The sequence below is a fragment of the Miscanthus floridulus genome, chromosome 13 (genome assembly GCF_019320115.1).
Source record: "Miscanthus floridulus cultivar M001 chromosome 13, ASM1932011v1, whole genome shotgun sequence".
Taxonomy (NCBI): Eukaryota; Viridiplantae; Streptophyta; class Magnoliopsida; order Poales; family Poaceae; genus Miscanthus; species Miscanthus floridulus.
Window position 1 is genome coordinate 70,366,953 of NC_089592.1, and position 72,089 is coordinate 70,439,041.

The window sequence follows — 72,089 nt, forward strand, 5'->3', positions numbered from 1 at the left end:
TACTAATATTTTGTTGAATTTTTATTGTGTAGGCCCATAAGAGGTGCTTTTTCTTTTAGTGGATCGACGGTGCAGACAGGTTTGACCCCAGGTACCTTCTTTTCGACGATTGGTGAAGAGGGCGACATCCACGAGAGCACTTCGAGCGGTGGGTTCCATCTCCCCCTAACCCCCCTCCAATGACGGCTAAGGAGAAGCACTTAGCCACATTTAGATGACTCGAGGAACCTCCTCTGTGCCATTGCAGAGACTGAGCCGTGATAAACCCTGACAATACATTAGAGTTTGTGTGTCCAAACAAGCATGAAGTAAGTGCAAAGTGTATGTGTTGAAATGTTGAGCTATATGTGTCATGTACTAATGTCACGTTATTTAGGTGTATTCAATGGCGAAGTGTCGTTTCAAGGAGTGGTTGTATGGTCCTAAGAACAAATGGCCCGAAGAACCTCCAAAAGCAAAACAAAAGAAGAAAGAAAGGTTAATTTACAAAGCACCACCAGTCAAGTACGAATGTGGTGTTAATTCTAACTATGGCCTAGTCCCTTCGGAGCTTAGAATAGGCCATTATTGCGGCCATATGGTTGAGTACGAAGAGGTTCGTTATTTTTGTGGTAAACATGAAATCGTATTTTGTTTCTTTTGCTAAGACATATATGATATAATATTTCTTTTGAACAGAGCACTAGGAAATGCAGGTGGGAACATTACGATGGTCAAGCTAAGTTCTTGGATGAACTGAAGAAGAGGCAACTACTTGCAAGGAAGAGGGGATATGGACCTGACTACGTCAACCTATTCGTTAAACATCACAAAGAAAAGATGCGTGACTTTGCTAGACAGCGCGGTATTTGTAACCCGATCGATGTTGGGCTTAACAAATGGGGATTGGAGTGGCGGATGACGTTAGAGGAGGAGAGGGCAAGGAAGGAGGCAAGGGAGGAGACAAGAGTACAGATGCAGGTCTTGAACGAGCATGTTGCTGCATTATGTGCTAGTGAGTGCTTGAACACCTATTTTCATTGCCTGATTTTAAATGTAATATAATCACGTTGCTAACTGATTGCATTTTATACATCAAGGGACTGGTTGCAGCGAGGATCATGCCGCAGAGGTGGTTCGTGCAAGGTATGAGGAGAAGAAGTTAGATGAGCACAGATCGTGAGCTGGTCGCACCGTTCAATCCCCGATTGTGTTGTCTGATGAGGGGAGACGAGGATGAGGATGACACTGGCAGACTTAGTAGAGTTAATTGCTCTAGCAGAGGCTGGGCTTGCAGGTGGTGGAGGATGAGGACTGACACTAGCTAGACTGAAGCGAGCTCATCGCTCTAGCAGAGGCTGGGCTTGTAGGCGAAGGAGGATGAGGACGACACTGGCAACTAAGCGAGCTCATCGCTCTAGCAGAGGTGGGCTTACAAGCGGAGGAGGATGACGACGCATTCTTCACTCAGGCCGCAGCGGCCGCAGATGAAGCGGAGGCCACTTACTACTAGGCGATAGGTAGGTCAGAGCAACGCTAGGTGAGCCTAGTCCACAACAACATGGTTGTGGTTGAGGATTGGTACTCGGACGATGAGTTGCTTACTCAGTATGTTTCTGACTGAGGCTTTTTGATTGCGCCGTCTGTTAGTTCCATGCTTTATTAATGATCAATGTAGCCATGTAGTAGAAATTCTATTGTGTTGTCTTATATTCCATTTGAACTAACGATGTATTGTACCCATGTATGATGTACTCAGATTACCCATGATCGATCTTAAGTGATCACATCTGCTTGTATCATGCGTTAAAAAATTCTAAAACGAACATAATCATTTCTCGCGCCATAGCCCACGGCACGTCTATGCTGTACAAAACTACAGAACTACAAGCAGAGGTGGGCTTACAGGCGGAGGTGCTGTACAAAACTACAAGTGATGTATAAAACAAACATGAAGCAAATAAATGGACGATAAGTTGCCATACAATATTTTCATTGGTTTATGAGTCTACAAGTTTTCAACGACAATATTCGTTCGACATAAGTTGGACATAATGAACTAAGTCCCACGACGTAATGAAGCTCGTCGTCTGGTACAAGAAGGGGGTCATCGTACTCCACATCAAGAAGGGGGACCAGCTGGTGTGGTGTGGGGGTATTAACCCCTATACCCTTACGGCTAGGCTTGGGCCGGCCCGGACCAGGGGGTCTAGCCCACTAGAAGACAACGCGCGGCCCGGCCAATCTGTTCGGAGTCCCGCGCAAGCAATCAAGGTAGATTTGGAGATCAAGCAAGATCCTGGTCAGTTAGAATAGGAATCCTTATCTGGTCACCTATGGCAATTATAACTGGTTAGGATTAGTTTCCAGATTTGTAACCCTGCCCCCCAGACTATATAAGGCGGGCAGGGGACCCTCTCAAAAACATCTCTCATTGACATATAGCAATACAATCAGACGCAAGACGTAGGTATTACACCTTCATGGCGGTCGAACCTGGATAAAACCTCATGTCTGTCTTGCGTCACCATCTTGTTTGTAGCTTGCGCATCTGTCTGCCGATAATCTACTACCTTGGGCATACCCCTAGGTAGACTGCCGACCATATTTCATCAACAGTGGCGCGCCAGGTAGGGGGTGTGTACTGCTCTCCAGACAAACAAGATGGTCATCATCCTCGTTTCCATGGCTACGCCGAACGGCCTCACGTTCACCATCGGCCAGATCACTTGGACCACTGGCTCCAACAACTTCATCGCCATGACTACGGAGGAGGTGCGGATTCAATCTGCGTCGACCACTGCTTCACCTGCATCGGCTATGGCTCTGACCATGGTGGATCTAGCTCCGGCCACACTAGCATCGTCTTCAGCCACGCTGACAACCCGTTGTCCGCTTCCTCGCTACAAAGGGAGGCAGATCGACAACACCGACCTGCTCGACTCCATCGATCGGGTCGACACCAAACTTGTTGAAACCCTAGCTCTGGTAAGTTTGATTCAAAGTCAACCTAATGAGCAGGTAACCACTACCCACAACAAATCTACCCGACCAGCTTGGGCCAGTCGTCCTGCACGACTCGGTATGGATCTCGTGGTCACATCTACTCCTGAAGGGCGCTCTGTTTGTCGCCGACCATCCCCCACGATGGGTCTCTAGCTCTTCAAGTGCGAAGCCTCGATGGAGAACTACCAGGCTCAGCCCTATGGCCTACGCAACTTCGTCAACATGGTCCGGATTAAGGAGTATCAGGAAGGATCGGTCCACATAGTTCAAGAGGGCGGCTCAAGCTCCCCATCCAGCATCGCATCTAGTGGTTCCGTCCACACTAAGCTCCAGCATCATGACAATGAAGGTGTTGAATACAATCTGGATATCCCAGACCACGCCCTAGGTTCCCACGATTCCCATCCTTCCCACCAAGGCGAGGAGACTTGATCAATGTTGTCAGTAATGACAAACCACCGGCAGTTGGCAAAACAGAACAAGAAAGGCTAGCACGCGAAGCACGCAATATTGACCAATTTAATCACCGACAAGTTGAAGCCGAGGCAGAAGAGGAGGCACGACGCATAAGGGTCCAGCCACGCGACCTTAATAATGCCTTTGACAGGGTGGGGGACAAGCAGGTCTTCAGGACTCCAAGCGCCAACGTAGCTGTTGCTATGGCGACAATGCAACGACTACCCAATATCCCGGAAATCTAGGCAGTTCGTGATGATATACAAGCTTACCTGACGGCTGCTATGGCCCAGACCGTAGAGATTGTAAATCAAGCCCGGGCTCCATCCGTCTCAGTTGAATCAAGCCACAGCCGCCAGTACTCAAGTCGCTCACAGCCACCCAACCAACATGGCTCGCACAGCAATGACCCATTAGACAACCGTCAGGGCGGAAATGATGGTCATGATGGTGGTCGGGACGACAACCGCCACGACTACCGGGACGACAACTGCGGCGACTACCGGGACAACAACCGCCGAGACAACCGCGACAATCACCGTGATAACCACGGTCGCAGGGTTAACTAGGGTGGCAATCGGGATCGCCGTGATGGCAATAACGATCTCTGCCATTCCCTCAGAGAACGTGATCTGCGCGATCGCATTAACCAAAGAGCCAACGAATGTGCATCCCACGAAAGCTATCGCCGTATGGAATATGATACTACCCATGGCCCTCCAGGTTTGAAGCAGTTTACTCCACACCTTCACCCAAGTCATATGGTCTAAGAACTTCAAGCTCGAAAAACTTCAGAATTACGACGGCAAGGAGAACCCCGAATTATGGGTCATGCTCTATGAAACCGCATGCAGATCAGCCATGGCTGACGAGCACGTCATGTCTAATTACTTCCCAGTCGTCGTCGGCCATGCAGGCCACCAATGGCTGGTCAGCTTGCCGGTGAACTACTTTGATTCTTAGCAAGAGCTCAAGCAAGCATTCATCGACAACTTCATTGCTAATTGCGAGCAACCCGGCAACAAATATGATCTGCAGCGGATTCGAGATCGCAAAGATGAGCCACTACGCGAGTATGTCCGACGCTTCTCAGAGATGCGCATCAAGGTCTCGTCAATCTCTGACAATGAGGCAATCAAGGCTTTCATCACTGGTCTTCACTTCCATGATGCCCTAAGGGACAAGCTCCTCCACAGGAGACCTGAATCAGTCACAGCGCTCCTAGCCACTGCTAAAAAATATGCGGATACTGATGATGCTAAAAAGATAATCATCGAAGAAGCAGCAAGGGTTCCATGCTTTGACCACCCCCACAGCGTGATGACTACCGCGACAATCATGGTCGGAACGACAATTTTGATCTCCGCAACCAGCACAACGATTCCTGCGACCACCGCGACCAGCGTAATCAGCGGCGTAATCACCGTGACGATTACAGGGGTAAGCGTGCTTGGGAAGATGACGGCGAGGTCGACACCATTAAAAAAGGTGGTGGACGTCGCAACTACAAAGAAGACTATGCCAAAGCATTGAAAGGACCCTGCTAGCTCCATCCCAAGTCAAACCATACCATGGAGAATTGCCATGTTCTCAAATCTATCTACACGCACCAACAGGCTCTGGATACATCTGACAAGCCTAACGATGCAGGGGAGCAGCGTAATGAGGACAACGATGATAAAGACGTAGATCCCCATCACAAGTACATCAAGCCAACCGATTGCGTCCACACCATCATTAGGGGCAAAGTGTCCATCGAGACCAAACGAGAACACAAGCTGCTCACCCGCGCTTGCTTGAACGTGGCCAACGCCGACAACCTTATCACCGATCTGTGGCTCCCTCCTTGGTCTCACCGCGAGATCTCCTTCAGCAGAAAGGACCAGTGGGCTGCAATACCTGAGCCAGGATGTTTCTCTCTGGTTCTCGATCCTTGTATCAACAAGGTTCAGTTCGATAGAGTGCTAATTGACGGCGGTAGTTCCATCGATATACTGTTCAAGAACAGTTTGCCAGCCCTGAAGATAACCCAGGCTGATCTCAAGCTATACAAGGCATAGTTCTAGGGTGTTCTCCCCGGACAAAGCTCCACGCCTCTTGGACAGATCATGCTACCCATGCAATTTGGTACCTCAGACCACTTCCGCTCTGACTACGTCAACTTCATGGTCGCTGACTTCGAAGGCACCTACCATGCAATCCTTGGCACACCAGCGCTCACCAAGTTCATGGCCATACCTCACTATAGGTATTTGGTGCTCAAGATGCCTACTGAGAAGGGGGTTCTAACTCTCAGGGGCAACAGCCTACACCTACGAGGATGACAACTTCAAAATAGCAGAGGCTCATGACCTCTCTATTCGCATGGCCAAGACCACGCTCGACGCCAAGAAGACCCCAGCCGACCACCTAGAGATCCCAGAGCTTGAGGCCCCACGCAAGAACATCAAGTCCAAAGAGCACAAAGTGATCCAGCTGGTCGATGGTGATCCTAGCAAAACGGCCCTTATCGGGGCCAACCTGGATCCTAAATAGGAAGACGCGCTCGTCAGGTTCTTGAGGAGCAACATGAGTGTGTTCGCATGGAAACCCGCTGACATGCCCAGTGTACCTCAGAACTTGATCGAGCACTCCTTAAATATTGATGGCAAGGCCAAACCTATCAAGCAAAAGCTACGACGGTTCACTCGTGACAAAAAGGAGGCTATTAGGGTAGAAGTTACATGGCTTTTGGCAGCCAGATTTATCAAAGAAGTGTATCATTCAGAGTGATTAGCCAACCCGGTTCTTGTACGCAAAAAGAATAATGAATGGAGAATGTGCGTTGATTACACTGATCTCAACAAACACTGCCCTAAAGACCCCTTTGGCTTACCTCACATAGACGAGGTCGTAGATTCAACTGCCGGTTGTGAGTTGCTCTCCTTTCTTGATTGCTACTCTGGTTATCACTAGATCGCTCTAAAAAAGGATGACCAGATCAAGACATCCTTCATCACGCCCTTCGGCGCCTACTGCTACACGACCATGTTGTTCGGGCTCAAGAATGCTGAGGCTACCTACCAACACGCCATATAGGCCTGCCTCAATGACGAGATAAAAGATGACCTCATCGAGGCTTATGTTGACGATGTAGTTGTTAAAACCAAGGAAGCATACACCCTTGTTGACAACCTCGAACGTACCTTTGCAGCTCTTAACACATTCCAATAGAAATTAAACCCAAAAAAGTGTATCTTTGGTGTTCCATCTGGTATATTGCTCGGCAACATCATCAGTCACAACGACATACGCCCTAACCCAGAGAAGGTAAAAGCTATCTTGGACATGAAGCCACCTAAAAAGGTGAAGGATGTTCAGAAGGTCACCGGATGCATGGCTACCCTCAGTAATTTTATATCAAGATTAGGCGAAAAGGGACTACCATTTTTCAAGCTGCTCAAAGCAACCGAGAAGTTTGAGTGGTCAAAGGAAGCAGACGCTGCCTTTACACAGCTGAAGCAATTCCTTACATCACCTCCGGTCCTCACTGCTTCTAGGGAAGACGAAACCCTCCTGCTTTACATTGCGGCAACTAATCGGGTGGTCTCCACTGCCATGGTGGTCGAGCGCGATGAGCCCGGCCATGTCTACAAGGTACAACAACCAATCTATTTCATTAGTGAGGTACTCAATGAATCCAAGACTAGGTACCCACAGATTTAGAAACTGATCTACGCCATACTGATTACATCCCAAAAGTTGAAACATTACTTTGACGGATATCGTGTGGTGGTCATGACCGAGTACCCTCTAGGAGACATCATTCACAACAAGGATGCGAACGGGCACATCATCAAATGGGCAATGGAGCTATGCCCTTTCTTCTTGGAATTTGCAAGCCGTACTACAATCAAGTCTCAGGCACTTGTCGATTTCATCGTCGAGTGGACAAACTTAAGCACACCTGCCTCTTAGGGGCCCGTCGAGTATTGGAAGATGTACTTCGATGGCTCTCTCAACATCGACGACGCAGGAGCAGGAGTCCTTTTCGTATCACCATCCAAGGAGCAGCTCCGATATGTCCTTAGGATTTATTTCCCGGCATCTAATAACATCGCCGAGTACGAAGCATGCCTACATGGTCTACGCATTGCGGTCGAGCTCGGTGCCAAACGTCTCTATGTCTATGGAGACTCAGCTCTGGTCATCAACCAACTCAACAAGGACTAGGATATGACTAGTGAAAAGATGGACGCATACTACAAATCGATCAGAAAGCTGAAAGGCAAGTTCTATGGCATCGAGTACACACATGTGGTCTGGGACAAAAATCAAGCAGCAGATGCACTGTCGAAGTTAGGATCATCCCGAGCCAAAGTCCCACATGGCGTATTTGTTCAAGACCTGCTCACGCCTTCCATCAAAGAAGAAGATCCCGCAGTCGACAAGCCTCTAGACTAGCTATTGGTGGCTGTAGTTCCAGCGTCAAACACCACCAAACCCACCCCAACCACTAAGGAGCATGACTGGAGAATACCTTTCATCAAGTACCTGACAGATGGTAGCGGTTACACTAATCAGACAGAAAATGAATGCCTGATGCGTCGCAGTAAGCAGTATCTGCCCGTCGATGGCAAATTGTGGTGCAAGAACACGAAGGAGGAAATCTTGATGAAGTGTATAACCCAGGAGGATGGTGAACATCTCCTAGACCAAATCCACTCTGGCTCCTGCGGCAACCACGTGGCCTCGAGAACGCTGGTTGGCAAGGCTTTCCGAGCATGGTTCTATTGGCCGTCAGCCGTTGCCGATGAAGAGAAGCTAGTCCACCATTATGAATGTTGTCAGTTCTTCGCCAAGAGAATCCACATACCAGCACACGAGATTCAGACAATACCAACCTCTTGGCCCTTCACATGCTGGGGACTAGATATGATCGAGCCTTTCAAACCAGCCCCTGGGAAATTTACATGCGTCTTTGTGCTGATCGACAAATTTTCCAAGTGGATAGAGTACATGCCCCTGGTCAAGGCATCTTTAGAAAAGGCTATTGCATTCATCGACTAGGTCATCCACTGCTTTGGCATTCCCAACAGCATCATCACTGATCTAGGTACTCAGTTCACCGGGAACGCTTTTTGGGACTTCTACGATGAAAGGAGCATAGTAGTAAAATACGTCTTGGTGGCACACCCTAGAGCTAATGGACAGGTCGAGCAGGCAAATGGTATGATCTTGGACGCACTTAAGAAGAGGATGTACAGAGAAAATGACAAAGCTCCCGGAAGATGGCTCAAAGAGTTACCAGCCGTGGTCTGGGGCCTCAGAACCCAGCCCAGTTGCAATACCGACGTATCACCATACTTTATGGTTTATGGCACTGAGGTAGTGCTCCCAGTAGATATAGCCTTCAGATCAGCACGGGTAGAGAACTTCGACGAAGACAAGGCCAATGAAGTACGGGAGATAGAAGTGAATAGTGCAGAAGAGAAGCGGCTCGATTCTTGCATACGTACAGCCAAATACCTCGCTGTTTTGTGTAGGTACTACAACAAGAACGTCAAGGAGTGGTTCTTCATAGTTGGGGACCTGGTCCTGAAGTGAAAGATGAATTAGGATGGCGTCCACAAACTCACAACCCCATGGGAAGGGCCCTTCATGATCAAGGAGGTTACATGACCAACATCTTATAGGTTAGCTCACCTGGACGGTACAAACGTACCCAATTCATGGCACATCGACAAGCTTAGGCATTTCTATGCTTAACTACTAAGATATGTACCCCTCTTATACTTTCGATTTAATTCAATAAAGCTATTATGATTTCTCCGACCACTCTAATGTGTCACTTCGAAGTCTATTGTTATTCTAACTCAACCAGTTAAAACCGACCACCATTCCTTCTCGGGTTTTTGGAGTAGGCTCTGTCTTCGGTTCCTCCCAACGCGTGCATGGGATCCGCTCTCTATGCTATGGGTGATCGGCAGGTCCTCTCTGGTTTGACTTGTGTGTGTCTACGTGTGCACAAGCTACGCACCTCACACTCCGACCACAAGACAAACCAAGGCCATACAAACCTTTCAGGATGACATGTTGACTAAACTGGTACAACTAAACAGAACGCTAACACATTCTCACTTAGTTACACCAACACGATATCCAAGCTTAAATATATTTTCTACAAAACAAACAAGCTTAAGCTGATATACAGTTACGTTATTACAAGCTTGCCTGAAAAGGTCCAAGTTTACAATAACACAACTACATCTTCTTCCACAGCTATAGCCTATACTATTGGCTGGTCGGGGCATGCGGCACCTGCTGCTCACTGGGCCTGACATCGTGCAAGGGTCTCAGGGACTCTGGCATTGATCGAGCTGAAGAAGATGGCCCCGCCGATGCCTAGCTGGTCGAGACCGCAGGCTTCGTCGGTTGGCTTAAAAATGATGGGGCTTCCAGCTGACTTGTTGATGGCGTTCCCTGTACAGGTGGCGTCGCGCCTCCACACAGGTTAATGTCACCAATTATTTTCACCAACAAGTCCTGCTGGGTCATCCGTAGCTCCTCAGTCTTGTCTGGATCTACCTCCTTCAGATATCCAGCCTCCAGGCGCTTGAGATCGATCAAGGGCTAGTGAGCACATACCATGCTTAGCACATATGCGCCTGTGTACTCACCCGCCTCCTTCACGAACTCCTAGAACCATCCCCATGCCTTTTGGCATCTCTCGATCAATCCCAACTACGGCGTCCTTGGCGCGTCCTCTGCTGGCGCTGGATCGATGAGGTTAAGGACCGGCAAAATACCCGTTGCCACCTCTTGGCACCGGTTTTTCCAGGTGTCACGATCCTTGGTGATCTCTTAGCATTGCGCCTTCCAGCCGTCATGGTCTTTTATCATGGCCTCCAGATGCTTCTTTGCATTGATTTTTATAACTACAAACCGTACATGCTGTTAAGACGCTATATTACGCCAAACTACGGTAGGCAACAAAAATGAGCAAAGGGGTTTGAAAAACTTACCTTTCAGCTCCTCTATCATCTTGGTCGTGTGGTCCCAGAGCTGCGACTGGTCTTGCGCTAGTTTTCTGTTGTCCTCTTTTAGGTGATCACACTCCACGATCGCACGACTGTTCTCCTCTCAGAGACGGACCACTTCGGCTTCTAAGCCTGCACTATAGCTGTTGCTACCAACAACACAACAGCACTTGTAAGTAGTCATTGTGATAAAGTGGCTACTTACTTATTCTTTCCCGCTCTTTATTACTGAGCTGGACGACCAGGTTCTGGTTCTAGGACTCTCGCACCATCTTTTCATGGTTAGCGGCTTCAAGTCACTGGCGCAAGCGTTCCACCTCCACCGTTAGCTCCTTGTTGCTTGCAGCGATCCCCTCGATCTGGTCGAAGCATTTCTTGTGGTACCTTGTGGTCTTCATTAAGTCCTATGTGTAGATAGCTAAGTAAGACAGCTGTGACTAGATAGCAAGATCAGGGGGTGAAGCGAAGCTTACCTGCACCTCCATCACTAGCTGTTTCGCCGCCCGTTCAACTTTCTTGGTTTCTTTGACCTCTGGGATTTCCTCATGGACAACCCATTGGTCATTCCGCCAATGCGACACATACACATGTTGTTGCTTGTCCTACGAATGGCCTAGGACCTCCTCCACTTCGTCCTCTTCGGGCTCTTCTTCGGGTCTCGGTGCTGGTCCGGCGTCAGCAGCTTCGACGATCACCAGGGCCTTCCCATGGGCTACAGCATTGACAAACGTGGTCTGGGCTCTCACCTCCAGCCGCTGCTCCTCGGTCTGTTCTGTTACCCTTGACGCTGAGGTGTTGCCCTCAGCAGGTTTAGCGCTCGGAGCACTCGTGCTCGGCTCAGCTCTTTCCTCGATCGTCTGCTCGAGGACTGTTGTCTGACTGTTTGTTTGCTGAGGCCTTGACGGATCTTATACTATGGGTTCCTCGATGGTTAGCCACTGGGTAGTCTGCTCTGCACTTATTGGCGGCACCACGCCACTTCTGGCTAGCTAGTCTAGACTTTCGGTGGACGCCAAGCTTGTACATCTGCGATAAGTTCAGAAAGCAATCATATTAAATGCAAATTGCTAACTTATAATAAGGTTACAAATACTTACATGTTAGAAGCGTAGAATGATGTGGCGAAGGCGCGTCTCTTTGGCCATACTTGCTCCACATGCTGTGCGGGTGACTCCTGGTCTCCCTCTACATCCAGCACTATCGCTGGGCCTTGGTGCTCGACCCCTTCGCCGCTTCTCCTTTGCACTGTAGTGGTCGGTGGTGTGCTCGGTCGGGTTGTCGCTTTTGTCTCTGGTCGCGTTCCTTGCCTAGGTACTCCCAAGGTCGACTCGGCTGCATCCTTCACCGACGTCGATGATGTGGGTCGTGCGGAGGAGACACCTTGCTCCATAGACTCTAGTTGCTTCCTCCTCTTTCAAGGGACAAGTCAAAATGTGTCTGCATCCTCTCCCTCCTCTACGTCATCATCCGACCAGGCAAAAATCATCTGTCGACGCCTGCTGGCTGAGTTCTCCTTCGGGCCCCCCTCGGGCTCATTGATACTTAGCACCCCCCCGGTGAGCAGGGTGGTTACTAATCTCTTCTTAGGCTGTTTGGGGGCAGCCAGCCACTTACCAGCGGCTAGGGCCGCTGCCTCCTCTCTAGCTCCGAGCACCGCCCAGTCGACGTCCTCGTCTTCGATCTCGACACTAGTCTGGGTGGTGGGACCAGCTCCTTGTGGCCACTCCACTCCAGGGGGTGGCGACATAAACACTATCGCTCTATCCCAACTATTAACCTGGGTAACAAAAAATGGGTGAACACAGTAAGTTTCCACTTATCCTACCACAATATAAAACTATGGGTACAGGGCAAGATGAGTTACCTTTAGGGTAGATCGGGCAAGCTTGAAAGCGTGCTCGATGTCGCTCAATCTGGCATAATTTGGATCAGCTAAGTTAAATAGCTCTCCAATTCTGGCTTTGACTTTGATTTTGTCGAGCGCCCCCTGCCTCGTCCTCGTCGGGTCCACGCTACCTTGATATTCATAGCCAGGATGTACTCTCCTCAGGCAGGGCTAGATTCGTCGGCTGATGAAGTTCCCGACCATGCTCGGACCATCTAGTTTTTTCCATGGGATCATTCCAAATATTTCTAGAATCTCTTCCAGGTGCTTGGGCTTCTCTGACTAGCTTGTCCTCTTCTCCGGAATGTACCACACGTCGCACAGTGTAATCGTGTTCGGCTCTTCATGGATGTAGAACCGTTTCTTGTACCAGTCGTCTAGTGACGTGTTCCATGGGCAGTGCAGGTACTGGGCTTTCATGCCGTCATGGAGGTTGAGGTACACACCCCCGGCTATCTTCAAACCGCCGCTTCCTTTCTTCCACAGACAGAAAAGATGGCGAAAAAATTGAAATGGGGCTGGAAGCCGCCATATGCTTCGCAAAGATGTATGAAAGTGGCGACAAGGAGGATCGAGTTGGGATGCAGATTGCAAATCCCAATCTCGTAGTAAAGACAGAGCCCCTGAAGAAAAGGATGTACCGGAACCCCAAATCCCCGCTTAAAGAGGTCTTCGAACACCATAATCTCACCTGGTTGTGGATCGGGGTACCCCTCGCCCTCCGGCGCATGCCATCCTACGAGCTCCTTGTTGTGGAGTACCCTCATGGTAACAAGGTCTTCAATGGTCTACTCGTTGCTTCTTGATTTCCACCATTTCTTCGCCATGACTCCTGCTTTCTTCTATGCATCACTTTTCGCCATGAATCTGGCCTTGCTGATGAACGAGGAAATGGTGGAGGATTGATTAGTGGTGATTTTGGAGGTATTAGGGTTGGCAAGAGGAAGAAGAAGGCTGTGGCTGCGAATGGCAATGGGGTTCAGTAAAAAGTAACTTACCTATCCTATACTATATTTAACCCAAGAGTTATGCCGTTTTGTCTGCCCGAGATTCTTGGGAGACATGCGCACACGCCATAGACGGTTGTTTTCACAGCCTTGAGATCTATGCCAATATATACGCCTCTTCGTTGCTAGTGTGGGAGGGCCCATGCTGACGCACCTACTGACAGGTGCCACGCAACTGTTTGCTTGACAAGACAAAAAGGCAGTATGACGTGCTATATCCAACTACTTTTTTGACCAGACGTGTCAGATTGGACTTGACAGAGCAAGTAAATAAATAAATACATAAAATAATAGTACAAGTGGCATATGGTTTTTTGCCACACTTCTCATGCTCGGGGACTGTCGCGACTATCCCTGTGCTCGAGGACTACCTAGACCACCATCATGCTTGAGGACTGTCCAGACCACTATCATGCTCGGGGACTGTCTAGACCACCATCGTGCTTGGGGACCGTTCCGACCACTCGTGCTCGGGGGCTGCCCCAACCACTCGTGCTCGGGGGCTGCCCCGACCACTCTCCGAACATTGCTCGGAGACCGCTCTCCTTGGCTACATGTGATCGGTACTCGTATACAATTGAGAGGCATTTATTTTTCCTCACTTAGACCTTGCTACAAGGCTCATACCTCGCCTTCCAGTAAGCTCGGGGACTACATTGGTATGATGCACCTGCCGGTGCATCTCATATCGCCTATACGACGATTGGATTCTCAACTTAACTGGGAATTCTTTTTAGACCCTGGCACCACGTGCCTATGTCACCTGCTACCAGGCTCGGGGGCTAAGTGGGCACACTTCACCTTGCGGTGAATGTGCTTGTTTTTCAATCACTACGCCCTGACTGATTGCTATAACTACTACTGTACAAGGGTTGCTTACATTTCTTTTCAGAAATACAAGTGGGCACACTTGATCAGGAAAGAAATCTTTTTCTTTTTTCTTTAGAGCACCATGCATTCTTTGGACAACCAGAATATTCGGTTATAATCGTGGTCTACTGCTCTTTGTTCTGACTAGAATACTAGCACATTCGCTTGGTCATTGTTTCAACCAGTTGGAGATGACATGAAGACGGATCGCATTAGCTGAAGGAGATCGAACAGTGTGTCGCAGCATAATACATGGTGCTCGGGGACTAGCTGTGGGGGTATTAACCCCTATACCCTTACGGCTAGGCTTGGGCTGGCCTGGACCAGGGGGTCTGGCCCACTAGAAGACGACGTGTGGCTCGGCCAATCTGTTTAGAGTCCCGCGCAAGGAATCAAGGTAGATTTAGAAATCAAGCAAGATCCTGGTCGGTTAGAATAGGAATCCTTATCTGGTCACCTATGGCAATTGTAACTGGTTAGGATTAGTTTCCAGATCTGTAACCCTGCCCCCAGACTATATAAGGCGGGCAGGGGACCCCTCTCAAAAACATCTCTCATTGACATACAACAATACAATTAGACGCAGGACGTAGGTATTACGCCTTCATGGCGGCCGAACCTGGATAATACCTCGTGTCTGTCTTGCGTCACTATCTTGTTTGTAGCTTGTGCATCTGTCTACCGATAATCTACTACCTTGGGCATACCCCTAGGTAGACTGCCGACCATATTTCATCGACATGCGGCGTGGGAGGGGCCATCCTGTTACAAAATGATAAACAAAGGGTTGGAGTATTCAAATTAACAATTTTCAGAGTAACATTATGTAGCATTGCAAAATTTGAACTACTTGTTATGCAATACGAACACAATATGAAATCACCTGTTGTCTTCTTGCCGGCTAGCCTTGTGGCCAGATTGTTTGCAAACGGAGCAAAGATTCCTGCCACGGGTCTCATTGAAGTCTCCCACGCCGTACATGTCTTCGCCGTACCCTCTCATAGCATCCATGTCCCCCTTCAGTCGTTTCTTCTTCCTCCTACCCTTCCCTACCTTCATTAGATCTGGATGTGGCACATAGTCATAACCATTATAAGGTGGCCACTGTGTTGGGTCAAGGTATGGCTCAAAGCTCATCTCCCAAATGCTAACGGTGTTCGAACGGAGATACAAGGGTGACATATATGGCAGATCCTCATAGTTGTACCTACGAACCCTGCAGGTCGTGATCATATGAGAGCAAGGGGCATGCATGATCTGAGGGACGTTGCAACTGCACTCTACCTTTTCAAGATCAACTCGATAGTTTCGTCCACCATAATGTTCGCCGCCCAGGCTTGTGCCACCCTTGCCCCGTACACTAAAGATATGGTGGCGGGGTCCATACGGCTCGGCAGTGTGCTGCTTGGCCAATTCCTTGGCCTCCTTTAAATGTTTAGCTCCAGCCTTGCCAAAACGCCCCTGCTCAGCTATATTCCTCTGCGCAAGCTCCCACCTCTTCACAAAATATTCGTTGCACTTATGAAAGGAGAACTCAACAATTCTAGACATAGGCAACGATCGAACTTCGATGAATACATGGTTGAAGGACTCCGGGGAGTTAGTGGTCATGATGCCATACCTAAAATCCCCCTCGTCATATGCTAACGCCCATTGAGCCTTATGTTCTATCTACGCCTCTAACCAGGCCTTTCCCGCTGCATTTACCATCTTGTCTAGTTCTCTCTTTGTCTCCTTGAACTGGTGCTCTATACGTACACAACATAGAGCCTTTACCTTGTCACATACCTCCTGGTTCTGCTGACGTCGCCAGAAATTAGCGGCAAAGTGTCTCATGCACCATCTATGTACTAGAGGCGGGAACCCATCTATATGCTCAACTGTAGCATTAAGAAGCCCTGTGTGACGGTCGGAGATCAAACATATAGTGCGAGTTGGGCCAAGCACTTGCACACGTAGAAGCCGCATGAACCATGACCATGATTCATTGTTCTCTCCCTCTGCCAAAGCAAATGCCATGGGTACTATCTGGTCCTTAGGATCAACAGCAGCAACCATCATCAAGGTGCCCCTGTACTTTCCTGTCAGGAAAGTGCCATCAACAAGTACGACTGGCCGACAAAACTAGAATGCATGTTTCGTTTGCACAAACGACCAGAACACATGATAGAGGACATGCCTCAATGGGTCCTGAAAAAACATCCCTCTGGTGTCCACAAACCATTTCAAGCCAGGGTTGTAATAATGCATTGCACATAAGATGCGGGGCACCCTGTTGTACGCTTCCTCCCAAGTACCCCATCGAATCGTCAGAGCAATTTGCTTAGCATGCCAAGCCTTTCCGTATGTCACATCGTACCTAATGAATCCAGATATGGACTGTTGTAAAGAAGACACCGAGATGTCGTTGTTGTCATCAATGAGCACCAATATACGATGGGCAAGGTAACGTGCAGTGAGCTACTGATGATTTTACTTCCCCTATTATCTAGGCAAGTGTGGGGTTTAACAACTTTAGTTATCCTCCACTTGCCATCACTCTATCTCCTTCGTGTATTTAACCTCCATAGACAACTATTTTTTCATATCAAGTGGTACCTCAACTCCTGGTCCGAATGAGTGACGGTGTACGGTCTATGGTGGTACACAACATAGTCCTGAAGGAAGAGTTTCATCTCTGACATTGTGTTGAATATCATCCCCTTCCTAAGGGTTTCTGTCTCATAGTTATACAATGAATTCCTACACATCTGGAGACCGGTATCACAAACTGCCATATCCGTCATGCTGACATCCCTATAGTTCGAAACGCCCTTGAAAGGTACGTTCTTGGACCTTAGTTGCTCAAGCTCAGTCGCTGTGTAAGGTGGTGGTGGAACATACTGCTGCGCTTCGCTAATTCTGGCCCATGAATCATAGAGGATATCATCTACAGCCAAATCTGTGACTGGTCTACCCTGAGCCTGGACATCATGCAAAACCTCAATTGGTACTGGTAATGGCATAGTATGAACCGGTACTGGCATGGCATCAGCCGTTTTTGGCGTAGCATTTGTACCTCCTTGGTCATCATCAGAATCGTCTGAATCACTGCTAACTACATCACTGATCCTGTCCTCCTCCTCCTCCTGCTCCTTCTCTTCCTGTTCGAACTCATTCACATCGAAGTCATTGCTTATACAGCCTACTGCAGTTGAATGAAACTACTCCTGCGTCAACTGACCGTCCAAATCCATGTTATCCTGAGTGGCTTCCTCTTCGACCCCTAATTCTTTTTCATTGCCTCCAAAACCATCAATGGACGGGCCGTCCTGAACACCATGCATCCTGTACCCATTCTCCACTACCATCTCAGCCCATGGGCACATTGGAACCTTGGAGAACCCTAGTGTAGCGGGACCAGTGAGCAGGGTCACGTAAGGGCATGAGGACATAGTGTGCCCTAGTCTTCCCAGTATCAAACCTCCCCTTTAGTGTGAAATCACCGCCAAACTTTATATTCAAACGGACACAAAGGTCTTTGAAGCTAGGAGGTTCATCAAACCATTCCAATTCTTCTTCCATATCATCAAATATACCATCCTCTCTCCTAACACTTCCTCCGTACAAAACTCTAACACAATAATCCATCTGCAGAAGCATTTCAAGAAACTTTATTAAGTCGTTGAAATCATCATACGTAATGTCCATACTAACATTAATATATTTTCTAACTATAACTATACTAACTAATCAAATATTAACATGTATGCAAGACATACTATAACTGTACTAACTAAACTACCTAACTTTACTACCTTATTATATTACGTATACTAACTAAACTATCTAACTTTACTAACTATACTTTAATAATTATACTAACTTTATTAACTGTGCTAACTATATTAGTGGAGTACCTCGTTGCAGCGCGTAAGACCGGGCCGGGAGGCGCGGGCGCAGGGCAGCCGCCATGCGTGACCGGAGGTTCTGGCCGGAGGGGGAGGCGCGCCGGCGTGCGGGCGCGGCGGCCGCACCCGGCGGCCGGTGGCCTGGCTGCCTGGCTGGCGCGAGCGGGCGGACGCGGCTGGCTGGCGTGGGCGGACGCGGCCGCGGCAGACGGCGTGCACGGCGGTGGGCAGGCGTGGGCGAAGGCGGGCGCGACGGCCAGCCTCGCTGTGCTACTCGGAGAATGGAGACTGCTCGGGCAGAGGGCCGCGGTGGAGGTTATATCTGGCTCTGCCGCGCCATGGATCAGGGCGCGGCACTGCCGCGCCAAGATCGGTGGCGCGGCAGAGCCCTGCCACGTTCTCGGCCAGCGCTTCCGATCGCCCGCCACGTCAACCCTCTGACGCGCCGCCATGCATGGCGCGGCACAGGCATTTGACCGCGCCAGGGCAATAGGCGCGTCCAAAAGTGTTAGTTTTTAAAAAAACCGAGAGTGTTAGATTTAAAATTTAGTTCGAAAAAGTGTTAAAATTAAAAAAAAATCGATCCATAAATCTAGAGTAGTGTTTGTTGGCACCGTTCGAAGGACGGCCTCCATTGCCATCCTGTCGTCCACAGCTCGTCTGTGGTGCCAGTATTCACCACATGCCGCAACCTCTGGGCCTGAAGTATAACTTTCATCAACACACCACCCAGACAAGTTGTGGTTCTGACCTCCCTCACCATCTTGTGCACCACGCGCCCCTGCCACTCTGGTGACTCCCCCACGGCCAGTGTGTCCAAGGAGTGGGAGCTCCTGCCTGCTCCTAACATCGCCGTCAATATCCCAACCACGTGCCCTAATGTCAATCCAAGGTGCTTCCCCCACACCCACCCATCCACACAACTTGTTTTCATAGATGCCCATGTTTGTGGACTAGCTGATGAAATTTTCTAACAAAACAGCATGTGAAAGAAAGAAGGGTAAACCAAACATTTATTGGAGAAAGTAGCAACCACAAACTTTTCTTTTATGAATGCACACATGACTGCTCCTTGTTGACACTAACACCACTACATATAGTTTCCTTGATGCATGAGCTGCTGTAACCAGTTTAGAAGTTGCAGGTGCGTGCGAAACTAAAGATATGAGCAATTTGTTGCTCGTGTGTCCAGGTATACCTCCCACATATGATATAATGTTTTGTGGAACAGCCTTGAATATTATAAACTCCAGTGGTACCAAACATTGTATTGCTAATTGCATTGCTACATCAATCATCGTAAGCATTATATATTAACACAAATTAAATGTTGTACCTAAAAATGCGTGCTAATTGTTTTTTTTTTCATCTAGCTCCAATGTACATGATCAACTTTCTGATTGGTTCACATTACACTATCTTGTGTGTGGTGGTTTGCTATCCAGCATCAATCTCATCAGGCCAGCCTCATCCCTCATGCAATTAGTGTTTACTATAGCTGTTTACACATCAAATGGAGTGGTCTTGATGGCTGCATCTTGGATTGCTGTCCTTGGTGGTTCAATTGGGTCCATATATATTGTACTGATGTGCAATCAACTAGTGGTTGCATATATATTGTACTGGACTACTGGTGCAATCAATTGGTGGCCCCCATTGGTGCCGAAATGGTGGTTGCATATTGGATTGCTATCCAATGGGTGGTTCTACAGGTCTGACGTCTGCTGTGACTGTTTTACTACCTAACTAGAAGCAATTGAAAAGATTTGATTATTTAGCTATAGCTATGGGGTGTAATGACTAATGATAACTATAAAAACCTTAATGGATGTTTCCTGGTACCACCTTGACGATACCTCCCCACCCCCACCCCCACCCCCACCCCTGTCTCTTCTCATAACTCATAAGTGCATAGCTTGCTTTGTGGCACCAAAAAACCAAATCAGAGATGGAATGTACTAGTGTTGCAGAAGGTGCACTCAGGACGCTCCCTCACAATGTCAAGTTGGTCACCGTCCTGAGCATCGGCGGTGGCGGCATCAGAGGGATCATCCCGGCCACCATCCTCGCCTTCCTAGAAGCGAAGCTCCAAGTAACCAAGAGATGAGTTCATCTAGTGTTTCATGCATCATGCATGGTGATGATACCTCCTTTGAGTCCTCTCATGCATTGTGCCTAGCCTGTGTGTAGGAACTGGACGGGCCAGATGCTTGTATTGCAGACTACTTCGACGTCGTCGCTGGAACGAGCACCGGCGGTCTCTTGACGGCGATGCTCACAGCACCCGACGCTAACGAACGTCCACTCTTCGCTGCCAAGGACCTGGCGCGGTTCTACATTGAGCACTCACCCAAAATCTTCCGACAGAAGTAACGACTGCTAGGTTTCTTACAGTTACAGAACGAACATTTGTCCAGTAGATAGTATTGTACAACAGAAGGATGCATGGATCGGTGATCGCCTTGAGTTTTTGCTGGAGTGGTATGAGATCCAAGCTCGCTGGCACGCTGAGGATGGCGTGTGGGCCCAAGTACGACGGCAAGTACCTCCATGGGCTGCTCCGAAGGTACCTTGGTAATACGATTATACGAGGCTGGACAGGACGCTGACCAATGTTGTCATTCCAACCTTCGACATTGCGTACCTGCAACCGACGATTTTCTCCAGCTTTGAGGTAACTCAAGTACTGAACAGGTCCTCGTCCTCGATCGAGTGTCGTCTGGAGGTTAGAGAACGGCACTCGGTAGGACTGATGTGTGTGGTGGCTTTTGCATTATCTCTTACTTCGCTTGAGGTATCAAATTCAAATCTTGATGAGAAAATCGTTTTTAGTGGACACACTAGCGATGTTCAGTTGGAACCAACACTACGCTGGCTTCCTCTTAGCAGTAGTACACGTTAAGATAATCTACTGTTTCTTTGTGTGAACACACAACAAGGAAAGACGGCGTCGAAAAGGCTCCCTGTTGTGGTACTGTAACCGCTGTAGAGGCAGACGCCGAACGGCTCACCTGCCGGACTGTAGCCACGTGCAGGGATAGGCGCAGAAGTTAGTCCTGCTGTGTCCTTCCTCTAAACATTCGGCTGCATCGGCCACGTCAGGAAGACAAAACCGATCCTCACCAAGCTGGAGGACAGGAGCACACCGATGATGTTTCTGGGCTACGCGGAGGGTACTAAGGCGTACCGGCTCTACGACCCACGTGGAGACAAGGTGCTTGTCTCACGCGACGTCGTGTTCGACGAGAAGGCAGCTTGGGACTAGAACAGTCTAAGCACGGGGAAAGCTGGCGGCTTCACCAGCACCTTTGTCGTCGAACACCTTGTCATCCACGGTGGTGGAGACCCTGGGGAACAGATGCTGAGCACTCCGGAAGGGGTGCCGAGCACTTCAGCGGCAGAGCCGACACTAGTAGAGAAACGACCTTTGATCCCACCTCGAAATTTGGCTTTAGTCCCGGTATTTTTCGTGCCTGGAACTAGAGATACCTTTAGTCCCGGTTTGTAGCTCCAACCGGGACTAAAGGACCCTGCCCAACGGCTACTGCGGCAGGCTTTTGCTACAGGGGACCTTTAGTCCCGGTTGGAGCTACCAACCGGGACTAAAGGTTAACTTTTACTCCCGGTTGGTCCCTCCAACCAGGAGTAAAAGTCTACTCCCGGCTGGAGGCTCTGTCCGGGATTAGAAAGGGACCTTTAGTTCCGGTTTCTGTCTGGGACTAAAGGTCCCCTCCTATGTAGCCCTTGTTCCTCCCCGAGCCCGAGCCATTTCGAGCTCAGTGTTCTTGCTTCATCGCTGGCCTCTCTTCTTCCTCATAACTGATGTAGCACAAGATTTCTTTCATTCCTCTATCAATTCTTCGGTTCCAAAGGTTAACAACTTTATACTCTTATGTTTCATCAATAGCTTATTTCATTTTGTGGAGTAGATATATATATGGTTTTTTTATGTTAGATTTTTTTATTTGTAAGCCAATTAAGCTCAAAATCACTTTAAAGTTTGCGTATTTGGATGAAGGAAGGTTAAAGTAGTTATTCAAAACTAGTATTGAGTTTTCAATTCTAGCATGCATAGCACACTTCATGGTTTGGAGATATAGAGAATTTTAGAGTTTTTTTAATTTTATTTAGTTATAAAATGAGAAATTTATATTATATTAAAAATGAGTATAGAGAGTAGATGGCAACTGCTTCCGGGTCCTCGGCCTCTCATCGGGTTCCAAAGCGACTGAGGCCGGACCTTCCTCTCATTGCATGCGGCAAGTGTGAGGAGAAGATTATGATGGAGTATCGGGTGAGGAAAGAGTGTCCCAACAAGGGCCGTATTTTCTACAAGTGTCCAGATCGCAATGTGAGTGATTTTGTCGCATTTGATGATTATGGTTAATTTATACTTATTTTCATGATGATTGTGATTAAAGTTCTATTTTTTTGTTTTAATTTTAGTGGGATGGCACTGGATGTTCAGGCTGGTACTGGGAGGAAGAGTATGTTGAACACGTGCAAAACTCTCTTGCACAGGCGGCTACGGCGGCTGATGAGGCAGTGATCCTGCGGAAGAAGCCCATAGATGTTGAACAAACGCATGATCTGTCTGTTTTAGTTGGGATTGGTCTCGAAATCCTTATGTTGCTGAAGTGCATTTTAGCTTTAGTTTTTTAGTGGTAGTTGGGATTGTCTACATTGTAGCGAGACTTTTATAAATTAATACCTTATGTGGTGGCATGCATGTCGTATAATTAACTGATTATGTTTTAGGTTTTAATATGGTATGTATGTCATGTAATGCAGATGAGCCGGCATTGGATGTACAATGCTGATCGCCGCTCCCAAGAGTTCATTGAGGGCGTGCATTCTTTCTTACGTGTGGTCGAGGCAAATAAACGCGATGGTTTCATATGCTGCCCATGTGTCATATGTAAGAATTTGAAGGAATATGCTAGCTCAAGGAGTCTTCATTCACACTTGTTGAAGTCGGGTTTCATGCCAAACTATATTTATTGGACGAAGCACGGAGAAACCGGGGTTGTAATGGAAGAAGGTGAAGAAGAACAATGGGACGATGATGACATTATTGCTGAATATGGTGCCTTCAATGATACTGCAATGGGGGAAGCTGAAGAAGAGGTAGTGGTAGAAGATGAGTCCGCTGATGATCTTGGTCAGGCCATTCGTGACGCACAAAGAGAATGCGAAAGTAAAAAGGAGAAGATCAAGTTCGAGTGCATGCTAGAGGATCACAAAAAATTGCTATACCCAACTTGTGATGCGGGACAGAAAAAGTTGGGTACCACACTAGAATTGCTGCAATGGAAGGCAAAGAATGGTGTATCTGACAAGGGATTTGGGGAGTTACTGAAAATCCAAAAGAAGATGCTTCCAAAGGATAATGAATTGCCCGTCACTACGTACGAAGCAAAATAGGTAGTCTGCCCTTTGGGATTAGAAATCCAGAAGATACATGCATGTCCTAATGACTGCATCCTCTACCGTGGCGAGGAGTACGAGAAGTTGGATGCATGTCCGGTATGTCATGCATCGTGGTATAAGATCAGGCGAGATGACCCTGGTGATGTTGAGGGCAAACGTCCCACGAAGAAAATCCCTGCCAAGATTATGTGGTATGCTCCTATAATACCACGCTTGAAATGTCTGTTCAGAAACAAAGACCATGTAAAGTTATTACGATGGCACAAAAAAGACCGTAAGGTAGACAATATGTTGAGACACCCTGCTGATGGGTCCCAGTGGAGAGCAATCGATAGAGAATTCCCAGAGTTTGCAAATGACGCAAGAAACTTAAGGTTTGCTTTAAGTACGGATGGTATGAATCCTTTCGGGGAGCAGAGCAGTAGTCTTAGCACTTGGCCTGTTACTCTATGTATCTACAACCTACCTCCCTGGTTATGCATGAAGCGTAAGTTTATTATGATGCCAGTGCTCATCCAAGGTCTAAGGCAACCTGACAACGACATCGATGTGTACCTGAGGCCAATAGTTGAAGAACTTCTACTTTTGTGGAACAGACCAGGTGTACGTGTGTGGGATGGGCACAAACAGGAGCACTTTGACCTGCGAGCATTGTTGTTCATAACAATCAATGATTGGCCTGCTCTAAGTAATCTTTCAGGACAATCAAACAAGGGATATAATGCATGCACGCACTGTTTCGATGACATTAAAGGTATATTCTTGAAAAAATGTCGAAAGGTCGTGTACCTTGCCCATCGTCGATTTCTTCCTGCGAATCACCCCTAAGAAAGAAAGGCAAGCATTTTAAAGATAAGGCAGATCACCAGTCCAAGCCAGGCAACCGAACTGGTGAGGATGTACTCAATATGGTCAAGGATGTGAAAGTAGTATTTGGAAAGGCACATGACAGCGAACCTATTCCGAACGACGCCGACGGTCATGCACACATGTGGAAGAAGAAGTTCATATTTTGGGAGCTACCCTATTGGCAAGTCCTAGAGGTCCGTAGCGCGATCGACGTGATGCACCTGACAAAGAATCTTTGTGTGAACCTGCTAGGCTTCATGGGTGTGTATGGGAAGCCTAAGGACACACTTGAAGCACGATAGGACCTATGATGTTTGAAAGAATGAGACAACCTACATCCAGAGAAGACAGATGATGGACGCCATTACTTAAGTCCTGCCAGCTACACTCTTAGCAAAGAAGAGAAGGAAAGCATGTTTGAATGCCTAGAAAGCATCAAGGTACCATCTAGATTCTCCTCAAATATAAAGGGTATAATAAATATACCAGAGAAGAAATTCCTAAACTTAAAGTCCCATGACTGCCACGTGCTCATGACGCAATTGCTTCTAGTTGCATTAAGAGGAATTCTACCTCCAAATGTACGTCTAGCCACCATGAAGCTATGTGCATTCCTCAATGCAATTTCTCAGAAGACAATCAATCCAATGGATCTAGCTAAATTACAGAATCATGTGGTTCAATGTCTTGTCAGCTTTGAGTTGGTGTTCCCTCCTTCCTTCTTTAATATCATGACACACCTCCTAGTTCACCTGGTTAAGGAGATTAGCATTCCCGGTCCTGTGTTCCTGCACAACATGTTCCCCTTTGAGAGGTTCATGGGAGTCCTAAAGAAATATGTTCACAATCATGCTCGGCCAGAAGGAAGCATCGCCAAGGGCTATGGAACAGAGGAGGTCATTGAGTTTTGTGTTGACTTTATTCCCGACCTTGACCCGGTTGGTGTTCCTGAATTGCGACACGAGGGGAGACTAAGTGGAAAGGGGACACTAGGGAAGAAAACATATATTGGTACGTAGGACAATTATTTTAATAAAGCACACTACACAGTTCTGCAAAACTCCTCCTTGGTGGATCCGTATATCGAGACACATAAAGAGTTGCTCCGATCCGAGTTTCCAGGGAAGTCTGAAGCTTAGATTATGCGTCAGCACATGGAAACTTTCAGCGACTGGTTGCGAAAAGAATGTCAGGGTGATGAGAGTATTAATGAGCAAATGTATTGTTGGCTAGGCAGCCAGCGTGGCATATCCTCACATACAAAGGGTACGAGATAAATGGGAATATATTTTACACAGTAGCCCAAGATAAAAGGAGCACCAACCAAAATAGTGGTGTCCGCATAGATGCCACCGACCCTAATAGAAATAAGCAAACATATTATGGCCGTATAGAGGAGATATGGGAACTAAACTATGCACCTACTTTTAAGGTATCTTTGTTCAAGTGCCAATGGGTAAAGGCGTCTGGAGGTGGGGTAGCAGTCGACAACCAGTATGGAATGACAACCGTGGACCTCAACAATATTGGGTACAAAGACAAACCATTCATCCTTGCTAAGGATGTGAATCAGGTGTTTTATGTCAAGGACATGTCTACAAAACCAAAGAGAGAGAAAACAACAACGACCCAATCTATGAGCCAAAGCGCCACATAGTTCTTTCAGGAAAAAGAAATATCATCAGAATTGAAGACAAGTCAGACATATTAGAAGATTATGAAAAGGATGAACGAATTCCACCCTTCATAGTGAACACAGACCCAAGCATCCAGCTAAATGATGAGGACACTCCATGGTTACGACGCAATCATAACCAAGGGATATACGTTAAGAAGAAGTTCACTACTATGCCCACTTGATATATTTAGTGATGTATTAGACCTATTATGTAATAATTGTGACTTCAGATTTTTTTGTCATGTTTTCATATTTTCTACGGTTTAAATGAATTTTGCGCTAGACAGTGGATTTCCCGTGGAGAATGTGTGATGAAAAACCAAATGATCAACGTTAATAAGATGTGAAAACTAATTTCCTATCGAAAAGCAATAGTTTTAATGATTTTAATTAAGTAGTATATTTTTGCATGGTGCAAATTGTAATTATTATTTACACTATGTCAAATATTCATATAGTAAAACCAAAGAGTTTAGGTTACAATTTTTTGTTGTGTATAATAATGCAAAACCAAGTCCAAGATTTTTTTTATAATTTTTTTGGTAATATTTTATTTATTAGGCAATTAATAACTCTATGCATTTTTATATAAAAGAAATATATAAAAAGGAAAAAAACTTATGGAAACCGAAGAAAGCCAACTATAGACCACCTTTACTCCCGGGCCTAAAATGCCCTTTACTCTCGGGGCGTGGCTACACCCGGGACTAAAGGTGGGCTGCGTTTTCGCAGCCCGCCAAAATGACCTTTACTCCCGGGCCGTGGAGACACCCGGGACTAAAGATCAGACCTTTAGTCCCGGTTCTAATCATCACCTGGGACTAAAGGTGGGCCGGGCCGTGGAGACACCCGGGACTAAAGATCAGACCTTTAGTCCCGGTTCTAATCATCACCCGGGACTAAAGGTGGGCTGCGTTTTCGCAGCCCGCCCAAATGACCTTTACTCCCGGGCCGTGGCTACACCCAGGACTAAAGATTAGACCTTTAGTCCCAGTTCTAATCATCACCCGGGACTAAAGGGTCTTTAGTCCTGGTTCGTAGCGGCAATCGGTACTAAAGGTCTCCTTTTATAAAACCTCTCTGTCTCCGCCAAGCCTCATCTTCTCCATGAGATCGATCCAGCAGCGCCGCCGCCCCCAGGCCACCCTAGCCTCGCCTCACGCGTGCACGCTGTCACCGGCCCCGGCCCCAAGCAGTCTTCTCCAGGTTTTCTCCAAGATCCAGCAGCGTCGTCCTTGTCCCCGGCCCACCTCGCCCCCAAGCAGTCTTCGCCGGCTGCTGCTGGACCCTGAAGCTCGGCAGCGCCACCGGCATCGTTTTCTTCTTCCTCAGCTAGCATTCCCTGGCTAGATAGGTTAGCAAATCAGTAGACTCCAGCCCTCAGTCACATTTGAATCATTGTTTCCATTAATGACTTAGTTATAAGTTTTTCTATATGTACTTCCTTGTAATTTTTGTTACATACATGCTCAATAAACCGTTCACCATTCATTTTAGTAGAGTGTGCCAGACCATTTTTCCATCAATTAGTTGTATAATTAGAACTCCAAGACCGAACACGTCATTTGTATATGTTATGCAGCCACTATTTCAAAATTCTGGTGGCATGTAGCCTCTGCATCATATGGATGGATCGGCATCAATAGGGTTACTGCAGTATAATTGAACCATGTGCTATGGAGCTACTACGAGATAGCTGTCATAAAACTATGTTGTTAGGCACTACAAAGAAACATGAGGCAGCAGCTTACTATGTTCCTTTGGCATTTTTTTTACCAAATTAGTTCATGTTGCGAGTCTGGACAGGCCAAGATCTAAAATTTTGGCATTCTTATTGTTGTCCAGCAAAATATTAGCAGGCTTTATGTCCAGATGCAAAATAGGTTTCTCGTATGTAGTGTGAAGGTGATTGATACCCTCACATGTTCCTTTGATAATTTTGTAACACGTGGGCCACTCAAGATCACAGGAGTCATTCTTATATACCTACGCTGAGGTGCCATTCTTACAAAAGAGGAGCTTTTTTATTGTCAGTTTGCTAGGGCTAATTGATTAATGATACAAGTGGCTTCATGCTTATCTATTTCTCATAGTGTGTCATACTTGTTTATGTTGGGTACTTCTGTAACATGTTTTTTAGTAAAGTCTAAGTCTCTAACATGTTTTTTGGCTACAGGAGCTGGACCTCGCGTTTGACACCTTGGATGTGAGCCGCTGCCGCCACCATATATAATCTGTTTATTATGGATTAATTGCTCCAACCTTTTGTAATCGGATGGATGCGTGTGCCGAGCCCTCGTGCCGGCAATCTTGTAATGCGACTAGTTAGAAAATTGTAGAAAATCCATACTAGTTGAACTTGCAGACCGTGTTCAGCTCGGCGAGCATGTTCTCTACCGAGCGGTAATAGACGTCAAGGAGGAGCTTTGATTCTACGAGGGAGAGCGGCAACGGTCGTGGAAGACCGTGTTCCCTTCCTCGTAGAATCGGAGCTCTTCCGTGGCCAAGTACGGTGCCGTCCGGTGGAGAAATGCTCGCCGAGATGATCACGTAAGCAAGGTCAACTAGTACGGATGGTTATTTATTCACACGTCCTGATATCGTCGCAGTAGTCTGTCAATCACCGTACCCAAACGTAGTATATATATAAATATAAATGATAATCGATTGTTATGTGTGTACACTCCTATTCTTCTGTTAATTTGCGGAAATATCATGTGAATTACTTACCTGCCATAGTAAAAGACGAGAACACAATGACCATGGCCACGGCCATGAAAAATGCCAACGACACAACACTAGCAACTTTCTCAGCAAGCAGAGTAGTGTTAAACGCTTTGGAAACCTTTAAACTTTGTCAGTTAAGATTTCCCCTTCAAACAAGCTAGGCACTTAAATAAGGCTTATGCTAGATTCTATCACTAGTACAGATACAGAAATGATTTTTACAAATGTTACTATCCTTGAGGTGGCACGTCTTGCAGGAGTTCATTTTATAGATATAGTTTTTATTTTTTATAGATATATCTAGTGGTGTAAAAGCTAGATGGCTGCCCTGAGAGACAACATGGATGAAGAAATGATGAATATTATCAACACCGGCACTCAATTTGCCGATGGTGTCCAACAGGATGTAGATGACGGTAGTCAATACCTGGCTCTTGAAGATAACCAAGAAAATATTGTGCAAGAAAATACAGGCGAGGTATATATATTTTTATATATATTTGAATATTATATATATATATTTGAATATCTATCATCTATTATACGTAGCCCTCTGGATCGACGACAACAACGGCGAAAAGAAAAAAAATCGAGGCCCGAAAAAGCTATTGGAGGGGCGCTACATAATATCGGAATTCAATATCAAGACAGGCAAACCACTTGGTCTACACGCAAGGAAATTCGTGCAACACTGTGGGTGCCTTGTAAGGGACAGACTTCTGATCAGTGCTCATGAATGGAAGCAAAAGATCAACGAGTCTCATGTTAGTTTTGTCTCTGATCTTGATAAGAATTTAATTTGGGATGATATTCTTCAACATTTCACATTGCAAGCGGATGATTATGATGCTATCAACAATGATGAATTGATGGAACTAGTTCGAAATTGGGCTATGAAGAAGATGGCCACACAATTTCAGACTTGGAAGAAATCTCTATACACGAAATACGTCAAGAAGAACATAATGCCCAATTTCAATACTAGTGTCCCGCTCGCGAAGTTGAGGCCCTACTGGAATGATTTTGTACAGTACAAGACATTAAAAGAGGGTGAGGAACGGGTGAGAAGGAACCAAGAGAATGCCCAACAGAAGGTATACCACCATGGCATGGGATGTGGTGGCTACGCGACTGCCATTCCCAAGTGGGAAAAATGGAAGTGGACATTCTTGCCAAGGGTATCACACCAGAATCACTCAATTGACCCAAACGCACGAAGAATTGGTTTTTCGCTCATGGGGGAAGACTGGACCTAGAGACCGGGAAGCTGGTTCATGGCTCAAAACTCAAAAGAGCAACACAAAGATTATCTTATGCTCTACAAGCTAAAACTATTGGTGCGTTCAGGCCCAATAGAGAGAAGGATGAACTGATGTATGCCCTCGAGACCGCTGAACACAGTGGCCGAACGAGAGGTTTAGGACAGAATATTTCTTGGGAGCATGGTTTCCCTAATGATAGAGATACCTACAGAAGCCGGTAGAGAAGGAAGGATGAGGATGCAGTGCGGATCAACAGGTTGGAGGAATTGGTTCGTGAGTCACGGGAGGCGTTGCTTCAAGCACAGGAGCGCGAAAAAGACAAGCAAGCTAGAATGCAGGACGAAATCATAAAGCAAGTGCAAATAGCAATGAGTGCCCAAAGGCAGGCATCAGATCCAGGAATGAACATTAATATTAGCCCCCCTAATTAGTTGAAAAGCAGCTGCGCTTCCATGGAGTTGCCAAATCAAGATGACGCAATGCTACGTTTCCCCGCGGATGACATCACTGCACCATTTACATCATGTGAGCTACATATTTCAAAAGAGAATGCCACAATCATGGTGGCTCTCGGTGTTTTTTCTCCTCCAGATCCTACCAAGACACCAAGAATCCATGGGGCAATAATTCCACCTGGATATGTTAGCGTCTCAGTTGATAGAGTTGACAAAGGTTTTAGTGACCTACCTCTTGACATTCTAGGAGGTGATGGGGAGAAGACTCTAGGAGAAGTAGAGAAAACATTCATACTATGGCGCAAGCGCTACATCATTATTCCCGGGGTCTCTAGTCCACCGCCGCTTCCTGTTGACACCGTTTTTTGCATGTGTCAAAATGATCAGAGTGGGCTAATCGGCAGGAGGAAAGTTACTGTATACATTGACAGCCGATGAAAATCAGCTTGTAAAGATGGTTGCCGATGAATGGTGGTGATCGATGGAGAGGTTGATTTAGACTCGGGCGTTGCCGATAAGGTTGGAGATGTTATTGTCGATGCCGATGAAGGAAGGCTTGAAGGCTACTGCCGATGAAACAGGAAGTATGCCGATGGAAAGGAGGTCGGTGAGATTTCCATCGTAATCAAGGCAGACAGGGAAATAGATAGGAGTTGATTTCCTTTTCTATATTTGTTAGAGTGTGATTCATGTAAGAGTCGTGTGTTTCCTTAGATTTGGACTTGGTGTCCTAGTTGTGTTTGGCTATGTCTCTTTAGATCAGGGTATAAATATAGATTGAGGGGCAATGTAATAGATATATCAATCAATATCAAAACCAAATTTTACTACTATTTGCATCTACTTACTTTTTGGCGACTTCATCAATTTGCATATTTTTCCTTTTTTTATGAGTTCTCATTGATTCGGCGAGTTGCATAGCTTCAGTGCGACCTTCGGCGATTCTCGAGTTCCGTGTGAGTACCTCTTGGCCGTGACTTCCGGGCGTATCGCTGTTGTCAGGACCAAAGTGCTCGTATCTTCATCCTTGTCGATTAACAGGTCAAATCGACTGGCATGCTTTGGATATCAATTCGGGTATTAGCCCTTTGTGTTTGCAGATCCACTTTTGTATCAACACATCTTTTGGCACGCCCGGTGGGACCAATCAATCCGATCAGTATGTTCAATTCCGAGATCGATTCAGGGAACATTATCGCGGTATCAGAAGAAGATCTTAAGGAAGAGCAGAGGCAGGCTATGGAAAAGGCTGTAGAAGAATACAGGCAGCTTTGTCTAAAATCGTTTAGCCTGAACAAGAGTGGACAAGTCATCCAGAAGCAAGATTTGTCGTTGCCTCGGCAGGTTACCTTTGATTCCAATCCTGGTAAACTTCAAGAGATGGTTAATTCTGTAGTAAATCATGCTTTAATTAATCATTCCAATGTACTGTCCAATACTGTTCATAATGCTGTGGTTCAAACTCTCACAGAAGGACAAGCGTCACAGCATTACGTTGGGCCTGCCTATCACCAACCAGAGCCGGCATCTATTAATACTCCATCGGCTCCCTCGGCCGTTGTGGGTACAGAAGTTACTTCTCCTCCAGTATCGGTAGGCTTACCTAATATTCAATCTACACTAATACGATCAGATCCGGTACTACCAGGAGGACGAGTTCAGCTTAATACAGATCTAGCGGTATCAGCTATGTTAGGCCCTGTGTCTCAGAATAGCCAGATTCTTGCTAATTGGTGGGGATATGGTATGCCTCCGGAGTCATCTGCTTTCAATCCTGGGTTACCTCAAGTATTTGATGCAGTAGGAAAAGCTCCTATACCATCGGCTGTTTCGCCAATGGCTCAAGTGCCTCAATATGCCACAGCAACTACTGTACAACCAACTCCAGGAGGTTTCCAGATGCCTTTGGTTCAAACACCCAGTTCAAGTCCATCGGCAAGCTTACTGCCGATGCAGCAGAAAGCCCCTGTTATGAGTCAAACTGGGGTTCAGTTCATGCCTCAAGCTGGTTATAATTATCCAACAATGTCAGCAAATTACCAGCCATCGGTAAATTTTGTACCGATGAGTTCTAATAATGGTTGGTCAGGACAGTTACCTGTTCAACATACAGTTCAGCAAAATCAACAGGTTGTAGGGATTCAACAAGGTCATATGCAAGCTGGTTTCCAGAATCAAGCATCGGTAGCTCAGCCGATGAATCCTTTCCAACAGGTTAATGGATCACAAGTAATGGCAAATATGCCGATTGCTGGAGATCGTGGGCCACAAAGATACGTGGAGGGATATCAGCAGGCACCTCCCATAGAAATTTAGCCAGTTCATCATCAGGAGGCTGATGCTTTTTGGGCCGATAGGATAGCAGAAATTATGAAGGATCAGTTTGGGATAAAGCCCAAGGTCAATACTTATTCTTATCGAACTCCATACCCTCCTGCATATGATTTAATTCCTCTCCCAAATCGGTACAAGGTACCAGATTTCACTAAATTCTCTGGGCAAGATGATACATCAACAATAGAACACGTCAATCGCTTCATTATTCAATGTGGAGAGGCAGCTAGCAGAGATGAATTAAGAGTTCGATTATTTTCATCATCTTTGTCTGGATCAGCGTTTACATGGTTCATTTCATTACCACCAAATTCTATTATTACTTGGGTTGATCTAGAAAAACAATTTCATAAGTATTTCTTTGCTAGAATCCATGAAAAGAAGCTTACCGATTTAGTAAAGTTGAGACAGCGTAATGATGAATCGGTAGAAAGCTTTGTGCAAAGGCTATGAGATGTAAAAAATAAGTGCTATAGTCTGGTGCTGGATGATCGGCAGCTTATCGATCTAGTTTTCCAAGGGTTATTGCCACATCTTAAAGACAGATATGCTTCTCAGGAGTTTGAAAGCCTCAGTCATCTTGTGCAAAGGATCTCTGATCAAGATACTAGGGTTTTTGAGCCTAAAAAGAATTGGAGTAAAAAAGTATCATTTGTTGAAGAAGTAGGAGATTCTGATTCTGATGAAGAACCAATTATCGGCTTAGCTGAGTGGGTTAAGAATAAAAAGCCGATATCTTGTCCCTTTGGTCAGAAAGAACCAGAAAAGTTTACCTTTGATATCACCAAAGCCGACAAGATATTCGATCTTCTGCTTCAAGAGGGCCAAATTAAGCTGTCACCTAATCATGTGATCCCATCGGCAGAAGAGTTGAAGAAGATCTTATACTGCAAATGGCACAATGCAACTTCACATAGTACAAATGAGTGCAAGGTGTTCAGGCAACAGTTACAATCGGCTATTGAATCTAGGAGAATTAAGTTTGGTACTTCCAAGGCCCAGAAGCCGATGAAAATTGATCAACACCCTTTTCCAGCAAATATGTTAGAGGCCAAAGGGAAGACTAAGGTATTGACGTCAGAAGCTGCTGAGAAGAATGCATCAGTAGATCCCCAACATCGGATAACTACCGATGATGCAAAAAGTAAGGATTTGCTGGGAGAAAGCAGTAGTTCCAAAAACCCTCCTCGACCTGGCATTGTGATTACCCATCGAAGGCAGGAGGAGGATTGGCGTCAGCGTAAGGACCGATATCAACAACAGCAAGAAGAGAGACGTCGGGAAGAATGGTATCGGCATAAAAATCATTGGAGGTGCCCGTTTTTCATCCATTGTTGGGAAGAAGGTATTAAATTGCCAACTGTTGAAAATTACCCTGAGTGCAATGGTTATTATGGGGTCAATCGGTCAGAAAGGAGGTTTCAACCTGGCAATCTGGGTTTATTTATCAATGAGCCGATCAGAGGCAGAGCGTCAGTGCATGATCGGCTGGGGGGCAGACTTAGTGTACATGAAAGGCTTGGTAAACGCGCTGGATATTTTCCAAGGAATCAAGAGGAGCTTGAGGAAATGGCAAACGCAAGAGTTCCCGATAAAGAAATATTCTACAGGGACCCTAATATACGCCGTGTAGAATCAACTGGGACTTGTTATCAGCTGGTTTGGAAAACCAAGTTTCCTCGATGGTGCCCGGAGGGTCTAACAAAGACACAGAAAAGAAGGATGCAACGTGAGCATCAGGAGGATTTATACCGAGAGGAAAATTCCTCCAATGAGAGGTCCGGTCATCAGCAGTGGCAGGTAAAACACAAAAATAAGGGTCCATCGGCAGATGTTAATATGGTATTCATGTTGCCGATGGAGTTTTTGGCACTATCTGATAATGAGGACGAAGTTGTTCTTTCTGATCAAGTAGCTCAGTTGACACTAGATCCAATGATGGCTGTTTTTGAGAAACCTACTAATGATGAGAGACAGCATCTTAAGGCTTTGTTTGTGAAAGGCAGAGTTGATGGGCAGCCTGTATCTAAGATACTTATCGACGGAGGGGCTATAATTAATATTATGCCTTATGTGATGTATCGGAAACTTGGTAAGGGAGATCAAGACTTGGCCAAAACCGATATGATGCTGAAGGATTTTGAAGGCAATGTGTCACCGGCTAAAGGGGCGGTATGCGTCGAATTGACTATCGGCAGCAAAACCTTGCCGACGACGTTCTTCGTTATTAATGGCAAGGGTGCATATAATCTACTTCTAGGGAGGGATTGGATTCATGCTAATTGTTGTGTTCCTTCTACAATGCATCAATGCCTCGTACAGTGGATTGGGGATAAGATTGAGTTTGTCCCTGGTGATTCTTCTTATATCATCGCATCGGCAGAATCAGATACTTATGAGCGAACTAAATGCATATCAGGAGAAGTTTGGGAAAAAGAGTTCCTTAGAGTTGCTGATTATGAAATTCCATTGATCCAAGCAGTCGGTTCTGAAGAAGAGTTTTAATGGATAGGTTTGCCGATGATGGAAAATTAGGTCAAGGGTTCACATCGGCCGATGATTTAGTAGAAGTAGATATTGGTGATGGTGATAGTCCAAGACCTACTTTTATTAGTGCTAAGTTAGATTCCAAGTGTAAGCAGCAAATGACTGATTTGTTAAAAGAGTATAAAGATTATTTTGCTTGGGATTATACTGAGATGCCTGGATTAGACCGATCGATAGTTGAACATCGGTTACCTATCAAATCTGGATTTTGGCCACATCAGCAGCCAGCGCGCTGATGCAACCCTAATATACTTTCTGACATTAAGGCCGAAATAACTAAATTAATTGAGGCAAAGTTTATTCGGCAGTGTCGATATGCAGAGTGGATCTCTAATGTGATTCCTGTTTATAAAAAAAATGGAAAACTTCATGTTTGTATTGATTTCCGGAATCTTAACAAAGCCACACCGATGGATGGCTATCCAATGCCGATTGCTGATTTGTTGATTGATGCTACAGTCGGACATCAAATTATCAGCTTCATGGATGGTAATGCAGGTTACAATCAAATATTCATGGCTGAAGAAGATATTCCCAAGACTGCTTTTAGATGTCCAGGTCATGTAGGGTTGTTTGAGTGGATAGTCATGATGTTTGGTTTGAAAAATGCCGGCGCTACTTATCAAAGAGCTATGAACTTTATTTTTTATGAATACATTGGTACATTAGTGGAGATCTACATTGATGATGTAGTAATTAAGTCTGGAGATATCACAAAACATCTAGCCGATTTACGAAAGATATTGGAGTGCACAAGGAAGCATGGATTGAAGATGAATCCTAATAAATGTGCATTTGGTGTATCGGTAGGTCAATTTTTGGGTTTTATGGTGCATCAGTGGGGCATCGAAATCAGTAGGAAGTCTATTGATGCAATTAATAAGGTGGTTGCTCCTGCCAATAAAACTGAATTGCAATCTTTGATTGGTAAGATTAATTTCATTAGAAGATTCATATCTAATCTGTCGGGAAGGATCAAGGCTTTCAGTCTATTACTTAAATTGAAGGCCGATCAGGAATTTGTATGGGGAGCTGAGCAGCAGTTAGCCCTGGATGAAATTAAGAAATATTTAACAAATCCTCAAGTGCTAGTTCCACCTCAACACGGGAAACCTTTCAGGTTGTATTTGTCAACTGATGATACCATTATCGGTTCAGCTCTTATTCAAGAATTTGAAGGGAAAGAACGTGTTATTTATTATTTGAGCAGAAGATTAGTGGATGCTGAGACAAGGTATTCGGCCATCGAAAAATTATGTCTGTGTTTATACTTTTCTTGTGTCAAATTAAGACATTATTTGTTATCTGCCGAATGTACGGTCATATGCAAAGACGACGTAGTCAAGTATATGCTGTCGATGCCGATATTAAGTGGTAGAATCGGCAATTGGATTTTAGCATTATCAGAATTTGAACTACGTTACGAATCGACTAAGGCAGTTAAGGGGCAGGTTATGGCTGATTTTGTCACTCAGCATTGTAATACAGTGGACTCTCTGGAGGTTGCTCCTTGGACACTTTTCTTCGATGGGTCCACATGTGGTGATGGAGCAGGTATCGGCATTGTGTTGATTTCACCTCAAGGAAGGAAGTATGAGTTTTCATTACCGATTGTCGCTACGTCAACAAACAATCAGGCTGAATACCAAGCCTTGATAAAAGGGTTAGAATTGCCGAAGGAGATACGTGCCGATGCTGTTGAAATCTTTGGTGATTCTATGCTAGTTATAAATCAATTGGCTGGGATCTATGAATGCCAAAGTGAAGTTTTAATTTCGTATTATGAAAGATGTTTGCAATTGTTGAAAGGGTTTAGAGATTTTTGTCTTGAACATATTTCTCGACTGCATAATGAAGAGGCTAATCGACTAGCTCAGCATGCTTCAGGGTATTAGCCTATTTAGGAAGTGCTAACATCGACGGTCGATACCGATGACTGGAGAAAGGAGATTGTCGATTATTTAAAGGATCCATATAAAAAGGTTGAAAGACGTATAAGGTTTCAAGCTACCAAGTATGTGCTCCTCGATGATGAATTATATTATCGAACTATAGATGGAGTTTTACTCAGATGTGTTAGCAGTGATGAATCGAAAAGCTTGATGGGTGAAATTCATGAAGGAGTATGTGGAGCGCATCAATCGGCTTTCAAGATGAAGTGGATGATCAGAAGGAATGGATATTATTGGCCGACTATTCTTGAAGATTGTTTTAAGTATTTTAAAGGATGTCAGAGGTGTCAAAAGTTTGGTAATATTCAAAGAGCGCCTGCATCGGCTATGAACCCTATAATTAAACCTTGGCCGTTCCGGGGATGGGCTATCGATCTCATCGGTTAGATTTATCTGCCATCGAGCAAAGGACATAAATTTATTCTGGTTGCTACCGATTATTTCACAAAATGGGTTGAGGCAATTCCTTTAAAAAAGGTGACGTCGGCTAATATGATCGATTTTGTAAAGGAGCATATTGTTTACCGATTTGGTATTCCTCAAACTATCACTACCGATCAGGGTACTATGTTTACATCGGGAGAATTTGATGAGTTTGCTGTAGGTATGGGAATTAAAGTTTTAAATTCTTCTCCATATTATGCTCAAGCTAATGGTCAGGCTGAGGCTTCTAACAAAGGGATCATCAAACTTATTAAGCGCAAAATTAAAGAAAATCCTAAGATGTGGCATACAGTATTAAATGAAGCCTTGTGGTCATATCGGATGTCATGTCATGGTGCAACCAAAGTAACGCCTTATCAGTTAGTATATGGACACGACGCAGTATTACCTTGGGAAATTAAAATTGGCTCTAGGCGAATACGTTCTCAAAATCAGCTGACAGCCGATGATTATGATACTCTTATGAAGGATGAGTTGGAAGATGTGGCGGGTCATCGGTTAAGGGCTTTAGTTAGCATCGAAGAAAATAAGAAAAGAGTAGCTAGATGGTATGACAAGAAGGTGAAGGTAAAGGAGTTTGCCGATGGAGATCTGGTCTGGAAATTGATTTTACCGATTGGGACTAAAAGTTCGAAGTTTGGAAAGTGGTCTCCTAATTGGGAAGGTCCATATCGGATAAATCAGTCTGTTCCTGGTAACGCATATATTCTAGAAACCCTCGAAGGGGTCGTGTTTCCTAGAGCATTAAATGGAAAATATTTAAAGAAATATTACCCTAGTATCTGGATGGATGCATAAAAGTATAAGTGCCGATAACAGTACTATCGGCTAGAATTATACAAGGATGTCAATGTCTCGTAAAGTGCCGATGCAATAGACAAGATTTACAAGTTTAATAAGGATTGGATAGCCAATATCGCACGTAGGTGAATCTGGTCGGCTTCCTTCATTTCTTTGATATCTTCATCGGCCGCACCTTCCACAGGCTTGAGTTTTTTCTTCATGGCTAAGGCTTTGCGAGCCTGGGTGTCTCTTTCTTGCTGAAGGGCCTTGATGGCATTGGGTAGCTGGCTTTCTTCTTGTTGAGCATGAGTTAAGGCTGCCTCGACTTCTTTCAATTCAGCCAATAGAGCCATCTTCTTTGCCGATAAATCTAAGATTTTCTGCTTAAGTTCAGCGCCCGAAGTCTGCAAGTTGCCGATGCCCTTGTGCTTCTCATCGGCAATTTGTTTTAGTTGTAGCATCTCTTCTTTGAGTTAAGCCTGAGCTGCTCTATCGGCAATGCGTTGAGCAGCCCGTTGATATTGCAGTTGGCGGCTTTCTAAATGGGCTGCTGGGAAGAGTACTTCTTCAACATCGGCAGGGACCTAGCCACGGATTGTTTTGAAAATTGCCTTTGCGGGGTCCGAGTCATCTACCAGTTGGTTGGTATCCTGCTGTAACAAGTTCAGGAGAGCTTCCAACTTGGACTTAGTTTCTGACGATATTGTTCCCAGTGCAAGGGAAGAACTTGTTTCCTCTCCATCATCGTCAGAAACGTCAATGGCAAAGGAAAATAGGCTGTTTGGGGAGTCTTGTTCCTAAGGAAAAGAAAAAGAGGTTAGTTAAGGATAAGTATGAATATTATAAATCGACTAGGTCAATCGGCTTACCTGTTTCAAGCCAATTTCCTGTACTTGGCTGGAGGAAGCAGCCTGGAGTATGCCGTGTGGAGGATCGGCTGAGCTTGCCGATGGGATATCCTCTGTGACCTCATCGGTGGTTGGCTCTTGGGGTATGATGACCGATGGTATGTCCTGTACAGGAGGATTAACTACTTGCTTAGTTGCATCGACTGATTCTGGGCGAATTGCAGACATTGGGGCAGATGTGGGGATCGGCATGGACTTCTGTCGTTTTGGCTGTGCCTCGGCATCTATTAAGGCTTTGCGCTTTGCTTGGGCATCAGCAACGGTTGGCTGGGGGGCATCAGCACTTATTGGTTGTAAAGCTTGGACATCTGGTACACTTGCCGATGTACCCATTTGTTGCTGCAAAACAAGTGTAAGGTATGATATTTAACAGATAAAATGTGAAATCAAAGGGATACCTCTGAAGATTTGTCAGAAGTAGTGGTGCTTGATATCGGAGGAGTTGCCGATGATGATCCAGCAGCAGCTTTTACACCCTGATGATTAATGTTAATACAGTTTGTGATCGGCATGAGTAGAAATAAATAGGGTTGTTACCTTGAATGCCTTGACCAGGGTTGTAGCAGCAGCCAATGGAGTGGCCCTAGCTGTAGCCAATTTGGACTTGGAGGTGATGGTCTTGGCACGGATCTTCTGGTGAGTCAAAGCAGCTAAGGTGGGGGCGTTGTAACCGATCGGTGATATCGGGGAGACAGGCCAAAGATCGAAGGGTTTTCCACTTTTGCTCATAGATGGTGCTGGGTTGTTAACCTGTCACAAGAAAATTAGTTACCGATATATGAAAGGAAAAAGCATAAGGGAATTAAAAGAAACTTACTGCGTCATCAGGGATGGCGTATTCAGGGTCGATCATGTGCTGATATGTGTGAGCAGATGTTGCAAATAGTTGTTCCCTCCACTCTCGCCACCATTGCTTATATGATTCGGTGATGAAAGATACTGGTGTCCAGATGGATAGATCGACATCTGTAGTATCGGCATCGGGGGAGAGTTGCACTACCCTGCTCCAATCTGTTCCGCAGGTGATTGTTTCTCTGGGTTTGATCACATCGGCAAAACAAAGTTTGATTGGCAGTTGTCCAAAAGCCAATTGACGGGATACTGCCGATGGATTGTAAAACTCATACGTGATATTGGTGTTTTTCCCGCTACCGAATGTGTTTACTGGGATTGCCCTGGGAGTAATGATGGCCATCATGAGTTCATTATCCTGATTCAGAGTGTCATCGACAAAGTTGAAAAGAAGGGGGAATCTGTTTTCTTCGTCAATATAAGGTACCCAGGCCCTATGATCACGAAAAAGACCATTGTAGAAGCTTTGGAAGAATCTGCCGATCTGGTCTTCATTGGCCTCTATTCCAGGGAGGACAATTATGGCTTCACTAAAATTGAGAGGTGAGCATGTTGCCGATTCCTCATCCCCAAGTACATGGTCTTCAGCAATTTCTTGTGGGAATTGTTGGGCAAAGAAGTCCCATTGCAAACGTTTGTGCATATGGGTATTCAGCCACATGTTGATAAACCACCACGGGCCTCCTATGTTGTCGATGGGTTCACCAAGCAAAAGTTTCTGAGACACTTGATGAAGAAGATGATAAGTGGAGCTCAGAAGGTATCGGCCAAGAGGGAACCTTACACCATTGGCCAAGAGTTCAGCTGCGGGGAGGAAGGCGTTGGTTGGTCCTACTGATCGACCACAGAAGATAAATTTTTCTAACCACATATTCAAGAATGTGGCATGTTCCCTCTGGTTAACTGTCCCGGTCTTCTGGCATTCTTGAATGTATCCTGTCCAACCGCCGATGTTGCGGGTATTCACCCTATATTCAGATTTTCTGCCATAGATAAAGCCTTCATCGGCAGTTGAAATATCCAAGCCAGTGAGCATGTAGACATCGGCAAGTGTGGGAGTAGCTGGGCCATGTCCAAACATGAAAGTGTTTGTTGTGTCTGACCAGAAGTAAGCAGCTGCAATCATCATTGACTCACTCTTTTGCATATCGGCAATAGATAGCCTAATGCATTGGTCTAGCTTCCGTTCTGCCCAGTGTACTTGCATCGACCTATTAACCCTCAAGTACCAATCTTTCCACCCTTTGGTGGTTTTGGGCCAAGATCGGAATGTATCTTTCCATAAATTCAGAGAGAAATTTTGGGCTCTAAAGGGGATTCTGTTAACCTCTGCATTAATCAGATCAGTTGGATCTGGGTTGCCGATTGGTCCTAGGCATTGGACATGCGGCTGATCGGTTGGAATAACTAATTTGTTGCGCAGTTCCTAAGTTTAGAGAATCCGGAGAACAAAAGAAAAGAAAAATTATCAACTGTATGAACTCGCAAAGACTAGAGGAATCGAGGTAAAAGGTAACGGAAGTGGAACGAACCGCAGGAACGTCGAAGTTGATTGCCATTATCTTGAGGTAGATGGGGGCACGAGCCGGAGACTTGAGGTTGACGCTGGAGAAGAGTTCTTGTTGGTTGAGGTCGTGCAGTTATTCGTCGGAGTCGCCGCTGGAAAGAGAAAATGTCAAAGATTGGAGTCTGAGGGTAGAAGACGAGCGTTTCGGAGAAATCTATTTATAAGCCGCTTGGAGTAGGGGTATTTTGGACTTATCTCTATGCCGCGCGCATGTAGGTCGAGGTGGTTCAGATGGATATGGTAACTATTCGTACGATAATCAGGGGATTGTACAGATGAGTTGATGGCAAGTAATCATGACTTGGAAGAGATATCAGTACAGGATATTTTAATTCTAAAAGTGGCAGCATTATTATGTTAGGATCTTGCCGATGGATTATTGTTTCAGTATCTTAACCATAATCAAGGCAAGAGTGGTTGGCAATTGTGCGATATTTACTGAGGTGCGTGAATCAGGATTAGATTTGATTAGATTTGATAACAGATCAAGTTTTGGCTTGGAGGATGAGTTACGGTAATTGGGCGAAGGCAAACGTTATCTGGAGTAAATTTCAGAGCATTAATGGTTTTATACTCCGAAATTGGGGGGCATGTGTTGACACCATTTTTTGCATGTGTCAAAATGATCAGAGTGGGCTAATCGACAGGAGGAAAGTTACTGTATACACTGACAGCCGATGAAAATCAGCTTGTAAAGATGGTTGCCGATGAATGGTGGTGATCGATGGAGAGGTTGATTTAGACTCGGGCGTTGCCGATAAGGTTGGAGATGTTATTGTCGATGCCGATGAAGGAAGGCTTGAAGGCTACTGCCGATGAAACAGGAAGTATGCCGATGGAAAGGAGGTCGGTGAGATTTCCATCGTAATCAAGGCAGACAGGGAAATAGATAGGAGTTGATTTCCTTTTCTATATTTGTTAGAGTGTGATTCATGTAAGAGTCGCGTGTTTCCTTAGATTTGGACTTGGTGTCCTAGTTGTGTTTGGCTATGTCTCTTTAGATCAGGGTATAAATATAGATTGAGGGGCAATGTAATAGATATATCAATCAATATCAAAACCAATTTTTACTACTATTTGCATCTACTTACTTTTCGGTGACTTCGTCAATTTGCATATTTTTCTTTTTTTTTACGAGTTCTCATTGATTCGACGAGTTGCATAGCTTCAGTGTGACCTTCGGCGATTCTCGAGTTCCGTGTGAGTACCTCTTGGCCGTGACTTCCGGGCGAATCGCTGTTGTTAGGACCAAAGTGCTCGTATCTTCATCCTTGTCGATTAACAGGTCAAATCGACTGGCACGCTTTGGATATCGATTCGGGTATTAGCCCTTTGTGTTTGCAGATCCACTTTTGCATCAACACTTCCTCAACTGCCAGACAATAGGTGCGGATAAAAGTGAACGAAACAATTTTTTCACAAACTTTCTATTAACATGCATGATTAATAATAACAATTTCTTATACCTAATTATTCTTTTTTGTAATCACACAGTAGGGCCTCCGCCAACCTAAGTCCAATTATTCAATCTCCAGATCATCATAGTGCTCCGGGCAATCAGGTGGCAACGCCACCACCGCCGCCACCTCTAAGGAGGTCTCCAACACCTCCAAGGAGGTCTCCAACGCCTCCAACGGCTGCCCCGCCTCCCTTGATGACTAAGAGGAAGCCAGCTCCTAAGAGGTCCGCCTCACAAACAAAGTCATTGTCCCACCAGCCGGCAAAGAAGAAAGCCTCATCTAATCCAGTTATTCCCCAAAAACTATCTTTCGAGAAAAGTGAAAAGGAATTAAAAGCTACAGTAAAAAAAGATGTGGACAGTTTCTTTGAAAAAGTAAAAAAGCAACGAGAAGAGAGGGAGACCCTGGAGAAATCATACTTCTACCTACCTCCAGATCTTCTAAGAAAGAAGGTGGACCAGAAAAAGCGGGAATCTCAAAAGACCCGGCCAAAATCAGACTACGACCGTTCTCTCACCAAGTCATTTGAGGCGGCACACAAAAAGACTAGACCAGGGAAAGGTGTTGCACAACTCGGACAACAATCGCAACAATCAGCCCCCCCTCTTTTCGTTCGTAATAAATATGGTTCGAACTTAGACTTAGACGTCGATTTTGAGGAGCTGGCTCGGTTTTACGAAGAAACTAGTTTAGACCTTGCCCAAGTGCTCGCTGAAGGACCATCTGCTCTGAAAGTGGATCCTTGGAAGAAATTTGAACGTGAAAAGAGTCTATACAACCCTGAGGCCATAGGTGAACTGGGTACACAAATGTACCTGCTAAACAAGTGGTACATGGCGGCGTGTGAATGGAGAGAGGCCTTTATTACTGTCAGAGTTAGAAACCAACATTACTTCCGTGGCGTTGACGTTATATATGTCGAGTTTGAAGAATTACGCCAACTATGCCACCTGGACTCTCTCGACAAAAGTCTCATTAGTTGTTATTGTCTGTAAGTGTGATTATTTTCTACTATTAAAGTGTGTATATATAAAGCTACATGTATATATATACATTATATATCCTCACACTATATTTTTATATATGCAGATATGAGATGACAGAGCTCAGAAAGAGAAAGGATAATGATGTTGGTTTCATTGATCCAAATGTCGTATCCAAACACCCTAATCCTCCGCCTCAATGGAAAGCTGAACTCGAGAAAAATCTCATGAGGTTCTTAGTGAACCAACAAAACACGGACATACTCTTCCCCTATAACTTCAAGTGAGTGTTAAATAATTAATGACGATCATATGGACATTTGTTTAATTATTTGCTTACTAGCTAAGCTATCTCCCATATATATACATATATGTTGACTCTAGTTAATGTCGATCATATTTGTGTATAAAAACATATGCAGCAATCACTGGATATTGATGGTCATCGATATGGCCAATAGTCAGTTGAGAATCTTAGACTCGTTAAGAAAAGAGCAAACAGAGTACCAAGACATGATAGATATTATCCAAGAGTAATATGGTCTCTCTAGCAACTATATATACCCCGATCTCTTAACTGCAACAATTATTAAAGACCAAATTAATGTTTTATTTTATTGGACGCAGTGTTTAGAAAAGTTTCATTGAGAATTACCACATGAAACATTGCAAAGCGCCACTGGATGTAATCGCACACAAAGTAAGTACTATCTACATACATACATACATATATATATATATATATATATATATATTATATATATATATATATATATATATATATATATATATATATATATATATATATATATATATATATATAATTCAATTAACACCATGCATGCTTTCAATTCACCGGATCTTTTCTCGTAAAAGTGGGTTCTGAGGCAAGAACAGGAAAACAACTACTGCGGATACTATGTTTGCGAGTTTATCGGAGCCTACACAAAAAGAACTCCTGAAGAGATCCTCAAAGTATGTTATATAAATATATTCATATATTCATAATTTCTTTTGTTGCTCATATATATAAGTAATCAAGTGACCAACACACACACACATATATATATATATTAATACTTTTCCTTTAACTTTTATTGAAGACTCTATGGTTGAAGGAAAAAGTCATACAACATGACCAACTGAAAACAATTCAAGAGACCATAGTAGGATTTCTTAATGACCAGGTCCTCAACCCCGCCGGCGAGTTCTACAATGACATCAACGAAACATGGAAGCCAAACTAGATGGAGTGATTTTGTTATCCCAAGGATATGATAGAATATACAATGCAACATTTATTTGTAATATATATATATACACACACACATACATACATATTATATGTACATAAAATAACGTACAATATATGTATATGCATGTAATATATACGTTAGTTTTATACTTTAGTTTGTACAAAATGTTCAAACATTATAAACATGTAGAATACGTATAATATTAGCAGCGTAGAATGCGTATTCGAAAACCTATTCGAAAACCAAAACGAATCATCAATTGAAAATAGAAACAAAAAAGAAAAAAAAGGAAACCTTTAGTCCCGGTTGGTAATACCAACCGGGACTAAAGGGCCGCCCCACGTGGCCAGGCCGAGAGGCCCTTTAGTCCCGGTTGGTATTACCAACCGGGACTAAAGCTGCACCTTTAGTCCCGGGCGTGAAACCGGGACTAAAGGAGGGGACCTTTAGTCCCAATTTGGTACTCCCGGTTCCAAAACCGGGACTGAAGGTGGTTGAGAACCTGGAGTACAGCCCGTTTCTTCACTAGTGCGAGCACTCCTAGGGAAGTGCCGAGCACTTTAGGAGGGATGCCGAGCACTATGGGAGGAGTGCCGAGCACTCCTGCAGGGATGCCGAGCACGCCAGGACTGGTGCCGGGAGGTTCTATAGTGGTGGCGACCACTCCAGGACAGGTGTCGAGCACTCCCGTAGCGGAGCCATGAGGTCTTGCAGTGATGTCGACCACTCCTAGACTGAGGCTGAGCACTCCTACAGTTGTGTCGAGCACTGCAAGGGTAGTGATGAGCTATCCAAAAGAAGTGCCGAGCACTACAACTAGAGTGCTGAGCACTCCAGGTGCTGTGCCGAGCACTCCGGCATCAACACTGATTGAGTTCGCCTCACCTCCAAGTGACATCACTGAGTTCGTGGATGCCTTCCATGAAGGTGAGAAGGTGCGGTTCCATAGGCTGGATGACATCGTCGGTGGCACAGGGCCCTCAGGCCAAGTTGGTCGGCTGCTCAATGACTAAGAGCTGCTACTCGTCAGCGCAGAGGAACCATCCACGTTCGCGTTGGCCGAGCACGATGGAAACTAGTGACGGGCGATGCTGGAGGAGATGAAGGCGATCGAGGAAAACGAGACATGCCAGCTCATCGATCCACCTCTAGGATGCCGTCCAATTAGTCTGAAGTGGGTGTACAAGGTCAAGCGGGACGAGTTCGGCGTCATTATCAAGCACAAGGCACGTCTCATCGCCCGAGGCTTTGTTCAGCATGAGGGCATTGACTTCGAGGAAGTCTTTGCGCCAGTAGCGCGTATGGAGTCAGTCCGTTTGCTACTAGCTTTGGTAGCAGCAAAGGATTGTCGTGTCTATCACTTGGACGTTAAATTGGCCTTCCTCAACGATGAGCTGGCGGAGACGGTCTTCGTCAGGCAACCTCCAGGTTTCGCCATCAAGGGAGAGGAGCACAGGGTGCTCCGACTGCGCAAGGCGCTCTACGGGCTGCGGCAGGCCCCACGAGCATGGAACACCAAGCTTGACGCCACGTTGGGCGAGCTTGGGTTTCAGCGGTGTGCAACCGAGCACGCGTTCTACATGCGGCGATGGGGGAAGGAGGAGCTCGTTGTTGGCGTGTATGTGGACGACTTGATCGTCACTGCCGCGCGCACGGAGGACATCAACAGCTTCAAGCGCGAGATGGCGACTCGTTTTTGAATGAGCGATCTCGGCGCACTCTCCTACTACCTCAGCATCGAGGTGAGACAGGGGAAGGAGGAACTCACGCTCGGTCAGAGCACGTATGCCTCGAAGCTGTTGGAGCGGACCGGCATGGCTGAGTGCAAGCCATGTGTGACTCCGATGGAGGAGCGGCTGAAGCTGACAAAGGCTAGCACCACGGTGAAGGTGGATGCAACACTTTACCGGAGCATCATCGGCAGTCTGCGCTACCTAGTCCACACGAGGCTGGACATTGCGTTCGCCGTGTGCTACGTCAGTCGCTTCATGGAGGATCCCAGAGAGGATAACTGGGCTACGGTAAAGCGGCTACTACGCTACGTCAAGGGGACGGTAGATCAGGGGATCATCTTTCCAAAGATCGACAGGAGTAGGCTGCAGCTCACTGACATGGTGGGAGACATCGACGGACGATGGAGCACCTCAGGCGTGCTCGTCTTCCTTGAGGTCGGCTCCAATTTCATGGCTGTCGCTGAAACAGAAGGTGGTGGCGCTGTCTACATGCAAGGCAGAGTACGTAGTGGCAGCCACAGCGGCGTGCCAAGTTGTGTGGCTACGTCGGCTGCTGGGCAAGCTGACCAGTGCGGAAGCTCACCCACCAGCACTGATGGTGGACAACCAGCCCACCATCGCCCTCACGAAGAATCCGGTTCTGCACGACTGGAGCAAACACATCGACGTGAAGTTCCACTTCCTCAGGGACTGTGTCGATGGAGGGCAGATCATCATCGAGTTCGTCGAAACTGGTCAGCAACTCGCGGACGTCCTCACCAAGCCGCTCAGACGTCTTCGACTCACGGAGCTGAAGGAGATGATCGGCATGGAGGGGGTACAAGGGATAGCAGTAGGATTAGGAGAAGAATTGTTAGATAATCTACTGCTTCCTTGTGTGAACACACAGTAAGGGAAGACGATGCTGAAAAGGCTCCCTGTTATGGTACTGTAGCCACTGTAGAGGCAGGCGCCGAACGGCTCACCTGTCGGACTGTAGCCACATACAGGGATAGGCGCAGAAGTCAGTCCTGCTGTGTTATCTAGTCAATGTTGCAGCAGAGCAGCTATACTAGGACAAGATAGATAGAGTTGTATATATAGTTTGCCACTGCAACTCAATAAAGAGAGTTTAGATTTGCCATCTCCTATACAGGGCTCCGCCAACGTTGGTGTCTCTGCTGTGTGTATATGCTCTGTTCTATCTCTTCTTCAACCTCTAGCCATAGTGTGTGTGGTCGGACAACGCTTGTTCATGGTCGGCTTAGCTAGTGAGTGCTCGACAACACCAGCGGATGTTCGACAAGACTGGTGAGTGGTCAACTCACCTAAGCCGGTAATCATGTGGGCTAACAGTACACTATTATGCTGTTCACGGTTTCACACAAGCTAGCAAGCAGCTTCAGAAGTAAAGAGATACATGATACATCATTTCACTGTTCAACAAGAAAGAACGAGAAGGTTTTAAATATCTAGTAAGGCCCCTAAATAAGTCATTTTCAGAGAAAACAGGAATATGAGAGAACTGAAAAATACTTAATCCATCTGTTTCTATTTCAAGAACATGTCACATGTGCATGTCGGTGTTAAACAATAAACCTGAAGGATGTTTCCATGGTAGGTAAATCGTTCATTTTTGTTTGTCGGATACGTAATGCTCAAGAGTCAGGGTACAGGTGACAAACTTCGATACCAGTAAATTATGTTATCGGATACTTTCACGAATAATTTCTTTTGCAGTTTGTTTGGAGGTGTTTGGCACACAGGCATATATTCCTGATTATGGTCCTACTTAGCCGACTAAGTAGGCATTGCTATCAGTATCACTGCTACTTTAGTGTGCATTTGGGTGGTTGTTCTGTCCCTCTAGTCTATGTAGCTAGAGTTTGGAGGAAAAACCGAAGACAGGTGCTGATGGGCTATATATACCTTTCGCACAGCCAACTGCTAGTTGTACTTCAGTCTAATGACGACCGACAACTTATATAGTTTATATACTATATGATAATAAGGCCGTCATAGTTACCTTATTTATTTCGGTCCATCATTAGTAGTAGGTAGTAGCAAATAATTGCTTGTCAAAAGATCAGGGACAGAGCTGTTAAGGCTAAGAGCATCTCCCGTAGGATCATTCAAATCAGGGTCTCTACTTTTGATTTGAGAGCTCCTCTACTTCTGAGGGTCTTGTTTTCTACGTTACACTCCAGCATTAGTTCTCAAAATAGAGTCCATCAAATTCATTCTAATAGGAAATGACATTGTGGGACCTGGTTGTCATTCCTCTTTCTTAGCTTAGTCTCGGTTGATGAACATGACCATCTCTCGACAACTGGGTGCAGAAGATAGGGAGGAGAGGAGAACGAACCGCCGGGGAGGAGAAGAGGAGGGGAGTTGGAGCTACGGGTGGTGGTGCTGCCGAGGGTTGCAGACACCGGCCGGCGGGGTGCTGCTGCTGGGCAGGATCTAGGCTAGGGAGGGACAGGACGTGTCGGGGGATGTGCAGCCGAAGGGATCCACGTCATGCATGAGAGAGGGGGCACCGCTAAGGGTCCTACCGTGGGGGAGATCTGAGCCAGGGACGGAAAGGGGCGTCGCTGCTGTCAAGGGGGATGCCACCATGGAGCAAAAGGGAGAGTTGCGGGAGGAGGGAGTGGCTACGCCAAAAAAACACACCGCGGACCAGAGTGGACGGCCGCAAACGACCAGGAGAAAGGTGCACGCGCAGAATAAGAGCGCGTGCAACTAAAACTACCGAAACAGAATTTTAAAGGCTCTGAGTAGGGCTCATGGGAACGAGACGCGTGAGGAGATATGAGGACCCCTTAAATTTGGGGTTCCTAGTAGGGCTTTGTTTGAGATTTTTTTAGCTTTGGCCTTCGTATTTAATTTTGAGGGTTCAAATAGAGACCTTGCAGAGTGCTGGAGATGCTCTAAGGTATCGCTCCTTTCCCAGTCCAATGCAATTTTCTAGTAATAAACAGTAAATTTGGTATTGTTCGTTGTTGTTTAATGCTGATCAGTTAGATTAACTTGGTCAAGCTCTTTCTCTCAAATGGATATTTGTGTGTGTTTGCTTAGTTTTCGTGAATGATGTGCGCTTAAGCACGCCGAGGCGGATCTACCACCGGGGCTGGGCTTTAGCCCCCCTACCGTGGCTCAGCCTGTGAAGAACCCCCTAATTTTTTTTTCTGCCACTGGAGGATGGAAAAGAGGAGCTTGAGCATTGAGCTGAGGTTGAAGACGATGCTAGAGCGTGAGCTGAGCTTGATGTCCTTTATCCCCGTGTGAACTTAAGCCCTGCCTAGATTTTTATTCTAGATCCGCCACTGTAAGCACGTATCTTGATTAATTGGAGAATGTGTTTTTCTTAGCTATTACCTCGTTGTTTTCGTGGCTTGCTGTGATGATCAGTTGAAGCACCGACCGTGGAAAAATGCGCTTCTGTCAGACATATCGATGAGCACCTTGGCCGCGCCTGCCTTCTTCCCGCCGCACTACTTCGAGACGAAGGACGAGAATGGCAGGAGGAAGGCCTTCAACCTGGTGGATGGTGGGGGTCGCTGCGAACAACCCCGTAAGCTAGCGCCACGCAGCATGCATCAACCCCATATAGGCCATAGTTCACATAGCCTCACATTCACCTGTGCGTGCAGACTCTGTGCGCGATGAACCAGGTGTCTCAGGACATCGTCCTCGGCGACGACTTCTTCCCGGTGATGCCGGCGGACTACGGCAAGTTCATGGTGATCTCCCTCGGCTGCGGGTCGAATCGGAACCGCAGGTACTGCGCCAAGGCCGCCGCCAAGTGGGGCATCTTCAGCTGGCTCTTCAAGCAAGGACGGCAACGCTCCCATCATCGACATGTTCAACTCCGCCAGCGCCGACATGGTCGACATCAACCTCTGCGTCCTCTTCAGGGCACTGCGCTCCAGCCAGAACTACCTGCGTATTCAGGCATGCATGCACACGCAGGACATGAACTGCATCTCCACAAATACAACTTCCAGTTTTTTTTTTCTATTCTTATTAATCCTCGTGAAAATGCAGTACGATCAGTTGACTGGGCAGCGCAGGCTCCATAGACGACACCTCCAAGGAGAACATGGATAGACTGGTGAGGATCGGGAATAAGCTCCTGGACATGAACGTCTCCCGGGTGGACCTGGAGACCGGCCGGATCGTGGAGGTGCCCGGTGCAGGCACCAACGCCGAGCAGCTCGACAAGTTCGCGAAGCAGCTTTCCGACGAGCGACGCCGGCGCCAGAACGAGCTTACTAGTTCCGAAGTAGGACTCCATATCCAACATCAAGCTTGGTACGGTGACGCTCCTAGTACAGAGGGTGGGGATCTTGTGCCCGGAGGAGGAGAAGAGGGAGTTGTTGCCGCATACGAAAGTTGCAAGGCTCAAGGAGGCTGCTGCTCAAGTGATGTGGCTTCAGAGTTAGAAGCAGCCTTCGGAAGCATGTGAAACAGCTGGGGAAAAGCAGCAGTAGGCTTCAGTTTACATGTGCAGGGCGTCTGATGGAGTCCCTAGGTGCTGCTGCTTCGTTTGGTGGATAGTCTGATGATTACTCTATGTTCTGTTAAAGTTGTTAAGTCTAACGTAATCTGTTTGGGGGTCTTTTGGCTTCGGTACTTTATCAGTTCAGATGGTATACCCGTCTCCTATGCTGTAAACGTTACTCTGTCTTTTGTTAAACGGAAATGCTGCGCTAAGGGCTTCCGATCGGCCGGACGCTCGCCTTCGGGGCCGTGACAGGAGCTCAACGGTCCAACGGTCGTATCCTCCCTAACACTCGGACGCTTCCGTTCTCCGGAAGGCTTCCAATAAAAAACAGGTGAATGGCCCGATCGAGAAAAAAAAGAAGGCTTCCAACACTCGGATGCTCCCGTTCAGCAGCACCGTGACCACACTCCGCCGCGCTGTCTCAGCGTTTTGCATGACACCCGAGTGCCCGGCGGCCGGCATCTCCACCGTGCCCAAGCGCAGCCACCGCCTTTCTCCATCTCCATCGTACCTCCAGCCCGCTGCGGCCGCACGCCTTCCTCCATCTCCGTCACGCCTCCTATCCGCCGTGGGCTTCTCCAACGTGCGAATGGCCTTCTCCACCGGAGTGGTGACAGCTCGCACTAGATCTGTTGTGGCCTTCTCCACCGGAGCGGTGAGCTCTGCGCCACCGCCCACCGGTGAACTCCACATGCCGATAGGTTTGCATTCCCAAGCAACAAGGAGATGTTACGCTGAAAGCGCATGTTGCAAACATATGTTTCAGATATTTCAAAGGTATGTTAGAAGTGTTTCGTATCGGTGTTGCAAAAGTAGATCTGGATATTGCAAAAGTAGATCGGGATGTTGCCCATATTGCAATGGCTATGCACGTATGTTTCACATGTATGTTCTAAATGTTTCATATGTATCAAACGTATGTTGCAAGTGTTTTTATCTGGATGTTGCATAAGTAGATCTGAATGTTGCATAATTAGATCTAAATGTTGTATATATATATATGCATGTTGCAAGCGTATGTTTCAAGTGTTTCATACATCTGTTGCAAGTGTTTCTTCTGAATGTTGCATATATTTGCAATGGTTTTCAAGTGTTTTTTAGTTATTTTTCCATGTATTTCATATGCGTGTTTCAATTGTTTCATCTGTCTTCTTTTGTATGTTTTAACTGTTGTATCTAGATGTTTCAAAAATAGATTGGGTGTCGCACATGGGATGTATGTGGGAAGCGGCTGGCAAGCGCGGGCGATGTTTGGGGCGGCACTGAGTCCACTGCTAGGACGCTCGCTCACAAGCCCGACGCACTAGGGTGCTCACTCGCTCATTGAGCAGGTACCGTCCGACACTAAACGGCCTGGATTGGACATTCAGACGCTAACTAAGTCCGTTTGTTAAAAGGCTAGGACTCAACCGTATAATTCTAAAAAACAAAGAGCTGCATGCGGCCGATAGAATGAATGGGGTTTCAGTGTTCTGCTAGACCTGTTGGCGTCCCATGCTTCGGCGAATGTGCCATTATTTCTCTTGCTATTGTCAACTTTGCTTTTACAAGGCTGAATTTGTCTAAAAAACAAGATATACACAATAAAAACAGACGGAAATAATTCGCCGACGATCCATCTCCTCCTGTTTTCTGTATTTTTTTCCATGACATTTTTTGCTGCAAATGTTGATTCGGTCGTTTCATCCCTGAAAGCAAGCCTCCAACTATAACATGTAGCTAAGAACATTCGTGGTGTATGTTTAGGCCCATTACGTGAACTTCAGTTCTTTTTTTTGTTAATTTCCTATATAACGTGAATTTTATATCTTCGTTAGTTCCTTTGTATTTTTTTTTAAATTTTCCTTCATTTTTATTTATGTCTCATAATTATTTCCCTTTTTTATTTTCATATATACCTGGTGTACTTTGCAATGTTTCTAAAGTATCCATGATACATTTCATGATGTATTTATGGTTGTTCATGCAGTATCCGATAGGGAACCTCTTTAGGGGTGGCCTGACCTTCACGACAACACATTAAAAAACCGAAGATAACTCACTGCGAACATCGTCATAACTAGCTTTATACCTGCCAAAGTTTAGATATAACCAAGTAACACGGACAGAGGCACCAGGAACCTTGATGCAGAACTAATCCACACAAAGGCCCAGAATCCTAGAGCATGAACTACGGAGTCCTAGTGAAACCTTCGCGTCTACTGGCGAAATGGTCTCTCACAAACCAATGAAAACCTCGCAAGAAGTTTGGGGGTAAGTCACTCATTAGCTTTTGGCTAGAAAACCCATGCGGGTTTATCTTCATCAAAAAGTTTTTAATTGCTTAGATACAAAATGATATTTATACTAGGAAAAACTCTCCTAGTTGGTTATGAAAAGAAATTGAAGTTTCTAAAGATAGACTAGGTGAAAGGTCTCCACTATGAATTCTTGAGGAGGGACTCGCGTGACCAGTAGCCTTTTGAGCGGTCTCCATCAGTCTAAACATAACTCATTATTGGGAAGTCTAGATGATGTGGGGTTTGTTGCATTGGAAATAAACTAGAATTCATAAGCTTTCCATAGTCGTACTCTTTGCCAAGAAGAAATCGTGGCTAAGAGTAACTCTAGGTTATCCTTTTGTATTGATAGGAATAGAGATTCTGGTAAAAAAAAATCTCTTTTGATAGTTTTTTCAACATTCTTTTGAGTGAACTGGCATTGATAATGCTTGTTTTGTTATGAAATATTAATGTGGATGTCCATAACCCCTATACCATCAAAGCTATAACCTTCTACTTCATCAATGGTGTAACTCTCCTAGCATCAATTCTTGTAACTCCATCTCACACGTATGGCTATATATAGGAGAGCTTATGTATTGGAAATAAGACAAAAGAAAAGATAACATCTCATTTCGTTCCTCTCTAAATTTGTTCTCCACATTCTTACATACACATTCTTGATAGTCAAACTGGCTATTATATAACACGTTATCAGCATGACTATCTCTAAAAGCTATCAAGAACTAGGTAAGAAACTTTATATTGATCATAATATTATTTTTGTGGTAAGACATTGTCATTTGTATTTGTTTCTATATTTTGTTCTTGCGATTGTTTGAATTTCGCAATCTATATATATTTTGTAGTTTACTATGTCGAATCTTGCCAAGCTTGATTTCATGGCTCTGGATTTTTCAGGCAAGAATTACTTGTCATGGGTGCTAGATGCTGAAACTCACCTGAATGCCAATGGGCTTGGTGATGCGATCAAAGAAAAAAAATAATGCATCCTAGCCCAGATAAAGCTAAGGCTTTGATTTTCATTCGCCGCCACCTCCATGAAAGTCTAAAGGCTTGAATACCTTATTGATAAGGATCCCCTTGTTCTTTGGAACAAACTAAAAGAAAGGTGCAAGATTACAAAAGGCACTTGACAGTGGAGACTTTATTGCTTCTGCATAGATGTAAAGCTAGAATCAGTCCTTCACTAGAATCATGGATCAATTCCAATTTGTAATCCTATGGATCTTCTTCCACACTTTTGCTGTCCCTTAGTCCCCTTCCTCGCTTCCTCTTTCTGTTTCTGTTTCTGTTCTTTCCTCTCACTTCTTCCTGGCTTGTTTGTAACCTCTACTTGTTTTGTTTAATGTATTTATAGTAGGAGCCTCTGGCTCCTCCTGATTCTTCAAAAAAAAGATTTGATCATCAGAAAACAGTGATCTTCCCTAAAGCTCGTTATGAGTGGTTGCACCTAAGGTTGCAAGAATATAAAAGTGTTTCTGAATACAATTCAGCCATGTTTAAAATCACATCACTGTTACTGTTGTGTGGAGAAAAGTAATAGATGAAGAGATGCTAGAGAAAACATTCTCTACATTCCATGCATCAAATGTGCTGCTTCAACAGCAATACCATGAGAAAGGATTCAAGAAATATTCTAAACTTATTTCTTGTTTGCTTGTGGCTGAACAAAACAATGAGCTTTTGATGAAAAACCATGAGACACGTCCAAATGGTTCAAATCCACCCCCTGAAGTAAATGTAGCAAGATATGATAATAGTGGGAGTGGATGCGGTCATGGTTGTGGATATAGACATAGTCGTGGCAAAGAAAATTATGGTGTTCAATTCAAGAACATAGGAAATTTCCATAAGAGGAAAGAAAGGGGAGATAAAGGTAAAGGCAAAATTGATGAAATAAAAAATGCATGCCATCGTTGCGGTGGAAGATCTCATTGAGCACGCAAGTGTCACGCACTAAAATATCTTGTTGATCTCTTCCAAGAATCACTCAAGGTGAAGAAAAAAAAGATAGAGACAAACTTTGCAAGTGGTAGTGGTGATAATATTTTTGACGATAATATATTTAGTGTGACATTTATTGGAGAATATGACCACAACACTGCAACTTATCTTGATGTTTCCGATTTCTTCGTCCAAGAATAAATGATCTTGTCAGTTAATTCTTCTTCATGCATGAATAAGTGCAATGTAACAGTAGTATTTATGAAGCATGTTTCATCTTATAAAGTAATGAATAAATTTGTATTATGTTTCACTACATAATAATTGTTTTTCAATAGATAGTAATGTTTATTAGTACTGATTTATTTTGAAGAGAATGGATGAATCATTGCCTCAAGAGCTTGCGGGTGAAGAAAATATAAGTATTATAGATAGTGGAACAACACATACTATCTTGAAGAGTAAAATACATTTTCCCTATCTTACATTGCAAGATGCAGTTGTTCATACTATATCTGGAAGTGCTAATTGATAGAGGGCTCAGGAAGAGCCACAATAATGTTACCTTGTGGGACAAAGGTAGACATAAACAAAGCACTTTATTCCCCAAAGTCTCAAAGAAATTTGTTGAGCTTTAAAGATATACGCCAAAATGGCTATCATATAGAGACAATGTGTGAGGGTAATGTGGAGTACCTCAACATTACAAAGATATCATCGGGAATAAAGAATGAGTCATATATGGTGGTGGAATAGAAGTTCACCAACCATTATAATTTTATTGTATGGCATGACCGGCTAGGCCATCCCGGATCAGCAATGATGCGAAAAATTATTAATATTTCATGCGGGCATAAACCGAAGAACGAAAAGATTCTCTAATCTAATGACTTTCCATGCATTGCATACTCTTAAGGAAAACTGATTGTGCGCCCATCATCGGCTAAAATTGGACATCAGTCCCTCGCTTTTCTGGAGCGCATACAAGGAGATATATATGTACTAATTCATCCACCAAGTGGACCGTTTAGATATTTTATGGTTTTAATTGATGCATCAACTAGATGGTCACACGTCTCCCTAGAGCAACTCCAAGAGAGTTGATAAAAATAGATGACTAAACCCATGATTTAGCCAATCTCTAAAATAGAAATTCCCACAAAAAAATAGAAAACTCCAATAGCCTTTCTAGTACGGCGAGGCAGATGGCTAGTGGCACATGCAAGCTATATTTACCATGTGAGAATTCTGGGATAGATGTCTTGCTATTTTAGAAAGCCAGATACAATAGCTGTTGGACTATCTTTTCTTCCAAAAATAGCCAAATATAAATTACACAACATGGATGTCTCTTCTGTTGGAGTTGCTCTTACTATCAACCCGCAACGTAGCGTTTGCGCGGCTGTTGGCTCAAATAATCAAGTTAAGAGCTCAGATTCTCGATAATTCGATAAAAATTATACGCTTGGATAATGTCGATGAATTTACATTAAATAGTTTCAATGAATATTGCATGTCGATTGGAATAAGTGTTGAACATCTAGTTGCACATGTTCATACACAAAATGGTCTTGTAGAGTCATTTATTAAACATCTCTAATTAATAGCGAGACCGTTACTTAGAAGTCAAAATTCCCAATATCTGCATAGGGACATGCTATTTTGCATGTAGCGGCTATTAATTCGCATCAGGCCAACAAGCTACCATAGTTCTTCCCCTCTACAGTTGGTTTTTTGGCAAAGAGCCAAATATTTCCCATCTAAGAATTTTTGGATGTGCGGTGTATGTCCTAATTGCTCCACCAAAACACACAAAGATGGGACCCCAAAGATGGTTGAGAATATATATTGGATATGAATCCCTCATCTATAATAAAGTATCTTGAACCATCAACAGGGAGACATATTTACAGCAAGATTTGCTGATTGTCATTTTGATGAATCAAATTTTCCAACAATAGGGGGAGAAAATAAATAGCTGAATAGAGAAATAAGTTGGAATGAATTATCATTATCTCATTTTGATCCTCGTACAAAACAATATGAGCAAGAAGTTGAAAGGATAATTCATTTACAAAGTTTAGCAAACAATTTGCCAGATGCTTTTACAGACTTAAAAAGAGTGATGAAGTCGTATATTCCAGCTGCTAATGCTCCTGAAAAAATAATATCCAAGAGGGACAACCATCTACCGCTAATGAGTCAAAGGCTACTATAAAACATGGTAGACCATTGGGTTCCAAAGATAAAAATCCTCGAAAACGAAAGGGAGCAAAGAATCAAGATGGTTAAATTGAGGAAATAATAATTTAGGAAAAATCTCCCAAAGGAAATGAAGACATGACTCAAGAGGAGACAAATGTACCTAATTCTTCAGAAGATGAGATTTCATTAAACTATGTCATGTCAGAAAAAATTTGGAACCATGACAATGTCATCATCGATGATGCATTCACATATAATCTAGCGCTAGAAGTTATGGATAAGAATGAGGATCAAGAACCTCACTCAATTGAGGAATGCAAAGAAAGAAAAGATTGGCCAAAATGGAATGACGCAATTCAAATAGAATTGAATTCTCTCGCAAAACGAGAAGTTTTTGGGCCTGTAACCGGTATACGAAATGGTGTCAAACCCGTTGGCTACAAATGGGTATTTGTTAGAAAGCGAAATGAGAAAGGAGAAATCACAAGATATAAGGAACATTTGGTTGCCTAAGGATTCTCCCAAAGACCTGGAATTGATTATGAAGAAACATAGTCTCCCGTGATGGATACAACAACTTTTCGATACCTTATAAGTCTGGCAATGAAAGAGAATCTTGACTTTCATCTAATGGATGTTATTACAGTATATTTATATGGGTCACTTGATAGTGACATATATATTGTTGATGGTAGTTAACATTCATCATAAACCATCAATATAACTTGTATAAATGGCTAAAATGGATCACCAATGTAGACTTAGGGATTTAAACTGACAAATTCCTATGGATTTTGGTGAATCTATGTTTCCAGCAGGATTTAATCAGAAAACTTATCAAGGAGGATCTATTCGTTAAAAGAAATCATGGAATTTCACCGCGTAATCGACGTGGGAAGACTCTTGAAGACTCCAGAAGATGAATCACCAAAGCGAGACACAGTATCTCTGACACGTGGGGCCGCTCGACCCCACCTGGAGGTCACCCTGGCCCCTATGGGCCCTACCTGTTAGCCTTGTTGTTATGTCAGTTCTCCACCGCCTTAAGGATTGCATCTCCGCCAGTTCTTTAATTCAGTTTGATCCGAGGGCTCAGGATTAATGCTCCAGCCTATATATACCAGCCTGCACCCCCCCTCTAGGGCAGATGCCTCATTTGATCCTGAGAGCTGAGAAGCCAGAAACCCTAATTTATATGTCCACCTAGGATCAAGACTAGCAATCAAGAAAAGATTAGTCCTCAATAGAATCTCGTCTTGTATTAGAGATAGTGAGATAGAGTGAGAGAGAAGAGTTTGGAGGAGTCTTGGCCTATCGATGCTCTCTCTATAGCTTGTACCCTAGGTGGAATCAAGTTCTTCTTGAGCTTGCTTCTGAGATTTCTTTGGTAATCGACTTCTAATTCAAGTAAGCATCTTGTTCATATTGTTCTTTAAGTTTGCTGACTCTCTTTTGAGTACTTTAATCCTTGTAGCTCCTGGGTTAAAGTAGTATTTATAGTGTATGTGTGGTGCTTAGACTCGGTTACTCATGGATGTACCCCATTTTCTGGATCGTTGGTAGCTCACGAGGGTGACTCTTATAGCCTCGTTGAATCCTTTGTAGTTCACCTCCCGTTAGTAGGCCTCACAGGACATTGTTGCTATAGGAAACATACTCTGCCTGTGTTTTTCTCTAGTAATATCCCCAGAATTGAACAATAGAAGATAAAGCTTACCGAAGTTAGAACTAGAAGACCTTAGCAGTCTCCTTTACACTTCTATTATCTAACCTTGATTGTGAAGTTGGGATAAGTTAGATTTAGTTATTCTCACACACGTTTTCTCGAGTTCGATAAAAAACTAGGTACTCCTGGTGAAGTGCTACATCGGTATAATATCCGTGTGCTTGCAGATTATTCTGTGTGCATTAATTTATACCAACCTATATGGAACTACTAGAAGGATTTAAACTGCCAGGAGCAGGTTCTCAAGAACAATACTCAATTAAATTGAACAAATCTTTATATGGATTAAAACAATCTAAGAGAATGTGGTACAATCAACTTAGTGAGTATTTGATAAAAGAAGGGTACAAGAATGACTCTATTTATCCATGTATATTCATAAAAAGATCTGGATCTGAATTTATGATTATAGATGTATATGTTGATGATCTAAACTTAATTGGTACTCCTCAAGGAATCACTGAGGCGAAAGATTGTTTGAAGAAAAAATTTGAAATGAAGGATTCAGGGAAAACACAATTTTGCCTTGGTTTGCAAATATAACATCTTAAAGATGGAGTCTTTTGCTTCAAACAACTTGCACTGAGAAAATACTAAAGTAATTTTACATGGATAAAGCGCATCCATTGAGTACCCCAATGGTTGTTAGATCCCTGGATGTAACCAAAGATCATTTTCGACCTCCGGAATGTCATAGTGAAATTCTTGGTCCTGAGGTGACATATCTAAGTGCTATAGGAGCAGTAATATATCTATCTACTCATGCACGACCTGATATTACATTTGCTATTAATTTATTAGCAAGATATAGCTCCAGTCCTACTAGAATACATTGGAATGGGATAAAACATATACTTCGTTATTTGCAAGGTATGAAGGACATGGGTCTATATTTTTCTAACAAATGCATGGAGGGATTAGTTGGTTTTGCAGATGCAGGATATCTATCTATCCACACAATGGTCGTTCACAAATGGGATATGTATTTATGTGTGGTGGTGCATCTTTTTCATGGCGTTCAATGAAGCAAACTATAGCAACAACTTCATCTAACCATGCAGAAATTTTGGCTATCCATGAAGCTAACAGAGAATGTGTCTAGTTGAGAAATATGACACATCATATTCACAAGGTATGCAATTTATTTTTAGAAAATGAAGCACCAACGGTTATACATGAAGACAATACGGCTTGCATAACTCAATTGAAAGATGGGTACATAAAAGGTGATAGAGTGAAACATATCTCGCCAAAGTTTTTCTTCACTCATGATCTTCAAAAGGATGGTATTATAACAGTCCTGCAAATTCGTTCAAGTGAGAATCTAGCAGACTTCCCTACTTCAGTATTCAAGAAACTGGCACATGGTATTGGATTGCGACAGCTGAAAGACATCAAGTGATATTGCCATCTGGGGGAGTGAATATTTGTGTACTCTTTTTTCCTTGGCCATGATTTTTTCCCACTGGGGTTTTCCTTGGTAAGGTTTTTAACGAGGCATGCAATTCACCTGTTAATGGACATTCAAAGGGTAGTGTTATGAAATATTAATGTGGATGTCCATAACCCTTATACCATCAAAGCTATAACCTTCTACTTCATCAATGGTGTAACTCTCCTAGCATCAATTCTTGTAACTCCATCTCACATGTATGGCTATATATAGGAGAGCTTATGTATTGGAAATAAGACGAGAAAAGAGAACATCTCATTTCCTTCCTCTCTAAATTTGTTCTCCACATTCTTACATACACATTCTTGATAGTCAAACTAGCTATTATATAACATGTTTCTATTAATCTAGTCTTCGAGACTACCTGCAAGAAAAAACATCACTACCACCAACAAAAAAAACCATGACCCTTTTTTCAATTTGATCCTCTATTCCTAGTTTATCACTCGCCAAAGATAAAAAAGAGCTCCATAGTGCCAAACAAGATATAAAGAAGTTATTGGAGGATGAAGAAATATAAAAAGCAATTTTATTAAACAACTCTGTAATGAGAATTTAGAAAGTGGGTTTAAGAAATACTGTTGGAGATGCTCAAATAAGTAGCTAACAGGAATGGGGTAGTATTGTACATTGGCTTATAAACAAACGGAAGATAATATAAGGTCATAAGGATCTGAGCTGGTATATTGCTTTAGTTTTTCAGGTCGGAAGCAGTATCCTATTTTGAAACTAAATTTGCTTTTTCAGCCATCCTTACCGATTTATATCTTGGAAAAAAATACAGAGTACACATACACCCGTACATATATACAACAACTAGATAATTCCTGTTATTTTATTAAAAACTAGATACACATACTAGAATATAGACACGCACACGCAGACACCGCAAAAACGAAAATGCTGCAGAGAAAAAGTTTCTTGCCCAATGGCAGTGATGCATATCCAATGAAGCCATATGACTACTACTAGCGGTAGTCATATATATAGAATTTTTTTAATTTTAACACTTTTTGGAAACTAATTTTAAATTTAACATGGCTGGTTTTTTTTAAACTAACACTTTTGGCCGCGCCTATTGCCCTGGCGTGACCAAATGCCTGTGTCGCGCCATGCATGGTGGTGCGGCACAGGGCTGACGTGGCGGTAACCGGGTCCGTTGACCGCTGACGGGGCAGGTCCTGCTGCGCCACCGATCTTGGCGCGGCAGTGCCGCGCCACGGAGCATGGCGCGGCTGCGCCAAATAAAACACCGCAGCGAGGCCGCCTGCCCGCCCGCTGCCCTGCCCGCCCGCCCGCCACCAGCCGCCTCTACCCCGCCGCCGCGCAGCTCCCGCTGGCCGCCTACGCCGCGCCCGCCTGCCCATGCCGCGCCCGGCCACTCCTGCCGCACAGCGCCCGCGCCTTCGGTTGGGGGGACTTCCGTGACAGGGATAGTTGACAACGATCACTGGAGGGAGTTGGTGGCTCAGTTTACTGGCTTTGCTCGTACCTACTCCAGGTTTGGTGTTGGGAACGATGGCCCGTTGGGAAGCCACTTAGTACTGGTTTACCGGTAAGTACTTCGGTTCATTATATTCTTCGATATAGTTACATATGATGAGTTTATTAATGGCTAATTCATTATCTTGTTCAATGCAGCAATGGAACGGGCAGGATACACTCCCTACAGCTAGGGATGAAAACGGTACAGATATTTTCCGACCGTATTTGAAACCGAATTCGTTTAGAGGGGTTGAGATCTGTCCGTATCCGAGTCTAGATATCCAACATCTGATACCGTATCTGTATCCGAATACTCAAATCGCATATTTATGATGTGATATCCAATCGTATCCTATCCAACATAGTTGACACTATCCGTATTCGAATCCGAATCCGGACAGAAATATAAAAACAAATGTAATATCGGTGATATCCGTCCATATCCGATCCGTTTTCATCCCTACCTACAACTCTGTTTATCTGGACGAAATCAGAGTTAGTTAGAAGGGAATGCGAGGCACAAGTATAGGGAGTACACGGACGGTCTCGACGTCCTGACACAGCACCAGGCTACGCTCTCTTTACTATCATACATGTGTCTTGTTCGATCTACACTATATCACAACCTAACTCAATTACGAAATTTCAGGCGCATTGGTGTCCTTAGGGATGCTCCGGAGCTCCAGTACTATCTCAGTCCTGTCACTAGGGACGAGTCAGACGAGTATCGCTACAACGTCTCTCTTATTTTCTTCCACGTGGTCGAGATTTACTTGCCCATCAGGGTCTGCAGACAGTTTGAAAGAATGACAGGCTACCCCTCACCGCTTTACTCCACCAACCAAGGATTGCACGAGTGAGTTATCGATTAATAACAGAGCTATAATTCAGAGGTGTGTGTGGTAGAACTAACATCGTTTTGTTACAGGTATGACCGCAGGAAGAGGTACAAGACCAAGGATTGGCGCGTGACACACAATGCGCACATCCACTTGTAGGGAGACCAGGGAACGGCAGCCGGTCCATGCGGGTCCTCCACACGACCAGCACACCTTTGATGAGTACCTACGCTGGCTTCATAAGTCTACGAGGACACATCAAACCCCCGTACACTGAGAAAGCGATTGACGAGGACTCGGTGGAAGATATGATCGAAGATGTGTACGACGTTGCCACTAGAGAGGACACACAGCTACAGAGAGCCCCGCTACAAAGATACGTGGTAAGATACTTGAATGGTATAATTTGTTATCCATTTGGTATTAAGTATGTATACTAAAACTATTCAATCGTGTTTCTGTACCCAGACGACACAATTGTCAAGGCTGTCCAACGAAGCAGCGTACCGGCTTCACGAGTCTAGAGGGCTAGGGGCCATGCGTTCTCGCAGCTTTTGTGGAGGTAAACATAAACTTATCCGTTCCGAAAATGTTTGTTTAGTGTATATGCGTTTGGGAAATACACTAACTTTAACGTCTATTTATGCAGAATGTGAAGAAGAGCTGCAGGAAGCTAGCTCAGAAGCTGAGTTGTATGGACACTCCTTATGAGGAACCTGCCACTCCCGACGTGATCGGGTGCCACGTCTTTTACCTCTTTGAGGACACCAGCCGGCTCTTCTCAGCAGATGATAGGTGCCACTTCCGCGGTGCGTACACCACCACATCATAGCGCTAGCAAGGACCCTGCAACCGAAGACGAGGAGGACGACGATGACGACGACGACGACGACCAGTGGGAAGATTGGCCGCAGGGCGAGATCGGCATGTCTCAGCTAGGTGGTGCCTCGCTTGGTACCCAAGGAGCCTCACAGGTACTAACAAATGTAGTTTCTTTAAATACATAGGCTATATGAACTAACGATCATAAAGAATTCTAAGTAATCGTGCATATCACATACTTGCAGGGTACGAGCTGTACGCACCTGCAACGCGACCACACCGACGTTAGCTACACTCCCAATGTGTTGTCAACAAATCCGAAGAGACAAAGGCGTTCGATGGATCCTTACACTCCTGGGTCTTAGTTTATTAGGTCGAACTATTAGTGGCGTCTGAAACTTGCAGACTTAGTTGGTTATGTTATGTCGAACTTATGTCAAACTAATTAAAATGTTATGTGGCAGCTTGTCAACTTATGTTATTTGCTTCATATCCGTTTCAATGCGTCGCGTCATCACTGCTTGCGAGATTAAGTAGCAACTAGTTTGGAAACCGGCAGTCCCGGGGTATCTCGATGCCGGTGGCCGGCGTCTTGCGCGAGGGGACGAGGAAGCCGGGGTCCATGGTCGCGTCGCCGCCGATCCTACAATATGGGGCAAAAAATATCATTGGCTTATCAAATTCTCTATTCGGCCGTACGTGAAAAAAATTAAAAAAATATAGAAACAAATTCATTATTGACTTTACGTTAAGCAATACTTATAATAACTTCCACTATCGGCGCAACGCGTTCCGGATGGCGGCGGGCGCGGCGGCCAGGCTTGCTTGCTGCTCGGGCAGGCATGACTGGCAGCGGAGTTTTATTTGGCGCAGCCGTGTCATGCTCCGTGGCGCGGCACTGCCACGCCAAAATCGGTGGCGCGGCAGGACCTGCCCCGTCAGCGGTCAGCGGACCCGGTTACCGCCACATCAGCCCTGTGCCGCGCCACCATGTATGGCGCGGCATATGCATTAGGCATTTGGCCGCGCCAGGGCAATAGGCTCGGCCAAAAGTGGCGCGGCACAGGCATTTGGCCACGCCAGGACAATAGGCGCGGTCAAAAGTGTTAGTTTAAAAAAACCCGGCCATGTTAGATTTAAAATTAGTTTCCAAAAAGTGTTAAAATTAAAAAAAAACTATATATAGACCTAAAGACTAAAGATAGTCCACAGAAACCCGTTTATGAACTTATCGTACCGATTTTTTATAATAAAAAACTAAGTGTGGCTATCATATTCTCAAAAGATGGCGTCATGCACCACTGATTTATACCAGTAAACACGTTCAGTCTATTGATTATGGACTATGCAAAAGCTTAGTCCTGTTGAGTATGGAGCAGATCAGAGCTACTGCTGATGTACCATCCATTCTTATTTTGAAGCCGTGTTGCGGAAAATTACCTAGTCACACAGACGCACGAGAAGTTTAATTTCCACTCGAGGAAATGCGATAGGTAGATAGCTAGAGAAGTCAAAGACTATGTTCTCTGAACTGAGAAATGGTAGAGTAGAGACTGCCCTAGCAGGTACTACAAAAGAGTACGTAGTACTTTGCGAGCTAGTAGATTCTACGAGATGATGCATGCATAGTTGCATACCTTCTTCTTATTCGGCACTTCTGTCCTTTTGTTAAGAAGGGAACCCTAGATCCTTATCTATCTGTCAGAACCAACTACGTTTATTATAAAATTGCGGCGGCGTCCATGTTGTCTATGAATTTGATACCTTACTGACGATAGATGGCACGATCGATTAATTGATATACTTTGATTAATATTTAACAGGTTCGCTCAGCATAATCCATGCTGATCACATGGTGATCGATCTTGTGATGAAAAAGATTTATGGAGAGCAATGAACGACTTGGCGAATACATGCACTGTACCTAGAGTGGCCCGTTCAACACTCGCGTGGTGGATGTGGGTACGTAGAAATGCTATTTATTTTTCTTTCAGAAAACATACATGATGCATCTAAGTAGAAATGTAGAATGTTTGAATCGAAAAAAGAAATGTAGAATTTTCGGCGTGGCAAAAATGTGATGGACCGTGGACGTTCGGCCAACTGGGGCTGCGCAGATAAACTAGAGCCAAAGGACAGAAGCACTTTGCATAAACAAGAGGCAAAACGGACACACACCCTAGCCGGCGGCAAGCCAGGGCTGCTAATCTACACTTATCTCTGTTTTTTTAACCGAGCAGACAACAGCCACATGCGACAGCCGAACTAAACAGAACAAGGGTCGACTCCCAAGAACCGACCACGCCTTTTTTTTCTGCATCAGGAGGCCGTCTAATCCGAATTATACTAAGCATAAAACCAAGATTAATCCAGTAGGAAGCATCTTACTACAATCCTCAAAGAAAAAAAAAACAATGAAAACGAAAACTATTTGAGAGGTGTGTGTACACGAGCTTGATTCCAATTTGATCTAGACGCAATTACCCAAAACCGAAGAACCCAACTAAATGAAACTAAAAATTTCAGTTTCAAATTAGGTTTTCAATAGTAACTAATTAACTGATTTTTTTTTTGTAGCCATTACTTTTGGCTTCATGCCGGTTAACCATGTCACCGAAGTGTGCTCAACAAGACAATATTAGTCCGAACTTAGTGGAGAAAACAAAACCCTAAATATCCTTCATCGATATTCCAGAATCAGACACCTTTTTCCCCAACTCCATGAACCCTTGAACAACAACCTAACCCCTCAAACCTACTATAGGTGTGGCCGTGTGGGTGTCTAATGGGTGCCTCCTCCTTGTACCACTCTGATGGCTAACGGCAGCGACACCTAGTGGTAGTCTATAGTCCTGTTTAGAGATCACTTTATGTTATATTTTACAATAACAAATTAAAAAGAGGTATAAATGTGAATTTATAATTGTTTTTACATTATCTTTAATAATTACATGATGGATAGGTTGGATGTAGAGGGGATAATTTGTGCACATTTAGTGAATTATTCCTAACCTTACAAAAATGATAGCGCTGACTAGCTTTGTATCTGCATTCAAGGTTATTTTAGTTCGATTTCCACAATGGTTGAGGTGGATAATTTAGAAACAAATTATGTCATATGACTATCGTTGTCAGTCTACACAGAGTTAGATGGTGTGATATTTTGTTTTTTTAGAAATTTCTTGGATTACCTTATTTAGACTTTTTTCTTTTTTTCTGGAACTAACCCATGAATCCATGCTCCTGCACATCTGGAATATTACATTAATATAAATAATGCTAAAAGTTCAGTGGATAAATTTGATACGTACAAATAATTAATTTTGTTTGTATTCATTTGCTAGCACAATATATATTTAAATATTCTATGTTCTCTATCTAGTTATGATAAATTTATAAATTACTATGTATGTGTTAGTTTCTTAATATGTATTTACTTGAAACCTAACTTAAACTATAACTGCTATTGTTGTATTCCTTCTGTGACATCAGGAATCGATATTATGGCTTCCAAATTTTGATCTTATTAGATGCTGTATTTTTTATTCATGTGTTAAGTTGAAATAGTGCCTATCTTTTTTTTTCTAAATTTTCCACTTATTACTTTATTCAAAAATATGTTCCAAGTCCTAGGTTATATCTTAGTTACTACAGTGACATAAATAGTCCCCATTTCGGCCTATGAACACACTATCTAACTATCCTTGCCCATGACTAGCTAATTATCGTCGTTCACAAAACGTTCTTTAGCCTTTTCGTTTCCAGAACAATTCGATTAGAACGGTATTATATGAAACGTAACCACAGACTCATGTTTCGTATGATTGTTTCAAGTGCCGAACATCATCGAATTATAATTCATGTCATACACATATGCACATAATTCAGATGCTTATGAAATGTTTAGCAGGAATAACACCATGTAACACAGAGGGTGTTACACAATCCATCAGACAGACGAAGCTTTCCTCCGGTACGGTCAAGGTCAAGCGGCTTGATCCTGTCTTCACAAAAGGTTGGAAAACACGGTTGCACTCGCACTAGTAGCCATGTGAAACCACCATATGTTCCTCGTCCGATTCGCCGCGAATTAAACTAGGCACGCGAGACACTTCCAGCCGCCTTCCTGGCCTGTATACAATTCCTCGCCGCCGGCCGCCGCTCGACACCGATACGCTGCACATGCTGTATACGACGTCCATCGTCTATCCGCGGACGGCTACGGACCACTCACTATACGTAGCCGCCGGCATGGCCCGCTGCCCGCCCCCGGCGCCCAATCGGCAGCGGCTCGCAAGCAGCCAGCAACCAAGCAAAAAAAACAAAGGTTTCTGGCCCATCCCATGTATACGTACTCCGTAGAATATACTAGGTTTCCGCTAGTGCGCGACCTTGACCTGATCGCCATCAACATCATGCGGCACTGCACAATCCATGAATCCAAAGTTCCACTTCCGCGTGCTCGGCTCTTGGCTGCGGCTTGAGTTTGACACGTTCAATTTTTCTGACTCGGAACGCTGGGACCCGTCGTGCTATACGATCCCTGCCATGTACGAACGCGACTTCCCAGACTACTGAACCAGTAGTAGTAGTAGTAGTGTGAAGGTACCAACTCCGTGTTGTTCCGTTCTTCATCCATCCCTGGCCTATGGCCTATAAATACTCACACTCGTGCATCGACCTCGCCACACCGCATCACGAAGCGCAGCAACAGCCAGAGACAAGCAAACAAGCCAAGCCTTTACTACGATCTGAATCGATCTAGAGCATCTCGATCCCCCGAACTTTGTAGTAGTTGCTGTCCGCGCGTGCCTTTGAGGTCGAGGAGGTAATGGCGCCCGTGTATGCTGCCGCGGACCACGGCACCAACGGCTCCGGCTCCGGCCTGACCCTGAACCCGGCGGCGGTGGCGCAGCGGGCGCTCAGCCTCGTCGGCGCGTCCACGCCGCTGTCGTCCACGCCGCCGGCGTACGGGAACATCGTCACCGTGCTGAGCATCGACGGCGGTGGCGTGCGCGGGATCATTCCCGGCACCATCCTCGGCTTCCTCGAGGAGAAGCTGCAGGAGTTCGACGAGCGACCGGACGCGAGGCTCGCGGACTACTTCGACGTGATCGCAGGGACGAGCACCGGCGGGCTGGTGACCGCCATGCTCACGGCGCCAAACAAGGACGGCCGCCCGCTGTTTGCCGCCAGGGATATCAACGACTTCTACCTCAAGCACTGCCCCAAGATCTTCCCACCCAACAGCAGCGGCGGTCCTCTGGGATTGTTCAAGAAGTTGTCGGGGCCCAAGTACGACGGCAAGTACCTCCACTCCCTCGTCCGGGAGCTCCTCGGCGAGACGAGGGTCAGCCAGGCGCTCCAGAACATCGTCATCCCCACCTTCGACATCAAGCTCTTGCAGCCCACCGTCTTCTCCAAATACGATGTACGTCCGTGCACAAGTTAGAGACACTTGCATGGTTGAAGCTTTCGCCGTCCTAACGCTCCAGTGACTCACGCAGGCCATTAACGATGTCTCCAAGGACGCTCTGCTCTCCGACGTGTGCATCAGCACGTCCGCCGCGCCGACGTACCTCCCAGGGCACCAGTTCGAGACCAAGGACAAGGACGGCAAGCCCCGGGTCTTCAACCTCATCGATGGAGGCGTCGCAGCTAACAATCCGGTGAGTGACTGAGTGACCACACAACTAACGTGCCTCGGCGGCAACAAACACGTACGAGGTGACGACGAACGCACTTAGCTACAAACGAAATGTGCACCGAAGCTTGACAAATTTTGCAGTGTACTGTCAACGCGTCATGGAGTAAAAACAAGAATCACCAACCGTTGAATTTAGAGTTCTAGACTTAATGTTCAGTTGACTTCTCCTATATATGAACTGTTTATCGATCGAGCCATCGAGGCTGACGAAACGTGCACCAAGCCTGACAAATTTTGTATGCAGACGCTGCTGGCGATGACGGACGTGAGCAAGCAGATCCTGCTGGGCAACCAGGACTTCTTCCCGATCAAGCCGGCGGACTACGGCAAGTTCATGGTGCTGTCCCTGGGCACCGGCTCCGCCAAGATGGATGAGAAGTTCGACGCCGTGCAGTCCAGCAAGTGGGGCCTCCTGGGGTGGCTCAACAACAAGGACACCACGCCGATCATCGACAGCTTCAGCCAGGCCAGCGCCGACCTCGTCGACATCCACGCCTCCGTGCTCTTCCAGGCGCTGCACTCGGAGAGGCAGTACCTGCGGATTCAGGACGACGAGCTCACGGGAGAGATGTCGTCCGTCGACGTGTCCACCGTGGAGAACCTGAACCGCCTCGTCGACGTCGGCAAGGGGCTGCTGAAGAAGCTGGCGTGCAAGGTGAACATCGAGACGGGCAAGAACGAGCCCGACGCCCACAGAGGCACCACCAATGAGGATGAACTCGTACGTTTTGCCAAGATGCTGGTACGGGAGCGCCGGGCCAGGCTGCAGAAAAAAGGCAACGACAACACACTCTAAACATGCATGGAGATATAGAGGCCGGCCGGATAGTTGTGTCATAGTTTCCAATATCGGCCGAAATCTCTTGATATTTTCGATATATCCTCTTTATCCGTAGGTGCCGATAAGGAAGTATCTATCTTTTTCGTACAAATTTTATTTAAATTTACTTAAATTCAAATTAAATTTTATTTGAATTTGGTCTGATATTTCTGATATATCCTGTTTATCCTTTTTATCTTTGACCCCCGATAAATTTTAATTTCCGAAAATGAAAACCTTGGTGTCAAATATGTGTAGAAAGTGTACTACATGCGATAGCTTAAGCGGCATGTGTTCTGCAATCCATTCGTTTATACTCATGTTCTGTGTATCCACTTGAGTTAGTTCTTCCAACGTGTACCCTCTTGTGGTGCACTGACTATCTGTTCACTACGAACAACCCCTTGGCTTGCCACAAAAAAATCCGTGCAGCGCGTGTATAAACCGCATCTGCTGCATACGTCTCAGCGTACGACCCGTCGATGCCTAACACATCACACGCACGCGAGGACATCGGCTCATACCGCGCTCGGCTTCACCAGCCCTTCGGGCTTCAGCTCCTACGCAGCACACTGTGTGCTTCAGCTTAGGCTCATGTGTTGCCGCCTCCGCCATCGCGTCTTCTCTCGTCACCGTCACCGCTGCCGCTGCATCCGCTCCCGTGTACGTCGTTTGGAGCAGTTCTTGGATCCATCTTTTTAGTCCTCTCCGACTGCTACCTCCTTTGTTGCATTCTCTGCTTCTCTTAGATCCTGTGGCCGCCTCTCTTGTTCATCACCGGAGGTAGAGTTCCCATTCCTGAGTTCAATTTTGTTAGATTCCACATGCATATTAATTGATGTGCAACTCCAATTGAGGGGGTTCATTTGTAGTATCCTGCAACCTCAAGGGCTCTTTATAAAAAAACTCAAACCAGCCCAAAAGGAGCAGCCAAGGCCTCCTCATGATGGAGAGCTCTTTTCTGTATTCAAGAGAAAACACACAC

General features: G+C 45.0%; 1 protein-coding gene and 1 pseudogene across 1 annotated transcript; both read left to right on the forward strand.

Moving 5' to 3' along the window:
• Window positions 1-20,060: 20,060 nt before the first annotated feature.
• On the forward strand, window positions 20,061-51,833 carry LOC136501476 (patatin-like protein 2; annotated as a pseudogene).
• A 17,448-nt stretch (window positions 51,834-69,281) lies between these two features.
• On the forward strand, window positions 69,282-71,266 carry LOC136501252 (patatin-like protein 2). Its single transcript, XM_066496752.1, has 3 exons — window positions 69,282-70,008; window positions 70,085-70,246; window positions 70,529-71,266. Exons 1-3 carry the CDS (start codon window positions 69,409-69,411, stop codon window positions 71,078-71,080), a joined length of 1,314 nt encoding a protein of 437 aa, XP_066352849.1. The 5' UTR covers window positions 69,282-69,408; the 3' UTR covers window positions 71,081-71,266.
• The last annotated feature ends 823 nt before the right edge of the window (window positions 71,267-72,089 follow it).

Excerpts from the sequence above, each read along its gene's own strand:
- LOC136501252 (XM_066496752.1), top strand. The coding sequence starts at position 69,409 with ATGGCGCCCGTGTATGCTGCCGCGGACCACGGCACCAACGGCTCCGGC. Across the intron at positions 70,009-70,084 it reads CCGTCTTCTCCAAATACGAT|GCCATTAACGATGTCTCCAA; the intron begins GTACGTCCGTGC and ends TGACTCACGCAG. Across the intron at positions 70,247-70,528 it reads GCGTCGCAGCTAACAATCCG|ACGCTGCTGGCGATGACGGA; the intron begins GTGAGTGACTGA and ends TTTTGTATGCAG.